This window comes from Aulonocara sp. 'chitande type north' Nkhata Bay, unplaced genomic scaffold, assembly GCF_057382095.1.
Source record: "Aulonocara sp. 'chitande type north' Nkhata Bay isolate Kocher_YH1m ecotype deep benthic unplaced genomic scaffold, A_spYH_male_GT1.1 unmapped_scaffold_23, whole genome shotgun sequence".
NCBI classification, from domain to species: Eukaryota; Metazoa; Chordata; class Actinopteri; order Cichliformes; family Cichlidae; genus Aulonocara; species Aulonocara sp. 'chitande type north' Nkhata Bay.
In genome coordinates this window covers 1,160,320-1,232,408 of record NW_028234355.1, presented here as the reverse complement: position 1 = coordinate 1,232,408, position 72,089 = coordinate 1,160,320, and the positions used below count along the sequence as shown (strand labels likewise).

Here is a 72,089-nt window from a genome sequence, read left to right as displayed (position 1 = left end):
TGTCGTTAGCGGTGAACCACAGATGGGTACCTACCTGAAAGGAGCCGGAGTATTTCTTTGAACTTTTTGAACTATTCTGACTGGTTTTTTTTTTGAGGTACAGTTCCATGGGTGCCAAGTGAGGAGCTGGTATCGTGGGTCTAAGACACTGTTGCTGCTGTGGAGGCCTTCTCTGTGTCAGGACGCCGACACGTTGATGCCTGCCGTACCAGGAGGGCGGTAGGGAAAAAAACAAAAGGAAGCCCACCTGAGAGATACCTTATCATTTTCTTTGCTACTTTTTCTCCGCCTGAGATTCAGGTCGTTTTCAGTTCTTAACCCAGGACAGTGGGTAACTGAATAAACTGACACCATAAGGAACTGGACACTCACGTGCTATTTTCTTTTCTTTTTCCTTTTCTTTGGGGTGTTGAAATATTGTGTTTCTTGTCTTACATCTATTTTGATTGTTTCAATTATTTTTGTGATGCATTTGAGATGGTTACTGCATTTGAAGGTATCCCTACATTGAGGATGAGCAAAGGGAACTGATCCAAAAGGAAATATATAAAGCAAACTTTGTTTCATAAACCTGTGGTCGTGCGTGTTATGTGGGTTGGAAGTCTCATTGCTCTTACAGAGTTGCTACCGCCAATCTCCTTCCCAAACCTAGATTCGGATATTGTAGACATTGCACTTGGGCGAGCAGTATAGATCATCTCTTTATAGATAGAGGGACACACGTCCAGGTTACATAAAAAGTGGCGAGCCAGCCAGGAGATTGGTTAATAGTAGCTTTCTGATCTTCCACCCCACACTACGCACGTTTGAGATTTTTGAGATTTGTTCCACTGAGTCAGGTATGGATATTTGCAATCGTTTTGAGGTTAATGGTCAAAACTCCCTGTATGTAACAGGTATAGGACCAGAATACACAGATGAGGAAATAACTGCTGTGTTCAAAGTTAATGGAGATATTTCCAAATTAGTGAGGATCCCTGACGAATCAGGACAACCAGAGGGTAGAGCCCTGGTCCAGTATGCATCTGACAGGTCTATCTCTAGAATCGACCCCATTACTTTGGGTACCGTACCAAGTCCAAAGGACCCAGCTGTGATGTGGTTTGCGAGGACCATTAGAGATGTTTGTCAGGAAGTGGTGGGGAGGGAGATAGCTTGCAGATACCTGGACGAACTAAAGTCTGTCGCAGGCAGTGGCAGGAAAGGTTTCTTGAATGTGCTTCAGGAGGAACTGCATGGGAACCAGGGCACATCACATGACGTACGCAGTAATGCTACACAGCCCTATGCAGCTCAAAATGCTAACACACCTAATAATGATCAAAATGAGCCTGCAGAGCCCACACATGTTTATAGTGCATCTGCTAGTTTACCAACGAGCCCAGTCCACATCAGTGAGGATGTTTTTAACCCCCCCCCAGATCCAGAGAGTGATTGTGGAGCATGTCATCCGAAGTGAGTCCACCACTTCACCATCCCCACAAATAAGGTTGCGCACCTTCTCTGGGCGGATGCCAAGGCCAAATGGTGAGGTGGACTACGAAACATGGCACACCCAAGTTGATCTTCTCCTTAACGATCCTTCCTTGAATGATGCTCACAAGGTGAGAAGGATTCTTGAGAGCTTGCTGAGTCCAGCAGCTGATGTTGTGAAGCCTCTTGGCATCTCTTCACCACCAAGTGTCTACATCACTCAACTTGACTCTGCTTTTGGTGTTGTGGAGGATGGAGAGGAGTTGTTTGCGGCATTTCTCGGCTCTAACCAAGATAGTGGAGAGAAGCCATCAGCATACTTGAACAGGCTCCATAGCCTCCTCACAAGAGCAATTTCTAGAGGGGGAGCCTCAGCTGGAAATTCCAATGATCATTTGCTCAGACAGTTTTGTAGGGGCTGTTGGGATCAGAGCATCATCATCGGCTTACAGTTAGAGTGCAAAAAGGGAAATCCACCAACATTTCCTGAATTCCTCCTCATGCTGAGAACTGAGGAAGACCGCCGTTCCACAAAGCTAGATAGGATGAAAAAGCATTTAGGTGCTTCGAAAGCTAACATGTATGCCCACCATGTTTTTGATATGCCCTCTTATGACTGTGAGCCTGTCCCACTGACTAACTCAAAGCCGAATGAGACATCAAAGCTTGAAAAGAAAGTAAACGAGCTAACTAAACAGTTGGAAAAGCTAAACAAAAAGCCACCGAGCCTCACTCATGATAGTAATCCTCCCCTAGTGGTAAAAGCAAAGCGAGATGAAACCTCTGATATTGAGAACAAGATAGCTGAACTGACAAAGCAAGTTGAAAAACTAGCACAAAATCAGAGAGAGAGTACTGAAAAGACCGACTGCTTTGCAATCAGTAGTAGTAACATGAAGAGGGGCCTTAAGGTGCCTGGAATGCCGAGGCCGTGGTTTTGTTTTAAGTGTGGGGAAGACAACCACATTGCTGCTCATTGCTCGAATGAACCCAACCCAGCACTGGTTCGCAAGAAAAATGCAGAACTCCGGGAGAGGCAGGATAAGTTTTTAGCTCAGCAGGCTGCTTCCCCATTCACTTTAAACTAGTAGCAGCTCCTGTAGTGGGACGTCCAGGAGCTGCAGTTGATGATAACCCCTGTCCCAACAGATCAGTTGATGGTGCTGGAACACAGAAGAAAGTCATAACCCACACAATGACTGAAACCTACCGTTGCACAGAGCGATCTATACCTGCAGGGCTTGTAGGTCCTCGTTGTGCGGCTTCTGTCTTTCTTGAGGGTGTGCAGTGTGAGTCCATAATGGACACCGGCTCACAAGTTACAACAGTGTCCGAGTGTTTCCATAGGAACCATCTGTCTCACTTACCTATACATCCAATTCATGCCCTTCTTGAAATCGAAGGAGCAGGTGGACAGCAGGTCCCCTATCTTGGTTACATAGAAGCGCGTGTCACTTTCCCGCTGTCTGTTTCTGGCAGGAAAGAGGAGCTAGTCGTGTTAGCACTTGTGGTGCCAGAGTGTCAGTTCAACAGCAGGACCCCCCTGTTGATTGGTACCAATGTGTTATTACGACTTTATGAACAAGTACTTGAACAGGATGGTCCAGAGGTTGTTTGCAAACTCTTCTCTAGAGATTTTGCAGTGATCTTCCAGCATATTGCCCAGATCCATGACCTCAACAACCATGCTCATCCTGTCAGGTTACATGGTGGAAACCCCATCACCATCCCTGCAAAACAAAAGTGCTGCATCACAGGTGATGTCAGGTTGAAAAGGAACAGTCAGACCACATTTGTGCTTGAACCCAATGAACATCACAGGTTGCCAGGTGGCGTGTTCCTTGAAGCTGCTCTGATGGACATTCCATTTAAGTCTAGCTGCAAGGTCCCGGTCGTCCTGCGCAATCTTAGTGACCATGATGTTACGCTGCAGCCAAAATGCATCATTGCTCAAATATGTGCAGCTCAGCAGGTCACATCACTTGGACCAGTGAAAGGTGACTCTCATCACAATAAGCCTGACAGTGACAACCTCGAGTTCAATCTTGATGATTCACCAATATCTGAACAATGGAAAGATCGTATCATCACCAAGCTTAGATCTATTCCAGAAGTCTTTGCTGTGGATGACCTGTCATATGGTCACACCACTGCAGTGAAACATCACATCAGGCTACATGACGAGACTCCTTTTAAGGAGAGGCCAAGGCCTATTCATCCCAGTGACAGGGAGGCAGTCAAGGAGCATCTTAAAGAACTGCTTGATGCAGGAATCATTAAAGAGTCACAGAGCCCTTTTGCATCCCCAGTGGTCTTGGTCCGGAAAAAGAATGGTTCTATCAGGTTATGCATCGACTACAGGAAGCTAAATGCTCGAACCATCAGAGATGCATACGCTCTTCCGAACATTGAGGAGACCTTTGCTGCCCTTAGCGGTGCTAAATGGTTCTCCGTCATGGACCTTAAATCTGGTTATTACCAGGTTGAGATGGCCGAAGAAGACAAGCCTAAAACCGCTTTCACGTGTCCCCTCGGCTTCTTTGAATTCAATCGCATGCCTCAGGGTGTCACGAACGCACCAAGCACTTTTCAGCGCCTTATGGAAAGGTGTGTCGGTGACTTGCATCTCAATGAGGTATTGGTGTTTCTGGACGACTTGATTGTCTTTTCAGACACATTGGAAGAACATGAAGCACGACTCATGAAGGTGCTGAACCGTCTTAAAGATTTCGGTCTAAAGCTTTCTCCGGAGAAATGTCACTTCTTTAAGACGTCAGTAAAGTATCTTGGTCATGTCGTGGATGCACGAGGAGTTCATACTGACCCTGACAAGATATCCGCCTTGAGAGACTGGCCTCGTCCTTCAAATAGGAAAGAGCTTAAATGTTTCTTAGGCTTCGCTGGGTATTATCGGCGGTTTGTCGAAGGATATTCCCAGATAGCCAAACCTCTTAATAGCCTGACAGCAGGCTACTATCCACCAAAGAAAAGGGGCAAAGTGTACAAGAGGGAACGCTTCACGACTCTTGTGAGCCCTAATGCACCGCTCGGTGAGGAGTGGACTTCGGAGTGTGAGAGTGCATTCAGAACCCTGATCAAGAAACTGACGTCTGCGCCCATCCTTGCTTTTGCGAATCCACAACTACCATATGTTGTACATACTGACGCTTGTCGCGATGGATTGGGGGCAGCGCTCTATCAAGAGCAGGAGGGGAAGCTCAGAGTTGTCGCGTATGCCAGTCGAGGTCTTTCCAAGAGCGAGAGAAACTACCCTACGCACAAACTCGAATTCTTGGCCTTAAAGTGGGCCGTTTGTGAAAAGTTCAGTGATTTCCTTTATGGGTCAAGTTTCACTGTGCTTACCGACAACAACCCCCTCACATACGTCTTGACATCTGCGAAGTTAGATGCTGCTGGTCATCGCTGGTTAGCCGCTCTTTCTACTTACCAGTTTACCATCAAGTACAGAGCAGGGCAGGCCAACCGCGATGCAGATGGGTTATCCCGGCGGCCTCAAGGTCCGCCTCTTGAGGATGAAGCTTTCACTAAAGAAAGAGAGAGAATAGAGGACATGAAAAAACGGTTCATGGAAGCAGGAGATGACATGGATCATGAGGTGTTCTCTGCATTATGTCAACGTCATCTTGTGATGGTTAAAGATGAACGTCACCCTCATTCAGAGCAGCCTGTCATTGCGGAGTCTCTTGTTGTCGACCCTTCTGTAGTGCCTGATGTTTTCGATGAGGGCACTTTACCATCCATGGCTAACTCTGACTGGTGTAATGCTCAAAATAATGATCCGTCTCTCTCACGTGTCATCACCTTTGTGAGGAGAGCTGTAAAACCCAGTTTCAGAGAGACAAACCTTGAACATCCCGATGTCAAACTTCTTTTTAGGGAGTGGAAAAAACTTGAACTCAGGGATGGTGTCCTGTACAGGAAGTGGTCTGAGCGAGGCGAACTGGTGTATCAGTTGGTCTTACCCGAACAGTTCAGAGAGAGGGCACTGCAAGGAGTGCATGATGATGTTGGCCATCTCGGTTCTGAGCGTGCACTTCAGCTTGCTCGTGCCAGGTTCTACTGGCCGAGAATGGCCAGAGACATCGAGGAGAAGTGCAAAAAGTGCGAACGCTGTTTCAGGCGGAAGGCTGTGCCTCAGAGGGCCGCGCCTTTGGAAAACATTTCTGTTACTTATCCACTTGAACTTCTTTGTATGGATTATCTATCCCTTGAGCCGGATGATAGAGACACGAGAAACATTTTAGTCATCACCGACCACTTTACAAAATTTGCTGTGGCGGTGCCGACTAGGGATCAGAAAGCCAGAACTGTTGCGAAGGCTTTATGGGAGAACTTTATTGTTCACTACGGGTTCCCCAGTCGTCTGCTCAGCGACCAGGGCAGGGACTTTGAGTCTAAGACGATCAGAGAACTCTGCACACTGATTGGAGCAGACAAAGTTCGTACCACCCCGTACCATCCCCGGGGAAACCCAGTGGAACGATTTAACCGGACCCTCCTTGGTATGCTAGGGACCCTGGAAGAAAGAGACAAATATCATTGGAGAGATTTTGTCAAACCTCTGGTCCACGCATACAATTGCACGAGAAACAGTACAACAGGCTATTCGCCTTACGAACTAATGTTTGGTAGGCAGCCCAGACTGCCAATTGATCTTGTCCTGGGAATCCAACCTGATATGGCAAGTCACAAGACCCACTCAGAGTATGTCAAGGGCCTTCGTCAACGCCTACAGGAGAGCTACTCATTAGCTGCTAAAAATGCCAAGAAGATGGGAGAGAAGAACAAGGCTAGGTTTGACAGGGAGGTCAGGGCAGCTGAACTCTTAGAAGGGGATAGGGTCTTAGTGAGAAACGTGAATATCAGGGGGAAACACAAACTGGCAGATCGGTGGGAACAGAAAATCCATGTTGTTGTCAGACGGATTAGCGACAGTCCTGTTTATGTAGTCAAACCTGAGACAGGGGAGGGGCCACACCGTACGTTGCATAGAGACCTTCTTTTGCCGTGCGGGTTCCTACCTGTAACTGAGATCAGAGAGCAAAGTTCTTCCACTGACGCATCGAGGAAAATGAGACTGAGGGGCAAAACAACAAAAGGCGTGCAAGGGGACACTGATTGTCAGGAGGACGAGTCGTACAGTGATGAAGATGAACTGTATCCTAATACATGGATGCCAGAAATCATCACGAAGGGTCCTTTCCTGCAGAGGGAAGGAGGCTTCAATGAGCCTCAGCCAGTTTCCAGGGTATTAAACCCAGACACCCCTTCTTTTGTGCCCCAAAGTTCCGCACACTTACCTGAAAGACCTACTCACGAGCTTCAACCAGGAACTCCTTATGTTAGCTCTGAGAATAGTGGTTCAGTTACACATCCTACTTCACACTGTAGGACTCCGGACCATATTGTCATTGATATTCCTGAACCTGATGTGACACAAATCTCACCTGATGAAGAGAACACAGATCTCATCACCACAGACCCTGTAGTTGCAGACACTGACAATGTAGTATCTGAGAGTCAAGAGTCCGAGAACGCAAGTGTCCGGCGTTCTACTAGGGAGAGACGTCCGCCTCGGAAACTCACCTACGATGAGCTGGGGGAGCCTTTAACCTTGGCCATTAGTTCATTCTTTCAGGCTTTAGGGGCTGCTATTTCACATGTGTCTGTACCGGTAGGGGCAGGTATGCATGCTGGGACTCATGCAGTCTAGAGGGGGAGAATGTAACCCTGGTAAGATTTACAGCAATCAGAAGTACAGGGTTCTTTGAATGCATCGTAGTCCTTGTCTGATAGTTTAATTTCCGGGCTTGCCCTGAAGGCACCATCTGCAGCTCCGTGCGCGTGAAGGTGTGGTGTAGAGGAAAAAGGACGGCAAGGGAAAACTCCATGCTGCCGCGGAGCACGGTTTTTTCCAGTTGAAAGAGAGGAAAGAGGTTTAATTAACATTTGTGAGAGAGCTGTCGTTAGCGGTGAACCACAGATGGGTACCTACCTGAAAGGAGCCGGAGTATTTCTTTGAACTTTTTGAACTATTCTGACTGGTTTTTTTTTTGAGGTACAGTTCCATGGGTGCCAAGTGAGGAGCTGGTATCGTGGGTCTAAGACACTGTTGCTGCTGTGGAGGCCTTCTCTGTGTCAGGACGCCGACACGTTGATGCCTGCCGTACCAGGAGGGCGGTAGGGAAAAAAACAAAAGGAAGCCCACCTGAGAGATACCTTATCATTTTCTTTGCTACTTTTTCTCCGCCTGAGATTCAGGTCGTTTTCAGTTCTTAACCCAGGACAGTGGGTAACTGAATAAACTGACACCATAAGGAACTGGACACTCACGTGCTATTTTCTTTTCTTTTTCCTTTTCTTTGGGGTGTTGAAATATTGTGTTTCTTGTCTTACATCTATTTTGATTGTTTCAATTATTTTTGTGATGCATTTGAGATGGTTACTGCATTTGAAGGTATCCCTACATTGAGGATGAGCAAAGGGAACTGATCCAAAAGGAAATATATAAAGCAAACTTTGTTTCATAAACCTGTGGTCGTGCGTGTTATGTGGGTTGGAAGTCTCATTGCTCTTACAGAGTTGCTACCGCCAATCTCCTTCCCAAACCTAGATTCGGATATTGTAGACATTGCACTTGGGCGAGCAGTATAGATCATCTCTTTATAGATAGAGGGACACACGTCCAGGTTACACTAAATTACAACAAAAGTTGAGGTTCTGAGAAAACACATCTGAAATTGCTACTTTTAATTATTCTCGATGGAATTGCTGTTCACATCTGTCTAGCCTTCCTGAAAAACAGAAAACCAAGGCTACATTTAATTAGGTATCATTGAGGTGATAAAAATGTGCTACCACGTAATGCATCCATGTTTGTATTTACTGGTCACAGAGATCTAACCTGTGAGAACCCTCATTCCAAAAATGTGTTTTAGGTGCCTTTTGAAGGCTTAGAACATATAATATGTGAATATAAAATACTTTGGCACTCATCAGAAGCATTTTTTAATACTGTTGTCCCAAAAAGAACAAAAACAAAAAACAACTACTACATTTTACACAACTCACCTCAAGGACATGCACCAGAGCCTCACTCGCATCCCGTGCCCTCTTTGGAGGAGCAGAGGTGGATGGGAAGAGTGATGGCAGCACATGTAGGATCTCAAGAGCCTGTTCAGCTATACAGAAAAAAGAATCATCATCTCATTACCACACTTAAACAAAATCCTCAAGCATGTCCAGCAAAATCGCTGGACATGCTCGTAGGCAAGAAGTGAAGCAGCACATGGCGGGGAGAAATGAGGGGTGAGAACAGACACAATTTTGCACCGGAGGTTTTCGGGAAGCTTTTATTTTGGTATTTCCGTTGATTCGTACAATAAATTTGCATATTAGCCTAAACATTTAGGTTTAACATTTAACATTTAGATTTAAATATAATATTTAGATTTAATATTTAACATTTAGATTTAATATTTAACATTTGATGAAAAGTTACAAATATTTTACTAAATGTTGTAAAAAATTACTCGAAAAAACATGTTTTTGTAAGGTTTTGAGCTAAATGTGGAAAAATGTTGCCGTTAATTTCAGCATGTTTCAGTTTACAAACGGCGCCCCATAATTATCAGACTATTTTTGCCGATTACTGCTCACAATTTCTTTGTATTTTGACTTCAAACAACATTTTTTTTTGCGATTAAGTGTCAACAGAGATACAGAAAAGTGGTTACACCTAAAAAGCAAGGTCACTGAAGGCAGCGGTGTGGTTGTACAATGGTGCTGTAACCTTGTCCTGTCACCAGGGGGCGACGTCAAAATATCTGCTGTTGTCTTGTTGGCCCTTGGCTTACGGTGCATTCCAGATTGAGTCGGAAGTCGGAATTCCTGAGCTCCCAGTAGTAATTTTCATCTGGAACTCCCCCTCAACTAGTATTTCCTTCTTGGAAAGTCAGAGCAGGCAGCCTCAACAATCCAAGATGGTGACAGAGAACATAAACATAATCTGCTCTGTCACTCACCTGTATTTGTGACTCATGATATAAGCCACATGCTAAGCACTTACCACATTCTATCAATGAACGTGCTGCAGCTAAAATAAATCCCATCTTACTTTGCTTTTCTGACTTTCCTGCTGGAATGCACAAACTCGGGAATGACGTCACTGCCAAAAAGGACCACAGACATCAGAACATTGACACAGCTGCCAGGTTGGAAAAGTGAAGCAACAAAACAAAAAAACTGTACTCCATTTACAGGCCACCAGGGGGCGACCCCTGCGTCTGTAAAAGACTTCTGGCCCTATAGAGGTCTCTGGGACCTCTGTGAACAGTTCCCTGATGTGTTCAAGGGTTCAGTTTCTCATTTCAGAACACAGCTGAAATGATCAAGACTCACTGAAGGGGTGTGAAATGTGTCTAAATCTAGGGAACAGAGGCCTGATCGACGATATGTTCTGCAGACTCGTGTCTTTGTTCATAAACAGAAAAATGAAGGTAAAACACAAAGGCTTCCTTCAGTTTGACCTCTCAAAGGTCAAGGTCAGTCCAGTCTAACATGTTTTACTTTAACATGAAACGCTGCTATGACCGAGTCTCAAACAACAGAAAATCCAGAGTCTGCTCATCAGCTAACGACTCTGTTTTATGCTGTCGGTGGGTTAAATATCATGAAACGCCTCATTCAGTCAGCTGCATGTTCTTTAGAACCAAACTGGCTGCTCGAACTGATGAATGATACCACACTGAGCTCTCTGCAAGGGAACGAATGAGCTCGATTCCCTAAAATATCAGCCAGCGAGTCCAAACACACTGATTTTTACTAACGGATAAAATGATGTTAACTTTTCTATCAACTTCTTTTGCTCGTTATCACCTTATTAACTGTTCGGGGGTGAGAATGAAGCCTTGTACAAACTCTGGGTAAAGTAGTGTTTAGAAACGAGAACACTGAACGGGAAGTTAAAACACATCATAGACACCTCAGCTTCACTACTGGAACTTCAACATTATGCACTACACACTGTACAGTAATGCCACTGTTTTGCACATGTCTCAACTCTGTATATTTTTATATATTTTATTTTATTTTTACTCTATTTAATTTGTAAAAATGTGTATACACACACACACACACACACACACACACACACACACACACAGAAAAACATTTAGTATACACATCCAGAAATGCATATACTATTATATATTGTACATATATTTATTAGTTTCAGATTAGCCATCCTTGTATTTTGCTTTGTTTACGTTATTGTATTTGCACAACTCTGTTGCTTGTGAAGCTCGCACACAAGAATTTCACTCACATGTACTGTACCAATGTACCTGCACATGTGATGTGACAATAAAAGTGATTTGATTTGATTTGATAAAAGAAAAAGGCGCAGCGGTGTTCCTTCTCCGAGTGGGGGGGCTTCTTCCGTCTCCAGGCGTCTTCAGGAGTTTTTAAGTTTCCTTGGTGTAGAGGCTAAGCCTACGCTTGAAGCCACTGAGGTGGTCGTTAACGGGGGTGACGCGATGTCACTGGTATGCATGAATGTTCACAGTCCAATAAATCCAGCAGTATGTATCTTGTCATTTTTGGTCTTTATTCCGTATCGACATAGCATAACAGCGCAACGGTCACAAACTGTTTGCCTTCTCAATGACACACCTGACGCCGATTACGTGCGTCTACCTTAAATACCTTTACATTACATAATCAAAACAGAAAAAGGTAACCTCTAGTGACCACATAAGGTATTAACCCAAGAATGGCTCCTACACCCCGGCCCCTAATTGAAATGGCTATCAGACATGGCAATTCTAATCACAAAGAAAATAAGGAGCCACTAATAGAGTCTACTTTAGACCTATACATTCACATAAATAAACATAAGTAACACACTTTTAGATTACAGTCTCATGTAACAAGCAAAGTTTGGTTACAGGTCTTTCCAGAATATTAGTCTTTGTTTTTAAACGTGCAGATCGCACGAGTCCTTTTTTGTCACAAATGGCTTCCAGAACTCTTCCAAGTGGCCAGGAACCACGCGGTGCAGAAGAATCCATTATAATGACTATATCTCCAGGTTTTAGATTCTTCTTCTTTTGGTTCCATTTTTGTCTCTCCTGTAACAAAGGCAGGTATTCGCGTATCCATCGTTTCCAAAAAAGGTCTGAGATGTACTGAGCCTGTTTCCATCTTCTCTTCAGATACATATCCTGAGGGTCAAATAGTCCGGGTGGTAAAGGTGGTTTTCCTTTCATCAGGAGGATGTGATTTGGTGTAAGTGGCTCTAGGTCTTTTGGATCATCAGAAAGCTTTGTGATGGGTCTGTCATTTAAAATTGCTTCAATTTCACATAGAACCGTATTTAAGCCATCGTCGTCCAACTGTTGTTGCTGAAGAACGGATCTCAGAATCTTTCTGATCATACGAATTATCCGTTCCCAAATTCCACCATGATGTGATGCTCCAGGCGGATTAAAACTCCATCTTATTCCAATGTGTCGCAAAGCATCCGCTATTTGGGTATGTTTCAGCGATTCAAGAGCCTCCCTTAACTCTCTGTCTGCTCCGACAAAGTTGGTTCCATTGTCCGATTGGATGTGAGCGACTTGACCTCTTCGACTCACAAAACGACGCAAAGCATTAATGCAGGCATCTGTGTTTAGAGAGCTAGCCACTTCCAAGTGCACTGCTCGGCTGGCTAAACAGGTGAAAATGACTCCATAGCGTTTAGCTGTACCTCGTCCTCTTTTCACTTCAATAGGTCCGAAGTAATCAACCCCGACATTGGTGAATGGTGGGTTATCTGGCAAGATTCTTTCCTTGAGTAAATCTGCCATCTTTTGCTCCAAGGCTTTTCCATGATATTTCCTGCAAAAATTACATTCTGCGATAACCTTCCTTACAGCTGAGTTGGCCTTTGTGATCCAGTATCTTCTCCTTAGTGTGGATAAGGTGTGGTTACGACCGCTATGACCAAGCTGTTGATGAATGTGCTTTAGGATGAGACTTGCTACATGTTGATCCTTTGCAAGAACAAAGGGATGCTTTATTTCTTCTGGTAAGGAGCCCTTTGTCAGTCGTCCCCCAACTCTTAAGAGGCCTTTATCGTCAAGATAAGGATCTAATCTATAAATTGAGCTGTGCCTGCTCACAGAACCTTTCCCACTTGACAACGTAGCAACCTCCTCTCCAAATCGTTGTTGCTGGCAAAATCTAATAATGGCAAGCTCAGCTTCCAGAAGATCCTTTGAAGATAGTCTGTACAGTTGCGTTTTCTTTACTTTCTCCTTTGTAGTACCTTTACAAATTGGGTTATCTGAGTAAGGTTGCGGTCTTTTTTTCTTATTTCTCATTGAACGAAGGATTTCCTTCAGTCTAAGGAACCAAGCAACAGCAACCTTGAGCCTTCTCCAGTCTGAGAAGTACACCATCAATTGACATGTAGCATCTAGCAAGTCTTTTACCTGAGTAACATTTACTGTGGCCTCACCTTTGACTTCAGGGTCCTCTGGTTCTAAGGAGCATTCCATTAAATTGGTTGGCCAATCACTTTCCGGCTTCTGCAGAAAGCTTGGTCCTTCGATCCAGCGGCTGCTATGAACAACGTTCCCAGCCTTGAGCCCTCTTGTAGCATCATCTGCTGGGTTTTTCTTCGAGCTTACATATCTCCATTGTGATTGTTTAGTTGCAGTTGTAATGAATGAGACTCTGTTTGCCACAAAGGTAAGGAATCGTTTATCCTCATTCATTATATATTTTAATACAGATGTACTATCTGTCCAAAATATAGATTGCTCGAGTTTCATTCTCAACTGAGCCCTTAACATGAGATCCACTCGGACGGCAACTACAGCAGCTGTTAGTTCCAGACGTGGAATAGTGACAGGTTTTAGAGGTGTTACTCTTGCCTTGCCCATCAAGAACGCGACGTGGATGGATTTCCTATTATCTTGCATGCGCAGATATGACACGGTTCCATATCCAGATTCACCAGCATCTGAAAAATGGTGTAGCTGTGCATGTGAGAGAGGTCCAAACTCTCTTGGTTGTATACACCTTTTAACCTTGAAATGGGAAAGCATTTGCAAATCACTGAGCCAACCTTTCCACTTTTGCAACATGGTTTGGGGTATTGGTTCATCCCATCCCAGTTTCCTTTTGCAAAGCTCCTGCTGCATTCCTTTGGCAGGCAGCAGGACTGGTGCAAGAAATCCCAATGGATCGTAAATGGAACTTGATATTGATAACATTCCACGCCTAGTACAGGATTTTTGAGGGATATCCATTTTGAAGTTGAATGTATCAGTTTCCACGCACCACTGCAAGCCCAGAGCTCTTTCTACCGGAAGTTTGTCTCTGTCAAGATTTAATTCTTTCAAGTCTTTAGCCCTTTGCTCCTCAGAGATACTTTGCAACAGGGTGCGATTGTTACTGACCCACTTGGTCAGTGTAAATCCTCCCCTTTGACTGTGCTGAAAGATCTTTGACCAAATCGACAGCATCTGAGGTGGAGGCCACACTCTTTAAACAGTCGTCCACATAGAAGTTCTCTTTCAGCGTTTCACATACCTTGTCTAGGAATTCAGTCTTATTGTCCTCAGCTGTTTTTCTCAAAGCGAAACTGGCGCAGCTAGGGGAAGATACTGCACCGAACAGATGAACAGTCATGCGAAACTCAATTATGTCCTTGCTCAGATCTCCATCTGGCCACCATAAAAAACGCAGAAAGTCTCTGTCTTCTTTGGCAACTTTAACTTGATAAAACATTGCCTTTATGTCACCCATAAATGCGACTGGATCCTGTCGAAATCTAAGCAAAACCCCAAGCAATGTGCTTGTGAGATTAGGACCTTGTAAGAGCTGCTTGTTTAATGATGTCCCCTGGAATGATGCCCCACAGTCAAATACAATTCTTATGGATCGTTTTCTGGGATGGTAAACTGCGTGATGAGGAATGTACCACTTCTTTCCATTTTCGCAAGACAGCTGCTGTGAAGGTATTTGCTCTGCATATCCATTACTTATCATCTCGTCCATAAAGTTTTTATATTCTTTATGCAACTGTTCATTGTTGAGAAGTTTTCGTTGTAGACTTTGCAATCTTTGTTTAACTATGGAGAAATTGTTTGGCATCTTTATGTTATCCTTTTTAAAAGGTAACTTCAAACAGTAGTGTCCGTCTTCCATTGTTGCAGATTTTTCCATGATCTTCATGAACTTAAGGTCCTCCCTTGACAAACCCTTTTCCTCTGTAACCCTTTCATTAAAGTCATAGTTATATTGACTTTTCAGCATCTCCTCCAGCTTACAAACAGATATCCTATTTACAACTGTTGGTGGGTGCTCGCTGTCCAAGTTGCTTTTACCATCTTCCATGGGCCCATTTATGACCCAGCCCAATGCTGTTCTTATAGCATATGGGCCATTCCCCTGGCTATGAATGACCTCCCATGGTTCCAATAACTTGGGAGCGTTGCATCCAATCAGCAGGTCCACATTAGCCATTATGTGGGGAATTTGAACCTTTGACAGATATGGCCACCTGATCAGATCTTCTTCCTTTACAAAGTTATCCGTGGTGACAGGCATCCTTTCCTGTGTTAGGATTTCTGGAAGTTCATAGAAGGCATTGCTGCCTAAACCAGAAACTTCAAGACCAGTAAGTGAGTGGGCAGAGACGACCTTTTCTTGACCCATCGTTTGTAACAGGAAGTGAGTTCTTTTGCCCACAAGATTTAGCTTTTGCATGAGGTGCTCTGAACAGAAGCTAGCTGAACTGCCAGGATCTAAAAAAGCATATGTCTGTATGACATGACTACCTTTAACAGACTTTATTTGAACTGGCAGAATGGAAAGCAAACCGCTTTCTCTTCCGGCCCCTGTATGACCACAAGTTTTTACATTCTTTGAAGAGGAGGGCTCTCCATAGCATTCAGGGCTTACACCATCGTTATCAATATGGAGGACAGTGGGATGACCTTTACCACACGTTCTACATATCAAACGCTTAGCACAGTCCTTGCTTATGTGCCCAGCACCTAAGCAACCAAAACACAGCCCTTTCTCCTTTAGAAAAAGCATTTTGTCTCTGTGCTTCTTCCGCTGAAACTGTTGACACTCCTCCAGTGTGTGTCATTGAGTACAGCAGACACAAGATGGCTTTACTGTAAAGTCATGGCTTGTTGTAGTAATCAGCCTTTCCGTACTGTAGGTTTTTTTCATGATCATGGGTGTGGCTGTAGCAGCAAAGCTGTTCCCTTTAATTTGTTTGCTTGGTTGTGACTTCAGTCTGTTGTCAACCTTTGAGACAGGGATTGTTGACGTTACATTCTGAATGTCCCCAAACAAAGGATCTGAAAGAATTTTCACCTGCTTTTCAATAAATGCAACCAAATCTTCAAACTGAGCTCTGTGTTTAGAGGTTTCCAATATATCATATGCGAACGCTCTCCATTTCTCTCTCATTTTATATGGCAACTTGCACAAAATGATTTTCATGTTCACTGGCATGTCCAGTTCCTGCATATGTTGCAATGTTTCCATGACATTACAACTCCCACGTAAGAAAAGAGAATATGCTTGCAATGATTTCACATCTTCATTTTTAATTGCAGGCCAAGATAACGCCTTGTCAATATAAGCAGTTGCAATTTTATATTCATTTCCAAAGTGTTCTTTGAGCAGTTGCTTTGCTTGTATATAGCCTTGTCCTGCAGCCATATGTTGACAACTGCGTACCAGCTCTCTCGGCTGTCCTGTTGTAAACTGCTCCAAATAATACAAGCAGTCCCTCTTATTGGCCTTTTCTTCCACTCCTTGTTCAAACACATTAATGAAAGAGATATACTGAAGAGGATCACCATCAAATACAGGTATTTTCCTGGATGGTAATGACGATGCACGCTGATGCTGAACAAGGGTTGCAGTTATTTCATTTTGTCTTTGTAAAATGGTACAAATGTCCTCCAACCGTCCTTCTGCCGCTGTAGGAATTGACCTGGGCGATGGAGGATCCACATTGTGAAATTGCATTGTGATGACCGTTTCAGCTTGTGGCTCACCTTCAATTTCCGTTCCTGGCAGGATCATTGCAGATATGTTGCTTTCAGTCTGTACTATTTGCACTGCAGGTTTATCTTCATTGACTGGTGTACTAGGCTTGACTGTGGCTGAAGCAGCTGTTTTCTTGATTTCCCTTTCATAATATGAATTCATAGCATTGGACGATATGTTAGATATACTTTGAACTTCAGCAGCTTGGAGAACAGCTAACTTTGCAGAAGAGGCAGAAAGCAGCGCTTCAAGCTCAAGCTGTTCACGTTTCCTCCTTAGCTTTAGCTCTTGCTCCTCCAAAGCATGCTTCTCTTTTAAGACTGCCATACAAGCGAGTAATGCTGCCTTTTCTGCTTTTGCCTTGATTTTGGCAGAAGAAGTTGTGCTCACTTTACCACTAGATGAGCTTTTAGTGACTGAAGATTTACCAACAACATTTGAAACACTGTCCTCTGGCTTAACGCCATCATCAACACCATGATCATCCTTTAAATGTAAATATATACAGAACTTGAGGACATTACCTACATGTAAATATCTAAATAATTATAAATTTGTTGTGTTTTCTTTAACAATGTCAGAAGGAGAGAGGCACTGAGGCACCGTCTTCCGCCCCCCGACGCTCCTGCTGCGCCTCCTCCTTCTGACAGGAACTGCTTACAGAACAAGCATGAATGATGCCTGAGTGGACACACACAACTCACAAGTTCCTGGCTCTGTCAGCTCCTCTGCAGAGGGTTTCCCTAAGAAGGTGGACCTAGCAGGGTCACCGGGGGACGGGGAGCTGTGCCTCACGGCCCTCACTTCGTCGGAGAAACCCTCATGCAGAGTTCAGAAACTTGTGTGTTGAGTATGTCGCTGTGAGCCTCCACCATTTAACTAGTGGGTGAAGCCTGAACTGTCTAGAGACAGACCAGACCAGCTGCACAACACAGACACTTCAAACCTGAGGACAAATCTGAGAGAACAGAAACAGGAAAGGAAACTTAGCTTAGAACCATGCAGCGCTACAGGAGACGGCAGCACTGCAGAGGTGAGGACCGGCACCTGTTTGAAAGAGACAAATGCACACAAACACACACAACAACGAACGAGAAACAAACACAGAGAGAGGAAAAAGTGGTTATACAGAACTTGAGGACATTATCTACATGTAATTATCTACATAATTATAAATTTGTTGTGTTTTCTTTAACAATGTCAGAAGGAGAGAGGCACTGAGGCACCGTCTTCCGCCCCCCGACGCTCCTGCTGCGCCTCCTCCTTCTGACAGGAACTGCCTACAGAACAAGCATGAATGATGCCTGAGTGGACACACACAACTCACAAGTTCCTGGCTCTGTCAGCTCCTCTGCAGAGGGTTTCCCTAAGAAGGTGGTCCTAGCAGGGTCACCGGGGGACGGGGAGCTGTGCCTCACGGCCCTCACTTCGCCGGAGAAACCCTCATGCAGAGTTCAGAAACTTGTGTGTTGAGTATGTCGCTGTGAGCCTCCACCATTTAACTAGTGGGTGAAGCCTGAACTGTCTAGAGACAGACCAGACCAGCTGCACAACACAGACACTTCAAACCTGAGGACAAATCTGAGAGAACAGAAAAAGGAAAGGAAACTTAGCTTAGAACCATGCAGCGCTACAGGAGACGGCAGCACTGCAGAGGTGAGGACCGGCACCTGTTTGAAAGAGACAAATGCACACAAACACACACAACAACGAACGAGAAACAAACACAGAGAGAGGAAAAAGTGGTTATACAGAACTTGAGGACATTATCTACATGTAATTATCTACATAATTATAAATTTGTTGTGTTTTCTTTAACAATGTCAGAAGGAGAGAGGCACTGAGGCACCGTCTTCCGCCCCCCGACGCTCCTGCTGCGCCTCCTCCTTCTGACAGGAACTGCCTACAGAACAAGCATGAATGATGCCTGAGTGGACACACGCAACTCACAAGTTCCTGGCTCTGTCAGCTCCTCTGCAGAGGGTTTCCCTAAGAAGGTGGACCTAGCAGGGTCACCGGGGGACGGGGAGCTGTGCCTCACGGCCCTCACTTCGTCGGAGAAACCCTCATGCAGAGTTCAGAAACTTGTGTGTTGAGTATGTCGCTGTGAGCCTCCACCATTTAACTAGTGGGTGAAGCCTGAACTGTCTAGAGACAGACCAGACCAGCTGCACAACACAGACACTTCTAACCTGAGGACAAATCTGAGAGAACAGAAAAAGGAAAGGAAACTTAGCTTAGAACCATGCAGCGCTACAGGAGACGGCAGCACTGCAGAGGTGAGGACCGGCACCTGTTTGAAAGAGACATCGATGTAGCGGTTCCGAATGACAGCAATATCAGGAAGAAGGAACACGAGAAGCTGGAGAAATACCAAGGGCTCAGAGAAGAGCTCGAGAGGATGTGGAGGGTGAAGGTAACGGTGGTCCCCGTGGTAATCGGAGCACTAGGTGCGGTGACTCCCAAGCTAGGCGAGTGGCTCCAGCAGATCCCGGGAATAACATCGGAGATCTCTGTCCAGAAGAGCGCAGTCCTGGGAACAGCTAAGATACTGCGCAGGACCCTCAAGCTCCCAGGCCTAATATATATATATATATATGTCCATTTAATATGCCCATTTCACTTTTCCATTGCTAAACTGTAACATCTACAGTTACCGGTAGCAGTTTTAGAAAGATATAAAATTAGTATTTAGCAGAATTGAGTTTAGCTTATCGGTGTGCCCCTCCACAACAGTCCCAGTTTCCCTTTGGGGTAAATTAAATTCCCACCCCTGCTCTTGACTGAAGGTGGCACTTGGTTTTTCCACTTTATGCAAAGAATGGATCAAATTGCTAAAACTGTCTTCATGAAGCTCTGACTGGGGTTTATCCCAGCTAACAAAAAAAGAAAAAGAAAAAAAGAAAGAAAACCCTTGGCTGTGCTAAACTTGCTTTGCAGTCTGGTGTGGTGACAAGAAATATTTATATCAAAACTTGAATTACCTCCAGCTCTGATACATTGTTATCAAATTTAGCTTCCATAAACACTCGTGTGCAGAGATTTCTGCCAAACTGGCTGAACCCTTTTCATCTTCTTCTCTCTAAACATCAGACCATGTGTCCCATGTGTGGGCGCTGAGACACCTGTAATGGATCACAACAATTTACATATCACAGCTCACTTCAAGCTGCTCCTTGCTGTCTAAAAATAAATAACTCCAAGCTATGGTGGTGATGGAAATTAATATCAGGCCTAAATATAAACATATAAATTGGGGCAGGGTATAGGGGAGAGGCAGATCATGCGTGCACGGGGAGGCCTCCCAGATCCTGTGTTTAGAAAGAGAAAAACGTGCCGTACCTTGTCCGTCTGAGCTTCATGCTCAAATGAGGACTTACCATAAATATTTCCGACAACAGAAATGGGAGAATGTTATCAAACGCAAAGGTTGAATGCACACACATGGCACACGCATGTTCAAAATACATGGGTCTTTAATGTGGCATGTACAGTCTTAAAAATAAATAAAGACAAGCTTTAAAATGTTACATGTCACAGCTATGCTTTCCTCCACTGGGACACTTTGACTGTTTATCTAAAAATAACAGTCTTCACAATTCGCACGGCAATAGTAGCCAAGCTCACACGGGAAACATTTTTCTTCTGTTTTCCTCACAGAAATGATCACAAATCTTAAACCCACAGAATCTGTGATCTAAACATTTTAGGGAGTTGTTCTAAATGTTGAACAACCCAGAGGACATTTTAGATTCTTTCAGCTAATTGTTTTGGTTTCACCTCGTCTTCACTCTCACTTTGCTTATCAATTTCCAGCAGCTGAGCATGTTTGGTAAATTCAGCATATACAGTAGTATACCTACCCAGCTCCAAAAAGAGTTAGCATTATACTTTTTAAAAGAGAAAGTGTGCACACAATGTCTCACTTCATGCTTGCTCTTCACCAACCTTTGGTGTCACTTTGTCATCACTCGTGTTGTTGTTATTGTCTTATTTGTTACGATTTAGGGTCTGTGAGCATAAGCAGAGGTTTTTGCTCAGGTAGTAACTGTGACCTCTTTTTCAGAGGCTTCTCTAACATTTAATGGTTGTAAAATATGTCAAACTTTTTGATAAGGGGTTGCACTGAGGATTTTGGACGATGGTGTTTAAGTGTTGTCACTGCCCAGGATTCGTGGACACAGATTCTTGTTCACTTAGTCGCTGTTTACAGTTTAAAAGTCTCCATCAGAACAAACACTTCTAACTGTACTTTGCTCCTCATTGTCTTTGAAAAGCAAGAGCTGATAAAACAGTTAATGCCCTTTTGTCTTTAAGTTTGGTATAGTATTCTGTCTTAATCTATTTTGTGTTTTATTTACTATATGGGGAAAAGTCCTGTCAGCCCTGTGCTGAGAGGGCTGTGGTCATCAATCCATCCTGTTCTAATAAAGCCAAATTTCCGGAAGACTTTTAGATGTGTTCAGTTTTATTCATATAGCACCACTGTCAACAAATCTTTTATCAAGGCACGTCATATTGTAAGGTAAAGACCCTACAGTGTTAATCTAGGACAAATGTTCACTCTGATTCATTGATGAAGCGAATGCAAGTCAGTAATCAAAGGAGAGTTTTTAGCCATAACTAACTACATATGTATAGTATATCATGAGTGGACAGACATGGATGTAAAGCACACCTTAACTGTTTGGCTGAGCCAAAACAAGCACAGCAGTGGTCTGGATATTGTTAAATGTGCAAATATTGTTTCACTTTTTTGTATGTCAGGTGTCATGTTTGAAGAAAGCACTTTGAAGCCACTTGAATGTATATGAACACATTTACATGAGCACAAACTGACAAAAAGGTTATGCTGTCATTATGTTTTAGTATAGTTTATGAGTTGCGGACAATAAAAGAATATTAAAAATCAAATGTATCAATGCTCTTGTGTACTACTTGTGCACAGATAGTTTTAAGTCGTTTTGGGGGCATAAAGTGTAGGAAATACACGTGTAAAAGTTCAGGTATCCCTTTAACAAGGCTTTTTCTATTGCTTGTGCCTTGATGTGGTAGAGATATCTCATTATAATTAAAAAAGAGAAAGCTTTTAATCACTGTAAAATCTGAAATTTCTATAGTTGTGAAATAACAGGAAGATTTCTATCATTTAATCATTTATTTATTACTTTGGTATAATTTAAATAGCTGTGAGGAAGGTCTTTATCAGCAGAGGAAAATGCAAAACTTATAAAACACAGTTAAATGTCCAACATTTGTGTTCTCCCTCACATTTTCCTTTGGGCCGGATTAGTCCTTGCTTGGCCCCGGGGCCTTACACCCCTGCACACACACACCTTTTTTTTTTCTTGCTGTGCACCAACCAACTGATGTTATTTTAGCCAAAGGGACTAGTTTTTATTTGCCACTATTTTTCAGCATTTATCTCATTTTCACAATAAAAACTTAAACAGTGAACTTGCAAACTAATCCTATGAAGACTAAGAGGAAAAAACAAAAAGGTCTTGGCACATGCTATTTTAAGACTTATTTCCTGCCACTAGAGGGAGACAACACTACATATTTGTTACCTTTCTTGATCGCTGTACTGGACTGTATGACAGCCCTCTGTCATATTACACATAATCATTGTTAGGGTGATGGAAGACATGTCCTAACAAGCCAGGTTTAGAGGAGTATTAGGTATTAAAGCAACATACTGTGATAATCTGTTTATTGGAGGCTGGATTTTATTACTCTGTAATGTTCTGTAATGTTCAATAACTGGTATTGTAACTGGTATGTGGCTTCCTGCTGTCATTCTGTTGTGTCATGAATTGATGTGCACAACAGTTCATGTTCAATAACTGGTATTGTATATATTCTATATTACATACAACACTTCGGTGTAAGCAAAACAATTGTCAAAAATTGAAAGTGAGGAGATAAGAGCTAAGATGGTTATCGTTAGCAAGAGTTTGGATGTTTGTTTGTTTTTTTATGTACAAAGGCAAAGTAAGTAAGTAAAAGTAAAGTAAAATCTATTTATATAGCATGCTTCACAGATAAAAATCACAAAGTGATTCACAATACAGAGAATGAAAATGAATAAGAATGAAAATATAAGAAATAACAATGTAAAACAACATAAAAACAACTAATTAGTTGACAACTTGTGTATATAAAAATGTCTTTAGCTGCTTTTTAAAAGAAACAATGGAGTCAGTGCAGTGTGAAAACAGTGGAAGAGAATTCCACAACCGTGGTGCCACTGCCTGAAAGGCCCGATCACCACGAGCTAGCAGACTCTGACCTGATGACCTTAGAGCTCGGGAAGATGAATGAGGTTTCAGCAGGTCAGACATATACTGAGGAGCCTGACCATGTAGGGCCCGAAAGGTTAAAACTAAAATTTATGTAATCAGCAAACAGCTTCATGTAATGTCAGTGTAGGTTCTCAGTCATCCAGGTCACAGTAGTCTAAGAGCATGAAAAAAACAACAACTGGACTCCTCTATGTTTCACCTGGTTCAGAAGGCTTCCTCTCTTCTAAGACCAAATGGTGCAGAGTCCCGTGTATTTAAACGCTAGTGGGGATGGTCACTTAAGAGGGTCTTTAACCCACTATTCAAAGTCTAGTTGCTTTCTTTTCAAAGCTCCTTAGACAACTTCATGTGATCTTCAACTGTACTTATTTGATTATTCTGATTTTTAATTATAATGTGATAAGACATTATTTTACCATTAAAGGCTCTGTCTTTATTTCCACGTGTTGTATTTTGTCCCCATTTATCCTTTGTCAGGCATCCAATAGCTTCACATCAGTGTTTGTAATCATTTTCAAGTAATGGTTTTACCTGTGTAAAATTATTACTTGAAACAGTAAAGAAAGAAAAAAAAAGCCACCTCTTTCCTATTGGTGGAAAAATGTACCATGTTGAGCAATAAAAAAAATGGCAACACGTGAGATTTGGTTGTTTAGGAAGAGGGGAAAGTTTTGGGAGTGATGGCAGCGAGAGAGAGTTTTGAGATGTGAAAGATTTGTGACGTTTAGCGTGGAGCTTATAGTTAGTGTGTTGTGTGTTCGTTGCTTTGTTTTGAGTGTCGTGAGGGTACTAATGAATGTCACAAAAGCAGATTGCAATGTAAACACTGTCTCCAAATGGAAAACTGGATCCCTGTGGAGTTCTCTTCTGTCTTGTGGCGGACAAACTATTTTTTTATTTTTTTATTTTTTTACAGGCACAAATAATTTGTGTGGCATCTTATTGTGACACTTGATCGTTCTCTCATTTTAGCTATCGTAGTACTTTTTAATGGTTGTCCAAAAAAACCCCACTACATGCACTGGCTGCATTTTTAGATAAATAGTTGTATATAACTTTATTTACAAAGTTTGTGCACAAGTTTTCAAAATTTACAATTTATATTTGCATTTCAAGTTATGAAAATAATTCACTAAACGTGTCTGTGGTACTACTAACTACTACTCGGATTTTTTGTTTTTCTGTGATTTCAGATCAGTTGTGTTAATACACTGCGCAGGTGACCAAAAATTACACAAGCAGCTCATAATTGCATAATTGGGAATGTAATGGCAGAAGCCTGCAGGCCTTGAATATTTTCAACATGCTAATGGGAGTATGTTGAGCACAAAGTAAACAAAAACAACAACAACAACTTCTCTGATCTTATCAATTAAACGGCCTCCTTCGCTGTCACCTCATGATTCGCTGATTGAACAATCACGTTTCTCAGTTGGGTATAAGAAGAGCTGCTTGCAGTCGTAGCTGTGTGTGCAGTTTGGACCTGAGCAGCATCCTGCTGGCACAGCTGGCTGTGGTCCGTATCATCAAAGTCATGTTTAAAATATGTTGAATGACAGAGCTGCCACAGTGAAGAGGCATTTTTAGTAATAACATCACCGTCATGCATTTAGGATGTCAAACTGTTTCACAGTTTAAGGTTTTTATAATAAAACAGAGATGCCCTGACGATGATACCAATGGTTGATTTTCATTGTTATACAAGACTGCCACCTGGTGGTGAAAGAGTTTCAATGAGTTCTTTGACTTTTTTGGCTTTTTCTGACGACGCATCTCCCCACACACAGCTTTAATGTCAAATCAGGCTAACAACCTAATTGTTAACCTTAGTATAGAGACGTCTTCATCTCTGTACTAAAGTACAGACACAAACTTGTATTGCTGTTGTCTCAATCACAGGAAGAAAGCTGACTATAACTCATTCATTTAAGAAGAACCATTAAGTTTATTCCTACAAGAAAGTTACAGCCGTGTAATCAAATAGGCTTTGATAAGATAAGATAAGATAAGATAAGATAAGATAAGATAAGATAAGATAAGATAAGATAAGATAAGATAAGAGGTAATCTATCTTCAATGTGGTTTTACATAAATGGGCTTCTTGTTGCACCAATCTCCATAAAGTGAGGCGTCATACTAAGAATAGTTGTCTTGCTCTGATTTGTCCATGTTGTGGCTGCTTTGATCATTGCCAGAGCCCAGGTACAGTTCTCCTCACAAAGTCCCCACATCTTTCACCCAGCACAAACAGCACCTGGCATGTAATGTACAAAAATGTAATGTACAAAAGCAGCAAGCTGTCAAAATTCAATAAAACTTTACCGTTGTATACTCCTGGATGAATTGTAGTATTTAAAAAACTCGTATATATCCAAAAGCTGATGAAACAATTTCCCAGCAGCAGCTCTGAGTGAATAAATGACTGTTTACAGACTTAACGTGTCTGTATTTGTCAGTTCATCAATGAAAATATGAATAACGAATTTAAAAATATTCCAGCTGATGACAGGAGCTGACGAGTAGCCTAATTTACACCGACAAGTTGAATCAGCTGACACTTGCACCAAAGATCACAAAAAACTATCAGCTTCATTTATCACAAAGTCCTACTTTGTGATTCTCTGAGACAGTTTGAAAAGCAGCCTCTAAGAAGGCATCCACACAGTGATCTTTCTGTGCTGATAGAAGAAATGTTAGTTTAAAGAGTCTTCACATTACAACCCAAAAAAGAAAATAACAGAACTATTTCTGAATGAAATAAGCCTGTTGTTGGGCACCATCTTTCATTTTTTGACTACTAAGTAGTGATGTGACGTTCTGTATCGAGGCTTCGAAGCTTGTGTCGAGTAATGGAGGGGGCGTTTCCGCGATGCGCGTATCGAGGCTTGCTTCATTTATGGGAAGAGCTGAAAATGATGACGTCCGAAGCCTCGCTGCCCGGCTGTACCACGTGACTGGTTCATGAAGTGGTTCGAACTTTGCCGCGAGCTATGACAGCGATATAAACCCCTCAGACTTCATTCAAAATGTGGGTGTTTGATGGAGAGTTGCGGTTAGTGAGAGTTTGGAGGTTTAGAGAGAAAGTCAGGAGAGAATGGAGCCAGCTAAGAAGAGGAGGATGTCCTCCGCTGTGTGGGAACATTTTGATCTTATATCTCCCAACAAGGTATGTAAATTTCCACAGAAGATGTATTTTCATAATACTGATGGTGCAATACAATTTATGTTAAGCTGTCTGTACTTTTGTACAAGGTGAAGTGTTTGCTATGTGCCAGGGAGCTGGGCTATAACAACAACACCTCATCCATGCTTAGGCACTACAGAGCTTTGCATGAGAATAAGGGGAACACCGATTGTGGAGCAAGACCAGGTGAGCCATCAAATGTCATGATAATATAGCATGCAGTAATGTTACTAAATGATATAACAATATTATACAACTGTAATAAGTTACGTGTGTGATATTTATATTTGTGCTTTGTCTTTATTGTCTTTCCTCAGGAGAACAATCTCAAATAGATGAAGACCTGGTTAGCATGGTGATTGAGGACTCCCAGCCATTTAGCATTGTGGAGGACAAAGGATTCAAAAGATTTGTGAAATCATTAAATCCTAGCTATGTTCTCCCCACTAAAAGGTCATAAAAGCAGTGAAAATTTTGTTTTTACAGAATAAAATGTGAACAGGCAGGACTGAGGCTCAAAGCCTCAGTGTGTAGCTGTCCATACCTCAACGTTACAAAAGCACAACCACTGTCCACACCCCCAACCACACCTCACAGTAAATGATCATTTCCATTTTAAGCATTTCCAAATAATCATTTTCCATACTGCCAGTATAAATATACACAGTATGCTGCCATCACTACAATATACATGTTTTACACACTCCTTTAGTTGTTGACATTTACAGGCTGTGTGCAAAAGGCCACACTCTTCAAATTCATGCCAACTAATATTTTTACGTCCAGTAGGTGTCCTACTAGAGCAAATGAAGCTTCAAGAAGCTTTGCACTGGGGTGAACCAATTGGATGAAAAGCTTCAGTGCTTCATGAAGCTTCATCTGCCCATCACTACTACTAAGAGTTTAAAACTAAAGACGACTTGAATAATTTTGACTCACGTAATGAAAAGAGAGGTTTGTTTTACTTACCCTGAAGGCTCTGAGGACTGCTAATGGGTCATCAGCTGTGAGTCTCTGCAGGAGTGCTGGCCAGCAGTGATGAGCCACAGGCAGCAGTTCATTTTCCCTGTCATTCAGCACCTGAACGCACAACTCCAGCACGTCCAGTACCTAAGGACAAAGAAACACAACACACCTAACAATTATCTCTGTTTTGATCCTGATTATATGTGAGCTGAAACTAATTATTGAGGTCTTCATTGAGAGCCCAAACTCCTGAGCAGGCACGACTTCAGCACAGACTTATTTCTGTTTCACTCCTGGACCAGACTGAATGTTTTTCCTTGATGAGCATTACACCACTGAACAGTCCTCCACACAGTTCTGACAGGATGAATTGTACCAACGCTGGCGGTCCTACCTTCACAAGAATGATTATTTTTGTTATTAGTCCAACAGTTGACTCTACATAAAACTACTGATACAGTACCTTGAGTCGGAGCCTGAGGCTGGGATCAGACAGCAGATGAATGCAGCGCTCCATAACATCCTTAGTGATGCTGAGGTGGGAGGGAAGCTCTGCTTTCACATCAGGACTACCAGTATCTTCAACATCCTCACACTCAAGGGGAAGGACCTCTGCAATGGAGCACATGTACAGTTAGACCGCCAGTTTAGCAGTGAGGTTCAGATTTCTATGACTCTTAATTACAATGATCCATCTCCTCTACACTCTGAATCTAAAATAGGGCTGCCGCAAACGATTATTTTGATAGTCGACTAGTCACCGATTATTTTTGCGATTAGTCGACTAATCAGATCATGCATCCATTGGACGTAAAACGTACAGCTTATTCCACCAGCAGCATCTGCTCTTATATAACTATCTTTAGCTTACAGCTTTAAGTGTTTAAGGTCTGTGCTAACTAAAAATAAAGACAAGATGATAGTTTATTAAATTTTAATGAAATTTGCAGATTGTTTCGGTGAAGTTTAATAAACTCAGCCGTCTGCTCCTTGCTATCTAAAATATAACAGGACACTGGAGTATATTCTCGAGCATCTCACACTTCTGATAATCAGTTGTCTGCTTGACGTTTATTCAGCTGTGTAAAAACTATAACTTTAATCTCAGCCAAACCGATTTACTCAGGAATAAATAAAATTATCAAAAAAAGCCAAACAATAACATGTTTAAGTTATCTAAGTGACTTATATATCATGTTTAACCTGAGTAGCGAAAGGGTTTGAAAACGATTTGCAGGAGTCCGGTGTTCTCACAGGCTCTAGGCTGTAGTGATGTGCGGATCAATCCTGAAATATCGATTCCTCCGATACCAGTCATTTATGTTCTAGAATCGATTCTCACATTAAAATATCGATATTTTTTAGTAATTTAGGGTAAATTTGTAGTTTATCATTAACAGCAACACAGTGGAAAGAAACTATAATATTCGGATTGTCTACATTCAAAGGAACTACTTCCTCTTCCGCCTTTCATAGTCATGTGCGAAATACGGCTGTATAAATGTCTCGCAGCCCCTTGGCGCGCGCACTCACAACAATGGCAGAGCGTAATTGTGCGGACGTATTTTACCTCCACAAACAGCTGAGACATGGTTTGCAATACATGTGGCAAAAAAGTGCTCCAACAGTGAGGTGTGGTGGCTATACTTTCCCAACCTTGAGACCTCAGAATTAGGGAGACATTCAAAAGGGCTGTTGGGGGGGTGATAAATACATTTTACAGGGTTTATTTATCGGATAAAATACGTTAAATGTCACCGTTATTATTAGCCGGCCCGGAAACAGCGGGGGTGTCGAAATTCAGAGGCTGCTTCCACCTGAGGACCCGCCCTTCGCGGTCTAAAGAAAGCCGGGTAGTACGTCATGAGTTCCCTCGGTGGAGTGAAACTGCCGTCTGCTCCTTGCTATCTAAAATATAACCGGGCGCTGGCGTAAACTCTCGACCGTCTCACACTTTAATTAGTTTTCTGTTTGATGTTTATTCAGCTGTGTGAAAACCCCGGAGGAACCCTCCCGAGGGATTAATAAAGTTAAATTTAATTTGATCTAATCTAATAACTTTAATCTCAGCCAAACCGATTTACTCACGAACAAATAAAACACTGAAAAAGCCAAACAATAACATTTTTAAGTTATCAAAGTGACTTATATATCATGTTTAACCCGAGTGGTGAAAGATCGCGGGGGTTTGAAGACGATGTGTCGATCGGCTCAGATATTTGAAGTTTACACAGCTACATTCTCACCTGAAAATATGTTAAAAGTTTTGTTTTTGTTTTTTGCGACCCAGAAAGAGAAATAAGAGTAATATTAAAACTAAGTTGCTGCCGCCATTGTTGTAAACTGGAATTGGCTGGGCCGTGCTATGAATGCTGCAATATGGTTTTTCAATGTTGTTGTCCAGGTGGAAATTTGGGAGAATGGTGGCTCCGGGATTCTCCCGGAAAAATCGGGAGGGTTGGCATGTATGGTTGTGGCAACATCACTAACCTTGTCAAACACCTCAGAGTAAATCATATCACAGAATATGAGGCGCGTATGTTGAGACGAACTGAAGAGGAGGAGGGGACAGGTGCTGCTAGGGCGAGACAGACCTCTCTCATGGAGTCCTTTAGTGCTGCAGGCAGGCAAGGTGTTCAAATAGCGCACAACTTCAGTTTTTTTTATTTCTACATGATAATTCTGCATTATTAAGTGATAAGAACAAGTAATCTGATATCCTGTAATCATTATGATGCTATAATTTGAGATACAATAAATAAAATACGTTTTTGTATAAAGTATCGGTATCGGATCAGTATCGTCGATACCACCCTGAATATTACTTGGTATTGGATCGGAAAGGAAATCAGTGGTATCGCACATCACTACTAGGCTGTATCCCAATTCAGGGTCTGCAGCCTTAAAGGCCGCATTTTAAGGCCGATTACGTCACCGCGACGCGACGAAGGCTGTCCCAATTCGAAGGCTGCTCGAAATGCGGCCCTCAAATGCGTCCTTCATTTCCCTGAATTTTAAGGACGTGGCGGTGTAGACTTCGTTGGCCCAACATATCCCAGAATGCATAGCGCAGCGGTGGGTGTGGATAATTTTGCCGAAAAAAACAGCGGATGAGGGGCGCCCGAAGAGTAAACTTTAAGTACTGAATATTATGTCACTTATTTATGTGCAAATGTTTAATAACGAAGAACATTAAAACATTACTGTTGGCCACATGTCGGCAAAGTTATGTGACATTAGTGACGTTTGTACTAACTTGGTTTTAAAGCCTTTACTTTAAAATATACGCCGTTCAATAGCTGAGCTTAATCTTACAGAGAATGATCAAAGCTCATGTAGAAACAAACAAACAAATGAACAAAAGATTTTCTCCTTCATTTCTGTCAAACAAAGCTGTATGAAACGTTTCCAGCTGTTAGTATCATGGTTGCTAGGAAACCTGGGCTAGACCGTCCCATTTCACAAGCCTCGCACTTCCGGCCTTAGCAGTCTTTAAGTACGCGGCCCTTGAGGATCGTTGAGGCTGCGTACTTTGGCTGCAGACCCTGAATTGGGATACAGCCCTAGTGAGCCTTGCCCCCAGTTAGCTATCGAACTAGTGGGTAACAGACGTCTCCGAAAACGTGTGGTGTCTTGATAAACTGAGCAAATATTTGAGGTTTACACAGCTACATTCTCGCCTGAAAATATTTTAATCGTTTATTTTGTGACCCAGAAAGAATAATAAGAGTAATATTAAAACTAACTAGCTGCTGCCATTGTTGTAAACTGAGCTGCGCTGCGCTATGAATTCTGGGATACAGCTTCTTCTTCTTTGGGGTTTAACGGCAGCTGGCATCCTTGTACATACAGTGCTGCCATCTTCTATTTCAGTCCGTTATTACACTCTTAAATCCTACTACTTATTCCTGCGTCTTTTGTGATGCTTCAAACGAGGCGTCGACTATTAAATCAGTCGTCGACGATTTTGATAGTCGACGTAATCGTGACTAGTCGACTAATCGTGGCAGCCCTAATCTAAAATAATCACCACTACAACATATAGCTTATATTCCACTGGCCCTTAGACAGACCTATTACCTTGGTCTTCAGTGTTATAATCATCCTCTATTCCAATGCCCTCTGTCAGTTCTTTCTGTTTGCGGTAATTCAGCAGGAATTGGTGAATGCTGAGGTCTTCCTGGTCACTGGAGCTCTACCTGGAGCTGGCAGACGTACTGGTACTGCTACAATTGGAAGGAAACCACCTCGCTAAAGGAAAAACAAGACAACAATATCAAAATAGGTTTGATTACAATAAAATAAGTCAGTTAATCAAAATCAGTGTGACACAGACGCTGATTTTTTTGAGAAGAGCCCATTAGTGACATTTAATTCCATATTTTTACCGTGAGGGCTTGTAAAACTGCAAAAACTGCCAACACCTATAGTGCCGCTGTCTAAATATTATTATGAATATGAATTCTACAAGAGAAAACGACTGAGCATTTAAACCATCACAATGTATTAAATGTTTCCAGAGATACTGATAATTTGATAACGAGCAAAGTTATTTCTCCTCAAAAAAGTGGGATCAACCAGTACATATAATATTCATCCTGCTACATTTAGAAAGTGGCAACAACAGTAAACATGAGTAACTTCACCGTGTGTCTATCCGGTCTTTAAGTGATGACGTGATCAATCCTACTTCTGGGCCCAAACTACTCTGCGTTTAATAAGGCTGTTGTGTTTTTAACATGTTTTAATGCTTTGTAACTTGTTCTATTTAATCTCAACAAGCCCCTTACAAAAAGTAAGCGATCACTGTCGGCCTCTCTCAGTTTTCTAGCGCATCTGTGGCTGTGTACCATTCGTGGTGCGTTGGCTCCCTCTACTGGTATGCGCCTCATTCAAATGTCGCCACACATTTAAAATTGCAGGGTGTCTTTACACTGTCATAGCTCCTAGATAGATTTCTTCAGAGACCTGAAAATCGCTGTGATTATTCACCATAGCCTGCTGAGTCTTACAGTGAAAGAACGATGTCAACGTATAGCATCGTTGGTTACTTTAATTATGTTTGGTTTTTTTTAATCAAATCCTCCAAAACAGGACCATTGTGACACAAAACCTCTCACACACTAACACAAACTCTTTATACAGATACAGAGCTTTACATGTATAAATAAGGCAGACAAAAATGCATAAAACACAAGCTATCCACAGACTGTCGGTGGACGCCATGTCACTTTATTTTGTTTTTATCTTGTTTCTTTTTGGTGTAGCCTCATTAAACAAAATGTTTATAAAAATGACCACTTTTATTATGAATTATTAGGAAATTAATAATTCATTATTAATTATTTATTATGAACACACCTGCCACCCTCAAGTAGAGGTGGCAGAGAAAGTGTCCGTGTGACTGAGTCCTGTCCCAGCTCTGCTTCAAGGTCTGTCGGTCCAGCTTGTTGAGGGCCTGAGAGCAAAGACGGATATCCTGGACCAGCTCTGACAAACTGTCCAGGTCTTGACTCTCACACACGCACACCTCGCCAAGGTAGCTACACTGCTGTCTGTCAGCCCATTTGCAGCCAGGCTGAGGTGGGTCAGAGAGCACTCGTCCTGCAAAAACACAAAAGTCTTAACCTGATTGCACAATTATATCTTTCGACAATAAATGACATTGCATGATTTTTGCATGCACACCTGTGACAGGACTTTGGCGAGGTGTTCCAGTGCCGGGTAATCAGCAGGCCCTCTGCAGACAGCTGACAGGTCCACGTGTGGGAGGCAGTGGAGGGGCAGTCTTTTTAACACCAGCTCAAAGCCGGTGGAGCCTAGGGGATTGAGGGACAGGCACACTGCTTTCAAATGGCCTGTGCCTGAACGTTCAGAAGATGTAAAGTTAGTTGCAGTTTTGCTTATGGGTGGGAGTTCAGTGAAGCTTAAGGCTTCAGTCAGCTGCTTGTTAGAGTCACCTGTGAGCGCGCTGGCTAGCAGCAGTCGATGCTGCTGAAGGAAACGAGCAGTGAGGCCGCAGGCCTGCAGAGACCGCTTGGCTAGCACAGGGCAGCAGGACAGCAGACAGGACAGAGACTCAGACACGCCGTCCCCCAGTGGGTTCATACTGAGGTCCAGCTCCTCCAGGCACTTTGAGTGGAAACGAGCAGAAAAAGCAAATGATCACGAGAGCCAATTCTCTCTGACAGATATCATTGATATGAATCAGGTTAGCTTGTTATTAAGATCTAAGGTAGTTATTAAGACCAGAGGTACTTAAATACAGGTTAGATGGTAAACCTGGAGCTGCCACTATTGGCTAGCTGAGGCCCTTACCGGGAATGCAGGTGCACTCTGTCCCTTTAAAGCATTTACAGCCTTCTCCAGGCCGTCCCCTGTAATGCAGTTGGCAGAAATGTCCAGCAGCTGCAGACGAGGCATGTGAGCGTTGTGGCAATCAGCTCAGGGAGAAGGTCGTCAGACATACGGTTTCCAGAAATTCGCAGCTCCGTGAGGCTGGCCTGAAGTTTTAGGGCACGGAGGAGCGGGCCGAGGGAAGAGGCGGCCAAACCGAGACACTTGGAGTCCTGACACGGAGGAACCCCGGTCCCGAACCTCATAGCCGGGAGACACGCTTGTTCTCATCTACAGGTAGAAAGAGATGGTACTTCATAACAGAATACAAAAATGCACTTGTGTGCGTTTTATAATGCATTACCTCTGTGTTGCTCACCCACTGCCAGACTTTGACAGGCCTTCTTGTATCGCTCAGGGAGAGGAGGGAGATCCGAGCAAACTTCAGCCAGAACCTGCAATACAAACCCATCAGTTATCCTGCACTGGTGCAGGAAAGTGAAGCCAAGGATTCAATCCCAAAAACTGTGATTCCTTCAGTGTCTTCTGGAAGCTGGCTCCAAAAGCAAGTCAGCATCCAGTCTGGTAATAGAAATGGTTCTAATCTTTACAGTTTCTCAGATTGTAGTTTCTCAGGCAGCTTAACATAATCAGCCCTTCACCTTCTTACCAGAATCATACAGTCTAAAACCTGCACGCCTCATCTGGGTAATGAAAGATGAAGTCATTGTGGAAGGACCTAGAACCTCCATTCCTTCTATCAGTGATTTAAAAAAGACCTCTGTGTCTATGAGAAAGTCTATTTTATGAATTTGGGCCATACTTTGCCTAAGAAAAGGAGTATGCTCACTGGCTGACATGCAAGCTGTTTCACAGTCATAGCCATCCTCTTGTCACTGTGGGTTTTTTTAAAAAAAAATCCAAGATAGCAACAGTGACAACATTTGTCTTAAACACTCGTGATCAGACTTCATCAACCAATCATGGTAGTCTTCAGCATCTTTTAAATTGTCTGTGGTCCAAGTATGGTCACTTCTGGCTCTCCTCAGTGTCACCTCACCTCTTCATTTGTGTGCAGGACGGCCAGTAGCTGGTCCTGCGGGGAGAGCAGAGCGCCTTCTTTCTGCAGAGAGAGACGAGGCAGGAGGCCACACTTCTGGTAGTAACGCTGAGCTGCCTGCTCACACAGCCACGACACAGAGCAGGAGTTGGCCTCACTGGGATGCAGAGCAATGACCGGCGATTAAACAGAAATTAAAAACAAAACAACAACAACAACAACAAAAAAACACTATACCAATCAGATTGGGATTTATTTTTATATACTGCTCAAACTTAAAAGTTTTCACCGACCTTTGTGGAACTGGGATCAGGAAGACGTCTTCCTGAACCCGGACCCTCATTCTGATTGGTGGAGGAAGTGACGTGGGCATAGGAGCAACCAAAGTTTGAGTTGGAGGCTAGAGTAAACAAAATAAAACATTCAAGCACTGTTAAAACATCTGTATTTAATGTCATCAACTCTTTGTAGAAAGACAAAGCAGAGTCTGTACTAGAGAAATCAGGAGACCTGACGAGGGCAGTATTACGCCTTTTATACCTCCAGCCTACCGTAAATTCAGTAGAAGAAGAATAGCAGCAATGGCGCCATTGAGAGATCACATCGCGATCCTGAATTAAGTTTGAAGATGTTGGTTTGGCCGTGTCGGTTGTTGTTGCAATAATGTCTTCAGTTCAGAATCTTAGAGAGTTTATCAAGGAGAGATTAACTTCTGCTGCAGAAGAAATCTTCTCAGAGTTTGAAAAAACGATCGTCCGGTATGAGGAAGAGATCCGTCAGCTAAGACTGCTTGATATCAGACCCGGGATAAAGTCACACAATACAGGTGTGGAGGTGTGAGGGTTGCGGGATCATCGTGTGATTCACGTGGGCATGATCTAAATGCATTGAACTAGTAATACACCACAGTAAAGTGTATGAAGTTATATCTGTGCAGTGTTGAGAAGGTTACTTTTAAAATGTTTTCCACGAAAGATTACAGAATACATGGCCCAAATGGAGTTTGTAACTATTCCATTAAGTTACTCAATGTGAATAACGTATTCTGAATACTTTGGTCCGGATTACTTTATTACTTGCTTGTTACAACTACTTGAATGTACTATTGCTGTGTGAATTATTGCTATAACTGAAGGCTACTAGCCACCGAGCTAACATTGTTAGCTGGCTTTAGCTAAAGTTATTTCATAGACTAAAGACTGTTAGACTTGATTCATAGCATTAACATCCTGCTAGCTACAAACAATCATGTGCAGTTCTGAAAGCAATCTCAAGTAAATTTTTAAATCGTGATGTAAAATGAGTAACAGTAGGGTGGACATTAGGCAAGGCTGCAGTTTTTGCAGCGATCTCGTATAGAACACAATTTCTGTATCAGTAATAGGTTTTCTTTCTGTTTGCTTTCAGAACTGCACATAATTATTTGCAAGTAGCAGGTTGTAATGCAGCCTTCAGTAATAGTAATGAGTCACACAGCAATAGTACATCGAAGATTCTGAAGTGAGACATAACCTAGATAGCTACATAAACTAATACAAGGTAGTTGTAGTAGGCTTACGTTAGGGCTGTACAATCAATAAAGATGAGGCAGAACCTGGTAGCTCCAAACAGAAGGACCAGTCAAAACAAATTGAGGATGTTATTCCTAAATGAGGGGCTCCCCCTGTTGCATGGACATGGTTTGGTTATGAAAAGTCTGACACGGATCAGAAAACTGTACTATGGAAATTATGCCCAGACTGGTTCCCACCACGGACTCAAACACGACAAACCTCTTCGACCACCTACGCATGAATCATGTGAAAGTTTGTGGAGAGAGTTTATAGATGAGAAGCAAAAAAGAGCCATCAGGTGCTCAAAATAAACCTTAGACTCATACGTTAGAACAGGCTTTTCCCCCACGTGTAATAAATACTCAAAAAGAAAATGGCGGCCGTTACAACATATATCTAAAAATATATAGTGCATTGGTCAAAATACTCGACTCCAGGTACACGACACCCAGCTGAAAACACTTCATGAAAGTCAAGTTGCCCAATATTCACAAAATTTACAGAAAAAGCACTATTTTGTCATATATATCATTATCGGGACGAGAAACGTCTTATATTGGGATATGAGATTTTGGTCATGTCACACAGCCCTAGCTAATGTTAGTCTTTAAAAAAAGAATGTACTTCCAGATGTTTCTTTCGGGTGGAGTCTTTATAGTTGAGAGCAGCTCGGTTTCTGGGTCCATTGTATAACTGACGCCACCAACATTACCAAGAGACTTACACTAGAGCTTCTTGTTGCGTGTTTTGTTTGGGTTTCCGGTAATGCGTGAAATCAACAAAATTAGAGAGGGTATAGCCTGACATATGAAACAGGAAAAGACCATCGTGTAATCCATTTATTTAGAAGTAACTGTATTCTAATTATTACCAAATTATCGGTAACTATCGGCGGCACGGTGGTTAGCACTGTTGCCTCACAGCAAGAAAGTCCTGAGTTCAATTCCACCATCAGGCCGGGGTCTTTCTGTGTGGAGTTTGCATGTTCTCACCGTGTTTGCGTGGGTTCTCTCCGGGTACTCCGGCTTCCTCCCACCGTCCAAAGACATGCAGCTTGTGGGGATAGGTTAATTGGATAATCCAAATTGCCACTAGGTGTGAATGTGAGTGTGAATGGTTGTCTGTCCCTATGTGTTAGCCCTGCGACAGACTGGCGACCTGTCCAGGGTGTACCTCACCTTTTGCCCTATAACAGCTGGGATAGGCTCCAGCGCCCCCCGCGACCCTGAAAAGGATAAGCGAATGGATGGATGGATATCGGAATACAGTTACTCATGTTTTGTATTTTAAATGCATAACGCCGGTACATGTATGCCGTTACTCCCTAACACTGCATCTATGTAAACATACTTACAGCCACTTTGTTAACTACACCCGTTCAACTACTCTTTAATCCAAAATGTAATCAGCCAATCAGATGGCAGCAGTCCATGCATTTCAGCATATAGCGATCAGTGACGGTGATTGAAATCACTTTGATCATGGTGTGGGTGTTGGTGCCACATTGGCTGATCTGAGTATTTCAGAAACTGCTGATCTGTTTAAATTTCCAGCACAAACATCTGCATGATTTACAGAGAGTAGTCCAAAAAAGAGAAAATATGCAGTTCCCTTAAAATGACATTGAGTTCTCTGTACTCGGGTCTCCAGAGTTACCAGCTCTCAACCCAACAGAGCATCTTTGGAATGTAGTGGACCATGAGATTTGCATCATATTTATTAGTAAAATGTTAAAAGATTAGCATTAACAGCATATCTTACCTGCCGTCGTAAAATACTTTAAGCTTTCATGATCATATTCAGATCATGCTGCTGTTCATTTGTTTGTTTATTCACAGTGTGTGATGATCACTGGCAGTCACATCTAAAAATCAGACCCCAGACAGCTGTAAGGTTATCAACATCATCCAGTGAACAAATGACTATCAGTGAATGTTTCTGTGGCAACATAAAACGCAAGCTAAATTCTCAATAGGTGACCGTTTTCATCCTTCTTGAGCTTTCTTATCATCACATTAGTCACTATTTTCTTGTGTCCTTTTGTTGAACACGAAGGTCTGGATGATCAGCAGTTCTGTGACCATGAGAGGAGCTCCAGTCTCAACCAGGAGGACCCAGAGCCTCTACAGACTAAAGAGGAACAGGAGGAAATCTCCACCAATCAGGGAGGAGAGCAGCTTGCACTGAAGCAGGAGGATGAAGGGATTAATGTCTGGACCGGAGAACAGCTGGATTTGTTGTGGAAACCTGGATCACGGCTGACCAGATTTGGTATGTAAAAGTGTAATAAGCAGATTTCATAATATAGAAATGAATATGACTTATAACAAAATGTCACAAAGACACATGGCGTGCATTACCGCCTGGGATACTGCCTCACTGGAGACATGTTTTCTGTTTCAGATTTAAGTCATGTTAGCCCAGAACTGTACGCAGAATGTAGAAAAATGTTGAGACAATGAAAACTGTGGATTATTGGCCACAAGGACCAAGTTGGAGTAGTGAGCTGTACGCCTCATAAATGATGACTTTCTGCATGTAAACAGAATTCTTCTCTGTTCGCTGCATGAGAGAGAATATTTAAATATCGCTCACATATCTGAGAGACCTGCTCACAGTGTGACTTTTTTCTTGTGTGTTCTGTCCATCAAGATCTCCCACAGCAACATGATTGTAAGGAAAATGAGGATCTGGATGACCCGCAGGTCTGTAGCCAGGAAAGGAACTCCAGTCTGGACCAGCAGAACACAGAAACACTATAAAATAAAACTACAATATAAGACGAGAAACGTCTTATATTGGGATATGAGATTTTGGTCATGTCGCACAGCCCTAGCTAATGTTAGTCTTTAAAAAAAGAATGTACTTCCAGATGTTTCTTTCGGGTGGAGTCTTTATAGTTGAGAGCAGCTCGGTTTCTGGGTCCATTGTATAACTGACGCCACCAACATTACCAAGAGACTTACACTAGAGCTTCTTGTTGCGTGTTTTGTTTGGGTTTCCGGTAATGCGTGAAATCAACAAAATTAGAGAGGGTATAGCCTGACATATGAAACAGGAAAAGACCATCGTGTAATCCATTTATTTAGAAGTAACTGTATTCTAATTATTACCAAATTATCGGTAACTATCGGCGGCACGGTGGTTAGCACTGTTGCCTCACAGCAAGAAAGTCCTGAGTTCAATTCCACCATCAGGCCGGGGTCTTTCTGTGTGGAGTTTGCATGTTCTCACCGTGTTTGCGTGGGTTCTCTCCGGGTACTCCGGCTTCCTCCCACCGTCCAAAGACATGCAGCTTGTGGGGATAGGTTAATTGGATAATCCAAATTGCCACTAGGTGTGAATGTGAGTGTGAATGGTTGTCTGTCCCTATGTGTTAGCCCTGCGACAGACTGGCGACCTGTCCAGGGTGTACCTCACCTTTCGCCCTATAACAGCTGGGATAGGCTCCAGCGCCCCCCGCGACCCTGAAAAGGATAAGCGAATGGATGGATGGATATCGGAATACAGTTACTCATGTTTTGTATTTTAAATGCATAACGCCGGTACATGTATGCCGTTACTCCCTAACACTGCATCTATGTAAACATACTTACGGCCACTTTGTTAACTACACCCGTTCAACTACTCTTTAATCCAAAATGTAATCAGCCAATCAGATGGCAGCAGTCCATGCATTTCAGCATATAGCGATCAGTGACGGTGATTGAAATCACTTTGATCATGGTGTGGGTGTTGGTGCCACATTGGCTGATCTGAGTATTTCAGAAACTGCTGATCTGTTTAAATTTCCAGCACAAACATCTGCATGATTTACAGAGAGTAGTCCAAAAAAGAGAAAATATGCAGTTCCCTTAAAATGACATTGAGTTCTCTGTACTCGGGTCTCCAGAGTTACCAGCTCTCAACCCAACAGAGCATCTTTGGAATGTAGTGGACCATGAGATTTGCATCATATTTATTAGTAAAATGTTAAAAGATTAGCATTAACAGCATATCTTACCTGCCGTCGTAAAATACTTTAAGCTTTCATGATCATATTCAGATCATGCTGCTGTTCATTTGTTTGTTTATTCACAGTGTGTGATGATCACTGGCAGTCACATCTAAAAATCAGACCCCAGACAGCTGTAAGGTTATCAACATCATCCAGTGAACAAATGACTATCAGTGAATGTTTCTGTGGCAACATAAAACGCAAGCTAAATTCTCAATAGGTGACCGTTTTCATCCTTCTTGAGCTTTCTTATCATCACATTAGTCACTATTTTCTTGTGTCCTTTTGTTGAACACGAAGGTCTGGATGATCAGCAGTTCTGTGACCATGAGAGGAGCTCCAGTCTCAACCAGGAGGACCCAGAGCCTCTACAGACTAAAGAGGAACAGGAGGAAATCTCCACCAATCAGGGAGGAGAGCAGCTTGCACTGAAGCAGGAGGATGAAGGGATTAATGTCTGGACCGGAGAACAGCTGGATTTGTTGTGGAAACCTGGATCACGGCTGACCAGATTTGGTATGTAAAAGTGTAATAAGCAGATTTCATAATATAGAAATGAATATGACTTATAACAAAATGTCACAAAGACACATGGCGTGCATTACCGCCTGGGATACTGCCTCACTGGAGACATGTTTTCTGTTTCAGATTTAAGTCATGTTAGCCCAGAACTGTACGCAGAATGTAGAAAAATGTTGAGACAATGAAAACTGTGGATTATTGGCCACAAGGACCAAGTTGGAGTAGTGAGCTGTACGCCTCATAAATGATGACTTTCTGCATGTAAACAGAATTCTTCTCTGTTCGCTGCATGAGAGAGAATATTTAAATATCGCTCACATATCTGAGAGACCTGCTCACAGTGTGACTTTTTTCTTGTGTGTTCTGTCCATCAAGACCTCCCACAGCAACATGATTGTAAGGAAAATGAGGATCTGGATGACCCGCAGGTCTGTAGCCAGGAAAGGAACTCCAGTCTGGACCAGCAGAACACAGAAACACTATAAAATAAAACTACAATATAAGACGAGAAACGTCTTATATTGGGATATGAGATTTTGGTCATGTCGCACAGCCCTAGCTAATGTTAGTCTTTAAAAAAAGAATGTACTTCCAGATGTTTCTTTCGGGTGGAGTCTTTATAGTTGAGAGCAGCTCGGTTTCTGGGTCCATTGTATAACTGACGCCACCAACATTACCAAGAGACTTACACTAGAGCTTCTTGTTGCGTGTTTTGTTTGGGTTTCCGGTAATGCGTGAAATCAACAAAATTAGAGAGGGTATAGCCTGACATATGAAACAGGAAAAGACCATCGTGTAATCCATTTATTTAGAAGTAACTGTATTCTAATTATTACCAAATTATCGGTAACTATCGGCGGCACGGTGGTTAGCACTGTTGCCTCACAGCAAGAAAGTCCTGAGTTCAATTCCACCATCAGGCCGGGGTCTTTCTGTGTGGAGTTTGCATGTTCTCACCGTGTTTGCGTGGGTTCTCTCCGGGTACTCCGGCTTCCTCCCACCGTCCAAAGACATGCAGCTTGTGGGGATAGGTTAATTGGATAATCCAAATTGCCACTAGGTGTGAATGTGAGTGTGAATGGTTGTCTGTCCCTATGTGTTAGCCCTGCGACAGACTGGCGACCTGTCCAGGGTGTACCTCACCTTTCGCCCTATAACAGCTGGGATAGGCTCCAGCGCCCCCCGCGACCCTGAAAAGGATAAGCGAATGGATGGATGGATATCGGAATACAGTTACTCATGTTTTGTATTTTAAATGCATAACGCCGGTACATGTATGCCGTTACTCCCTAACACTGCATCTATGTAAACATACTTACGGCCACTTTGTTAACTACACCCGTTCAACTACTCTTTAATCCAAAATGTAATCAGCCAATCAGATGGCAGCAGTCCATGCATTTCAGCATATAGCAATCAGTGACGGTGATTGAAATCACTTTGATCATGGTGTGGGTGTTGGTGCCACATTGGCTGATCTGAGTATTTCAGAAACTGCTGATCTGTTTAAATTTCCAGCACAAACATCTGCATGATTTACAGAGAGTAGTCCAAAAAAGAGAAAATATGCAGTTCCCTTAAAATGACATTGAGTTCTCTGTACTCGGGTCTCCAGAGTTACCAGCTCTCAACCCAACAGAGCATCTTTGGAATGTAGTGGACCATGAGATTTGCATCATATTTATTAGTAAAATGTTAAAAGATTAGCATTAACAGCATATCTTACCTGCCGTCGTAAAATACTTTAAGCTTTCATGATCATATTCAGATCATGCTGCTGTTCATTTGTTTGTTTATTCACAGTGTGTGATGATCACTGGCAGTCACATCTAAAAATCAGACCCCAGACAGCTGTAAGGTTATCAACATCATCCAGTGAACAAATGACTATCAGTGAATGTTTCTGTGGCAACATAAAACGCAAGCTAAATTCTCAATAGGTGACCGTTTTCATCCTTCTTGAGCTTTCTTATCATCACATTAGTCACTATTTTCTTGTGTCCTTTTGTTGAACACGAAGGTCTGGATGATCAGCAGTTCTGTGACCATGAGAGGAGCTCCAGTCTCAACCAGGAGGACCCAGAGCCTCTACAGACTAAAGAGGAACAGGAGGAAATCTCCACCAATCAGGGAGGAGAGCAGCTTGCACTGAAGCAGGAGGATGAAGGGATTAATGTCTGGACCGGAGAACAGCTGGATTTGTTGTGGAAACCTGGATCACGGCTGACCAGATTTGGTATGTAAAAGTGTAATAAGCAGATTTCATAATATAGAAATGAATATGACTTATAACAAAATGTCACAAAGACACATGGCGTGCATTACCGCCTGGGATACTGCCTCACTGGAGACATGTTTTCTGTTTCAGATTTAAGTCATGTTAGCCCAGAACTGTACGCAGAATGTAGAAAAATGTTGAGACAATGAAAACTGTGGATTATTGGCCACAAGGACCAAGTTGGAGTAGTGAGCTGTACGCCTCATAAATGATGACTTTCTGCATGTAAACAGAATTCTTCTCTGTTCGCTGCATGAGAGAGAATATTTAAATATCGCTCACATATCTGAGAGACCTGCTCACAGTGTGACTTTTTTCTTGTGTGTTCTGTCCATCAAGACCTCCCACAGCAACATGATTGTAAGGAAAATGAGGATCTGGATGACCCGCAGGTCTGTAGCCAGGAAAGGAACTCCAGTCTGGACCAGCAGAACACAGAAACACTATAAAATAAAACTACAATATAAGACGAGAAACGTCTTATATTGGGATATGAGATTTTGGTCATGTCGCACAGCCCTAGCTAATGTTAGTCTTTAAAAAAAGAATGTACTTCCAGATGTTTCTTTCGGGTGGAGTCTTTATAGTTGAGAGCAGCTCGGTTTCTGGGTCCATTGTATAACTGACGCCACCAACATTACCAAGAGACTTACACTAGAGCTTCTTGTTGCGTGTTTTGTTTGGGTTTCCGGTAATGCGTGAAATCAACAAAATTAGAGAGGGTATAGCCTGACATATGAAACAGGAAAAGACCATCGTGTAATCCATTTATTTAGAAGTAACTGTATTCTAATTATTACCAAATTATCGGTAACTATCGGCGGCACGGTGGTTAGCACTGTTGCCTCACAGCAAGAAAGTCCTGAGTTCAATTCCACCATCAGGCCGGGGTCTTTCTGTGTGGAGTTTGCATGTTCTCACCGTGTTTGCGTGGGTTCTCTCCGGGTACTCCGGCTTCCTCCCACCGTCCAAAGACATGCAGCTTGTGGGGATAGGTTAATTGGATAATCCAAATTGCCACTAGGTGTGAATGTGAGTGTGAATGGTTGTCTGTCCCTATGTGTTAGCCCTGCGACAGACTGGCGACCTGTCCAGGGTGTACCTCACCTTTCGCCCTATAACAGCTGGGATAGGCTCCAGCGCCCCCCGCGACCCTGAAAAGGATAAGCGAATGGATGGATGGATATCGGAATACAGTTACTCATGTTTTGTATTTTAAATGCATAACGCCGGTACATGTATGCCGTTACTCCCTAACACTGCATCTATGTAAACATACTTACGGCCACTTTGTTAACTACACCCGTTCAACTACTCTTTAATCCAAAATGTAATCAGCCAATCAGATGGCAGCAGTCCATGCATTTCAGCATATAGCGATCAGTGACGGTGATTGAAATCACTTTGATCATGGTGTGGGTGTTGGTGCCACATTGGCTGATCTGAGTATTTCAGAAACTGCTGATCTGTTTAAATTTCCAGCACAAACATCTGCATGATTTACAGAGAGTAGTCCAAAAAAGAGAAAATATGCAGTTCCCTTAAAATGACATTGAGTTCTCTGTACTCGGGTCTCCAGAGTTACCAGCTCTCAACCCAACAGAGCATCTTTGGAATGTAGTGGACCATGAGATTTGCATCATATTTATTAGTAAAATGTTAAAAGATTAGCATTAACAGCATATCTTACCTGCCGTCGTAAAATACTTTAAGCTTTCATGATCATATTCAGATCATGCTGCTGTTCATTTGTTTGTTTATTCACAGTGTGTGATGATCACTGGCAGTCACATCTAAAAATCAGACCCCAGACAGCTGTAAGGTTATCAACATCATCCAGTGAACAAATGACTATCAGTGAATGTTTCTGTGGCAACATAAAACGCAAGCTAAATTCTCAATAGGTGACCGTTTTCATCCTTCTTGAGCTTTCTTATCATCACATTAGTCACTATTTTCTTGTGTCCTTTTGTTGAACACGAAGGTCTGGATGATCAGCAGTTCTGTGACCATGAGAGGAGCTCCAGTCTCAACCAGGAGGACCCAGAGCCTCTACAGACTAAAGAGGAACAGGAGGAAATCTCCACCAATCAGGGAGGAGAGCAGCTTGCACTGAAGCAGGAGGATGAAGGGATTAATGTCTGGACCGGAGAACAGCTGGATTTGTTGTGGAAACCTGGATCACGGCTGACCAGATTTGGTATGTAAAAGTGTAATAAGCAGATTTCATAATATAGAAATGAATATGACTTATAACAAAATGTCACAAAGACACATGGCGTGCATTACCGCCTGGGATACTGCCTCACTGGAGACATGTTTTCTGTTTCAGATTTAAGTCATGTTAGCCCAGAACTGTACGCAGAATGTAGAAAAATGTTGAGACAATGAAAACTGTGGATTATTGGCCACAAGGACCAAGTTGGAGTAGTGAGCTGTACGCCTCATAAATGATGACTTTCTGCATGTAAACAGAATTCTTCTCTGTTCGCTGCATGAGAGAGAATATTTAAATATCGCTCACATATCTGAGAGACCTGCTCACAGTGTGACTTTTTTCTTGTGTGTTCTGTCCATCAAGACCTCCCACAGCAACATGATTGTAAGGAAAATGAGGATCTGGATGACCCGCAGGTCTGTAGCCAGGAAAGGAACTCCAGTCTGGACCAGCAGAACACAGAAACACTATAAAATAAAACTACAATATAAGACGAGAAACGTCTTATATTGGGATATGAGATTTTGGTCATGTCGCACAGCCCTAGCTAATGTTAGTCTTTAAAAAAAGAATGTACTTCCAGATGTTTCTTTCGGGTGGAGTCTTTATAGTTGAGAGCAGCTCGGTTTCTGGGTCCATTGTATAACTGACGCCACCAACATTACCAAGAGACTTACACTAGAGCTTCTTGTTGCGTGTTTTGTTTGGGTTTCCGGTAATGCGTGAAATCAACAAAATTAGAGAGGGTATAGCCTGACATATGAAACAGGAAAAGACCATCGTGTAATCCATTTATTTAGAAGTAACTGTATTCTAATTATTACCAAATTATCGGTAACTATCGGCGGCACGGTGGTTAGCACTGTTGCCTCACAGCAAGAAAGTCCTGAGTTCAATTCCACCATCAGGCCGGGGTCTTTCTGTGTGGAGTTTGCATGTTCTCACCGTGTTTGCGTGGGTTCTCTCCGGGTACTCCGGCTTCCTCCCACCGTCCAAAGACATGCAGCTTGTGGGGATAGGTTAATTGGATAATCCAAATTGCCACTAGGTGTGAATGTGAGTGTGAATGGTTGTCTGTCCCTATGTGTTAGCCCTGCGACAGACTGGCGACCTGTCCAGGGTGTACCTCACCTTTCGCCCTATAACAGCTGGGATAGGCTCCAGCGCCCCCCGCGACCCTGAAAAGGATAAGCGAATGGATGGATGGATATCGGAATACAGTTACTCATGTTTTGTATTTTAAATGCATAACGCCGGTACATGTATGCCGTTACTCCCTAACACTGCATCTATGTAAACATACTTACGGCCACTTTGTTAACTACACCCGTTCAACTACTCTTTAATCCAAAATGTAATCAGCCAATCAGATGGCAGCAGTCCATGCATTTCAGCATATAGCGATCAGTGACGGTGATTGAAATCACTTTGATCATGGTGTGGGTGTTGGTGCCACATTGGCTGATCTGAGTATTTCAGAAACTGCTGATCTGTTTAAATTTCCAGCACAAACATCTGCATGATTTACAGAGAGTAGTCCAAAAAAGAGAAAATATGCAGTTCCCTTAAAATGACATTGAGTTCTCTGTACTCGGGTCTCCAGAGTTACCAGCTCTCAACCCAACAGAGCATCTTTGGAATGTAGTGGACCATGAGATTTGCATCATATTTATTAGTAAAATGTTAAAAGATTAGCATTAACAGCATATCTTACCTGCCGTCGTAAAATACTTTAAGCTTTCATGATCATATTCAGATCATGCTGCTGTTCATTTGTTTGTTTATTCACAGTGTGTGATGATCACTGGCAGTCACATCTAAAAATCAGACCCCAGACAGCTGTAAGGTTATCAACATCATCCAGTGAACAAATGACTATCAGTGAATGTTTCTGTGGCAACATAAAACGCAAGCTAAATTCTCAATAGGTGACCGTTTTCATCCTTCTTGAGCTTTCTTATCATCACATTAGTCACTATTTTCTTGTGTCCTTTTGTTGAACACGAAGGTCTGGATGATCAGCAGTTCTGTGACCATGAGAGGAGCTCCAGTCTCAACCAGGAGGACCCAGAGCCTCTACAGACTAAAGAGGAACAGGAGGAAATCTCCACCAATCAGGGAGGAGAGCAGCTTGCACTGAAGCAGGAGGATGAAGGGATTAATGTCTGGACCGGAGAACAGCTGGATTTGTTGTGGAAACCTGGATCACGGCTGACCAGATTTGGTATGTAAAAGTGTAATAAGCAGATTTCATAATATAGAAATGAATATGACTTATAACAAAATGTCACAAAGACACATGGCGTGCATTACCGCCTGGGATACTGCCTCACTGGAGACATGTTTTCTGTTTCAGATTTAAGTCATGTTAGCCCAGAACTGTACGCAGAATGTAGAAAAATGTTGAGACAATGAAAACTGTGGATTATTGGCCACAAGGACCAAGTTGGAGTAGTGAGCTGTACGCCTCATAAATGATGACTTTCTGCATGTAAACAGAATTCTTCTCTGTTCGCTGCATGAGAGAGAATATTTAAATATCGCTCACATATCTGAGAGACCTGCTCACAGTGTGACTTTTTTCTTGTGTGTTCTGTCCATCAAGACCTCCCACAGCAACATGATTGTAAGGAAAATGAGGATCTGGATGACCCGCAGGTCTGTAGCCAGGAAAGGAACTCCAGTCTGGACCAGCAGAACACAGAAACACTATAAAATAAAACTACAATATAAGACGAGAAACGTCTTATATTGGGATATGAGATTTTGGTCATGTCGCACAGCCCTAGCTAATGTTAGTCTTTAAAAAAAGAATGTACTTCCAGATGTTTCTTTCGGGTGGAGTCTTTATAGTTGAGAGCAGCTCGGTTTCTGGGTCCATTGTATAACTGACGCCACCAACATTACCAAGAGACTTACACTAGAGCTTCTTGTTGCGTGTTTTGTTTGGGTTTCCGGTAATGCGTGAAATCAACAAAATTAGAGAGGGTATAGCCTGACATATGAAACAGGAAAAGACCATCGTGTAATCCATTTATTTAGAAGTAACTGTATTCTAATTATTACCAAATTATCGGTAACTATCGGCGGCACGGTGGTTAGCACTGTTGCCTCACAGCAAGAAAGTCCTGAGTTCAATTCCACCATCAGGCCGGGGTCTTTCTGTGTGGAGTTTGCATGTTCTCACCGTGTTTGCGTGGGTTCTCTCCGGGTACTCCGGCTTCCTCCCACCGTCCAAAGACATGCAGCTTGTGGGGATAGGTTAATTGGATAATCCAAATTGCCACTAGGTGTGAATGTGAGTGTGAATGGTTGTCTGTCCCTATGTGTTAGCCCTGCGACAGACTGGCGACCTGTCCAGGGTGTACCTCACCTTTCGCCCTATAACAGCTGGGATAGGCTCCAGCGCCCCCCGCGACCCTGAAAAGGATAAGCGAATGGATGGATGGATATCGGAATACAGTTACTCATGTTTTGTATTTTAAATGCATAACGCCGGTACATGTATGCCGTTACTCCCTAACACTGCATCTATGTAAACATACTTACGGCCACTTTGTTAACTACACCCGTTCAACTACTCTTTAATCCAAAATGTAATCAGCCAATCAGATGGCAGCAGTCCATGCATTTCAGCATATAGCGATCAGTGACGGTGATTGAAATCACTTTGATCATGGTGTGGGTGTTGGTGCCACATTGGCTGATCTGAGTATTTCAGAAACTGCTGATCTGTTTAAATTTCCAGCACAAACATCTGCATGATTTACAGAGAGTAGTCCAAAAAAGAGAAAATATGCAGTTCCCTTAAAATGACATTGAGTTCTCTGTACTCGGGTCTCCAGAGTTACCAGCTCTCAACCCAACAGAGCATCTTTGGAATGTAGTGGACCATGAGATTTGCATCATATTTATTAGTAAAATGTTAAAAGATTAGCATTAACAGCATATCTTACCTGCCGTCGTAAAATACTTTAAGCTTTCATGATCATATTCAGATCATGCTGCTGTTCATTTGTTTGTTTATTCACAGTGTGTGATGATCACTGGCAGTCACATCTAAAAATCAGACCCCAGACAGCTGTAAGGTTATCAACATCATCCAGTGAACAAATGACTATCAGTGAATGTTTCTGTGGCAACATAAAACGCAAGCTAAATTCTCAATAGGTGACCGTTTTCATCCTTCTTGAGCTTTCTTATCATCACATTAGTCACTATTTTCTTGTGTCCTTTTGTTGAACACGAAGGTCTGGATGATCAGCAGTTCTGTGACCATGAGAGGAGCTCCAGTCTCAACCAGGAGGACCCAGAGCCTCTACAGACTAAAGAGGAACAGGAGGAAATCTCCACCAATCAGGGAGGAGAGCAGCTTGCACTGAAGCAGGAGGATGAAGGGATTAATGTCTGGACCGGAGAACAGCTGGATTTGTTGTGGAAACCTGGATCACGGCTGACCAGATTTGGTATGTAAAAGTGTAATAAGCAGATTTCATAATATAGAAATGAATATGACTTATAACAAAATGTCACAAAGACACATGGCGTGCATTACCGCCTGGGATACTGCCTCACTGGAGACATGTTTTCTGTTTCAGATTTAAGTCATGTTAGCCCAGAACTGTACGCAGAATGTAGAAAAATGTTGAGACAATGAAAACTGTGGATTATTGGCCACAAGGACCAAGTTGGAGTAGTGAGCTGTACGCCTCATAAATGATGACTTTCTGCATGTAAACAGAATTCTTCTCTGTTCGCTGCATGAGAGAGAATATTTAAATATCGCTCACATATCTGAGAGACCTGCTCACAGTGTGACTTTTTTCTTGTGTGTTCTGTCCATCAAGATCTCCCACAGCAACATGATTGTAAGGAAAATGAGGATCTGGATGACCCGCAGGTCTGTAGCCAGGAAAGGAACTCCAGTCTGGACCAGCAGAACACAGATCCTCCACAGACTAAAGAGGAACAGGAGGAAATCTCCACCAATCAGGAAGGAGAGCAGCTTGCACTGAAGCAGGAAACCAAAGGCATCATCATCTGGACCGGGCAGGAGCTGGGCATCATGTGGAACCCTGAAGTAAAGTTGCACAGAATAGGTATGCAAAACTTTAATAGATAGATTCAGTTTTGTATTAAGAAATCTAACTCATGTTGGGTCCTAATCAGACCTCCAATATACGTTATAGAGGCACATGAAGAATTTAAAGACCGACTGCAATAAGGAAACTGACGTAATATTCTAAGAGCCAAAATGTCTAGCCCTCCCAGTGTCGCCCCTGTCAGGACTGTCTTATGTTGAAAATAATTGAGTACAAGAGAGAGGAAGACACCCTACAATGAGTTGAAACGTCAGCTTGTTATTTATTCCTCCATATTCATATTTGTCATTCATATGGTCACTTTGTTTGTCCCTCCAAATTGCAGTCGTCACTCCTTCGCCTGTGCTGCGCCCCTGCACCTGCAGGCACACTTACAGTGAATATCAAATTTAATAACAGGAAATTAACTAGGCATGTACTTTTCTTTCTTTTTTTGGCCACATTTTTCAAGTGACCTATATTTGACAACAGCATATAAAAAAATAAAACAAAAAAAAGAACTTTAAATTATGTTTTTGGTGTGCCATCTCAATGTTTTCAGTGGCCCCCATATGGCCACCCATATGAAAAAATTCTGGAGCCGCCCCTGTACATTATGACTGAGTACATCCACTAAACCTTTTGTGGATAACATAACAATCCCCATGAGGACTGAACGATCAATTTAAAAATAAAATATATCGATTTGAAACTAAGCTTTTAGCAAACCACACAACACTATGATAGGTGTGTCCTTGTGCCATGTGTTTCTGGGTCTTTCTTCTTCTTTCCCTTTGGATTCCAGCACAAGGCCTGTGTAGTGATGTTATTGGTGGACTTCCTGATTGTGTGGCCAATCCAGCACCACTTTCTCTCAGAACTGTATTGCTATTGGTTTCTGGTTTGTACTTGTCCACAGTTTGTAATCCTCTCTGGCCACTGGATACGGAGGATTTGTTTTAAGCAGCTGCTGATGAATGTCTGCAACATACAAAGCGCTGTCTTTGCTTCATGTTTACGAGCTATAGAGAAGTATAGGTGTGACCCTGATTTTAAAAATGCTCAGCTTCAGAATCAGAATCAGAATACTTTATTCATCCCGAGGGAAATTAGGGTTACAGCAGGCAGCACGCTAATGGCGCATGCGCACTTACAAAGGAACCTTCTGACCAACTTTACACAAACATCACATTGGGCAGACATGGACATTATGGACAATGCTGGGCATCCTCTGCACACGGCCATTAACAACCAGAAGAGTCTGTTCAGTGACAGGTTGCTTCTCCCAAAGACAAGAACTAACAGACTTAAAAACTCCTTTGTCCCACACGCCATCAGACTGTTTAACTCCTCCCTGGAGGGGAGAGGGAGGGGAAACAGGAGGACAAAGGAGGGGGGAACAACTAAGCTGTAGTGCCTCTTCACCTCACTGTGCAATACCTTTTGTGCAATACTTTTGTAAATAGTCAACGGTGCAATAGACTCAATACTTGAAATGTGCAATTCACTTGTATTTTTATTTTTATTCCTATTTATTCTATTTATCCCCTTCGTATATTTTATTTATATTGTCTCTGTATTTATATATATGTGTGTGTGTGTGTGTGTATATATATATATATATATATATATATATATATATAATATTCTGTAACTCTGTAACTTCTGTCGGTGCTGTGCTTTTTTGGAAATCGAATTTCCCAGAGGAACCCACCCGAGGGATTAATAAAGTTCTATCTAATCTAATCTAACATGTCAGAAAGGTAGGCTGATAGGAAAAAACAACGAAAATACACTACATGAGGTAAGAGGAGGAGAAAAAAAACTCCACTCAGACTGAGCTCCTAGTGGGAGAACAGTTTGATAACAGAAAAAATACCTCAGCACAAAAGCACATGACTATCAATACACCATAGAAACACAAGACAAGCAACAGGGGCGGGTAAAGGGTAAGAGAGAGCCGGTGTAGACAGCGCATCCGGTCCTGCAGCATCTGTGCTGGTCCAGTTGACTGCTATCTTCCCCGGTAGGGCACAAGCATCGAAGGCGTTGGAAAGGGAGAGGGGATGAGTGAGTGCTTATCAGTGTAAGTGTGTGTGTCTGCGTGTCCATAGTTTAGCTGAGACAGTGTCCTTCGGCCTATCAGGCTAAGTAAACAGTCCTCCAGCCAATCCAGGTGTCCTTGCATGGGATGGGAAGAATAGCCGTAACACAGCTTGGTGAAATTTCTGACCTCTTGAGTTTCAAACATTTTTTAAAATGATGTTGTTTATTTTTTCTTACTTTTTTTTACACTAAATTTACTAACCCAAGGTGTTATTCACCCCTACTGAGATTTTCAAAGGTCGTCAGCTCAATTCTCCTGCTTTTGTTGTGCAAACCACCCATTATCTTTGAGGCCTGGCACGTTTACTCAGAGTAGCTCAGATCCAAGGCAGGCCAAACCTCTGTGTTACAACCTTCAGAAATGCCTGCCGTATCTATACAAAATATCCCACACATTGACTGACCTGCAAATGTGTAAGACACATTCACAATATATGGAAACACAAGTCTGTTTTATTTATAAAAAATTGTGTGAAAACAGAATGAAAAGTTGCTAATACAATGACATGAGTGACATGTGTGATCTCCCCAGCGTTGCATGTTCTCTCCTTTGCCTGTTCATGTAAAAATAGCAAAACATAAAAAATTAATTCTGTCCCTCAGTTCCAGGTTGGTTCATCTCTTCATCTTTCTGCCTTTTGTCTTAGGTTACTCTCCCACACAGTCTGTCTGTCTGTGTCATAGTCTGTTTGCAGCATTCAGCAATGCAGTTCCTTGACTCTCACCACAGATCTTCCATTGTGACTGTGTATGTGAGGGAGTGGCATTGCATTACTTCAGCACAGTGCTGTGCATAAAAGCAGACAGCCCAGGCTGGAGAATCATTTCTTCTTCGCATTTCTGACAAGGCACATCAGGATGGCCTCTGTATCACTGCCTCACAGGAAGAACATCTGCGCGCAACAGGCGCGCATCCATTTCCTTGCTTCAGGAAATGGATGAAGCAGACTCTGATGGAGGAGAGGTTTCATTTGTCCAGCAGGCCACTGATACCTCCTCAGAAGAATCTAAAAAGGAGACGGAACAAGAACCCAACATGCCTCCATGGAAGAGGCACCGTGGTACTGGGAAGCCCAGTCTGAGCCACACGGCAAAAGACGGCACTGTGTGGGTAGAGGAGGACATTGGAATGCCCAGTGCAGTAGCAAATCGCTCGTGCTTCACTCGTGCTGGACCCACAGAGTCTGCTAAGGTCTGTCATTGCCATAGTACGTAGGGCTGCTCAATTAATCGAATTTTAATCACGATTACGATCTGGGCCTTCAACGATCATTAAAAATGACTGAGCCGATTATTAGCCCCTCCCTAATTTATCCGCGACACCTTAAAGGCCGGTCCGTGAAAATATTGTCGGGCATAAACTGGTCCGTGGCGCAAAAAAGGTTGGAGACCGCTGATTAAGAGGACCCGAGGGAAGCTCGGAAAGCTAAGCAGAAGTTATTTGGAGAGTGACTGCCGTTGGTTGAAAAGAGAGTTTAAAAAAAACAAACTTCAGTGGTGTTGCACACTATTTTATATTATTTTTTTAAAGTCATTGTTAACCCTTTAAAGCCGGTCAGAGCAGCACGCTCCGTTTTGCGTAACTATTTTTAAATCCCTGTAGAACCTGAACCGTGTAAGCTAGCGCAATAATTTGTTTTGCATATGAAACCGGAGGAGTTGTACTTACATCTGATGCCATCAGCTTGTCCTCGGTCACGGTTTCGTTCCACATATAGCTTTGCAAAAATTGCATAAAAAGCGCTTGCAGGAACAAAAACATAATATTCCAGAAACACGCTTTGCCGTTCCTATCAGCTGTTCGTAACACTTCCCACAGTGAAATGATGCACATGCTGTTTTCTTTGCAAATTTGCATCATAGGATTGTTTTTTGTTTTTCCTGCAGTATATAAAAATTGCTGTATCTCCAAAATAAAACTATGAAGACACTCAAAATAAATTTCCTGTGGTGGGAAACTATTTTTTGCAACTTTATTGTATTTAAAGTTTTGAGGGATAAGCCCCTTAAATTTCTCCAAGTAGAAATATACAGTGGGGCAAAAAAGTATTTAGTCAGCCACCGACTGTGCAAGTTCCCCCACTTAAAATGATGACAGAGGTCAGTAATTTGCACCAGAGGTACACTTCAACTGTGAGAGACAGAATGTGAAAAAAAAATCCATGAATTCACATGGTAGGATTTGTAAAGAATTTCTTCGTAAATTAGGGTGGAAAATAAGTATTTGGTCACCTCAAACAAGGAAAATCTCTGGCTCTCACAGACCTGTAACGTCTTCTGTAAGAAGCTTTTCCGTCCCCCACTCGTTACCTGTATGAATGGCACCTGTTTGAACTCATCATCTGTATAAAAGACACCTGTCCACAGCCTCAAACAGTCAGACTCCAAACTCCGCCATGGCCAAGACCAAAGAGCTTTCGAAGGACACCAGGAAAAGTATTGTAGACTTGCACCAGACTGGGAAGAGTGAATCTACAATAGGCAAGCAGCTTGGTGTGAAAAAATCAACTGTGGGAGCAATCATCAGAAAATGGAAGACATACAAGACCACTGATAATCTCCCTCGATCTGGGGCTCCACGCAAGATCTCATCCCGTGGGGTCAAAATGATCATGAGAACGGTGAGCAAAGATCCCAGAACCACACGGGGGGACCTGGTGAATGACCTGCAGAGAGCTGGGACCAAAGTAACAAAGGTCACCATCAGTAACACACTACAACGGCAGGGAATCAAATCCCGCAGTGCCAGACGTGTTCCGCTGCTGAAGCCAGTGCATGTCCAGGCCCGTCTGAAGTTTGCCAGAGAGCACATGGATGATACAGCAGAGGATTGGGAGAATGTCATGTGGTCAGATGAAACCAAAGTAGAACTTTTTGGTATAAACTCAATTCGTCGTGTTTGGAGGAAGAAGAATACTGAGTTGCATCCCAAGAACACCATACCTACTGTGAAGCATGGGGGTGGAAACATCATGCTATGGGGCTGTTTTTCTGCCAAGGGGACAGGACGACTGATCCGTGTTAAGGACAGAATGAATGGGGCCATGTATCGTGAGATTTTGAGCCAAAACCTCCTTCCATCAGTGAGAACTTTGAAGATGAAACGAGGCTGGGTCTTCCAACATGACAATGATCCAAAACACACCGCCCGGGCAACAAAGGAGTGGCTCCGTAAGAAGCATTTGAAAGTCCTGGAGTGGCCTAGCCAGTCTCCAGACCTCAACCCCATAGAAAATCTGTGGCGGAAGTTGAAAGTCCGTGTTGCTCGGCGACAGCCCCAAAACATCACTGCTCTCGAGAAGATCTGCATGGAGGAATGGGCCAAAATACCAGCTACTGTGTGTGCAAACCTGGTAGAGACCTATAGTAAACGTTTGACCTCTGTTAATGCCAACAAAGGTTATGTTACAAAGTATTGAGTTGTATTTTTGTTATTGACCAAATACTTATTTTCCACCCTGATTTACCAATAAATTCTTTACAAATCCTACCATGTGGATTCATGGATTTTTTTTTCACATTCTGTCTCTCACAGTTGAAGTGTACCTCTGGTGCAAATTACTGACCTCTGTCATCATTTTAGGTGGGGGAACTTGCACGATTGGTGGCTGACTAAATACTTTTTTGCCCCACTGTATTTGTGTGGGCTGAGATTTTACTTTCAAAGAAAACACAGTAATGATCAGATAAGCCCACATCAGACACAGTAATGTTTGAAATGCTCAGGCTCTTGGAGATCAGTAGGTCAAGAGTGTGTCCTCTATTATGTGTGGCCTCTGTTACATGCTGAGTCAGCCCAAAGTTGCCCAGAGTGTTACTCAGGTCTTTAGTCCCTTTGTCCTGAGGGTTGTCCACATGGATGTTAAAATCCCCAACAATAATTACACAGTCGAAATCAACACAGATCACAGACAGCAGTTCACTGAGGTCATTAAAAAAGTCTGTGCAGTATTTGGGAGGCCTGTAAACATTAAGAAACACAACTTTGGACGGGGCCTTCAGCTGTAAAGCCACATATTCAAAAGACTGAAAACTTCCAGGAGATAGCTGCTTACATTGAAATGATTCATTAAATAAGACAGCAACCCCTCCTCCTCTCCTGCTCACCCTGGCCTCACTGATAAAACTGTAGTTAGGAGGGGTCGTCTCGATGAGAACAGCTCCACTAAGCGAGTCATGGACTAAAGTAAAACAGTATGTTGGATGTGCCATGCAATGCTCAATTACATGGGTGGGAACTAGTGTGTTAGCGCAGTTAGCTCGTTAACGTGTTGGCCGTCTAGCCCCATGCACGGGGCGATCGGTGGTAGCTCGTTAACGGAGATTTGCCGTGTTGTGGCGTTAAGGTCATTTCAACGAGATTAACCTGAAAGCACTAGTGGGAACACAACGACTATGACTGCACATTTACGCCGACATCATCCTAGTGCAAAGACAAAAACAACAAGCATGCTACTAACTATAGCCGAGTCATTTAGACAGCTGTTAGCACATGATTCTCCTTATGGGGACCTGATATGTTTAATATGCTGCTGAGAATATAGCCCAGAAGAAGCGGATAGTATAGCTTTTATTTTGGAAAGAGACATTTCTCTGTAATAAACTCTCTTTTCCAAAGATGAGTGATTCCTCAATCAGATACAGGGCTCGCAAAATCGCTAGCCCGACATCCTGGGGCTAGCAATTTTTTCAGTCGGGCTACCAAAATCTATCTCTGCCCTGCCCGTCGGGCTATTGTAGGAAGGAAAAATATATGTCAATGCTTTTGCATTCTTTCAGAAATGTAGCTGGGTAATTATGTCATTGGCATCGGTGAGCCACTGTCAATATGTGACATATTGAAATCCCGTTTGAATTTGCGCTTGTTTTTTTGCTTTCACTTTGCAATTTTACAGGTCACCAGAGAACTTCAATCTATACATCTAAAAACCACAGACCAGGCGAGAAATTTGGGTGTAGTGATGGATGCAGACCTAAACTTAGAAAAACACATTAAGACAATAACAAAATCAGCTTACTATCACCTCAAGAATATTTCAAGGATAAAAGATCTGATGTCTCAACAGGACCTGGAAAAACTAGTCCATGCATTCATCTTTAGTAGGCTTGATTACTGTAACAGCATCTTTACAGGTCTACCTAAAAAATCAGTCAGACAACTACAGCTCATTCAGAACTCTGCTGCTCGAGTCCTCACTAAGACCAAAAAAGTGGACCACATCAGTCCAGCTCTGAGGTCTTTACACTGGCTGCCTGTCCGTCAGAGGATAGACTTTAAAGTTCTGATGCTGGCCTATAAAGCTCTGAATGGTTTAGGACCAAAATACATCAGTGACCTCCTAACCCAGTATGAACCTTCCAGATCCCTCAGGTCATCTGGATCCGGTCTTTTATCAGTTCTCAGAGTCAGAACCAGACACGGAGAAGCTGCATTCAGCTTTTATGCTCCTTATATCTGGAACAAACTCCCAGAAAGCCTCAGATCAGCTGAAACACTCAGTTTATTTAAATCCAGGTTGAAGACTCACCTGTTCTCAGCTGCATTTGAATAAAGCACCAAATCCACACTTTTAAGCTTAAATTTCAAAACTTACACTAACTACTGATCTTATCTATTTCTGATTTTATCTGTCTTGATTTTATATACTGTTTTGTTTGTTTGTTAATTAGTTAAGCTTAAATTTCAAAACTTACATTAACTACTGATTTTATCTACTGTTCTGATTTTATCTGTTTTGATTTTATATACTGTTTTGTTTGTTTGTTTGTTTGTTAAGTGGGATTAGAGCTCTGGGTAGCTCCCCAGCTGGGTCTAGACTGGGTCTAGAGAGTATTTTAAATTCGGGGAATTTAAAACAGAAAGTAGCTCGTCCACATAAGGACTGGTAGCTCCCCTTACGATAAGGGTTCAGATCGCGCGAACAGGTGTGGGATTAGAGCTCTGGGTAGCTCCCCAACTGGGTCTAGACTGGGTCTAGAGAGTACTTTAAATTCAGGGAATTTAAAATAGAAAGTAGCTCGTCCACAGAAGGACTGGTAGCTCCCCTTACGATAAGGGTTCAGATCGCGCGAACAGGTGTGAAATGTGTGTGTTTAGTTAGTTTGTTTGTTTGCTTGTTTTAATCAATTTTAAATCATGCTTTTTATTTGTTTTTGTTTCTAATGTCTCTGTAAAGCACTTTGAATCACCTTGTTGTTGAATTGTGCTATACAAATAAATTTGCCTTGCCTTGCCTTGCCTTGCCTTGCTTACCTTCAGGGTCATACGTCACATGAAAACCAAAATAATTCCAAACGCCAGATCTGAATGAGGGTGGGGGAGGTTCATGTTGCAAGGAGAGCTTAACTTCTGTCTTGCTAGCTTGCCCTGCGCTCTTCATTCTGACTATGCTGTCTGTGTTGAGCGCTCAGTGGATCTGCGTTCGACTACTCCGCCTAGGCTGCACTGTCGAGCGCAGATCCACTGAGCGCTCCACACAGACAGCATAGTCAGAAGGAAGAGCACAGGGCAAGCTAGCGAGACAGAAGTTAAGCTCTCCTTGCAACAGGCAAATTGACCCTCATTCAGATCTGGCGTTTGGAATTATTTTGGTTTTCATGTGACGTATGACCCTGAAGGTAAGCGAGTCATGGACTAAAGTAAAACAGTATGTTGGATGTGCCACGCAATGCTCAATTACATGGGTGTGAACTAGTGTGTTAGCGCAGTTAGCTCGTTAACGTGTTGGCCGTCTAGCCCCATGCACGGAGCGATCGGCGGTAGCTCGTTAACGGAGATTTGCCGTGTTGTGGCGTTAAGGTCATTTGAACGAGATTAACCTGAAAGCACTAGTGGGAACACAACGAATATGACTGCACATTTACACCGACATCATCCTAGTGCAAAGACAAAAACAACAAGCATGCTACTAACTTTAGCCGAGTCATTTAGACAGCTGTTAGCACATGATTCTCCTTATGCTGCTGAGAATATAGCCCAGAAGAAGCGGATAGTATAGCTTTTATTTTGGAAAGAGACATTTCTCTGTAATAAACTCTCTTTTCCAAAGATGAGTGATTCCTCACCAATTCCTCTGACATCGTCTTATTAATCGTTAGCTTACTATGCAAACATGACAAGTGAAATCTCCCGCAGCTTAAACATGTGAGAGGTTGATCGCGCAGAGAATCGCTGAGCTTATGTGAGTGCGCGTGTAAAAGCATTTCAGTTCTGCTGAGCCAAATAAGACAGGTCAGGGTGAAGAAGTGACAGCCAAATAAAAGCTTACCACAAAACGGAGAAGTTATGACAAATCAGACTATAAGGCAAAAAGAAAGTGCAGCTTTATGGTTTCATGGACAAAATAATTTCTGTGGCTGCAATATGACGAGCTATATAACCAGGGCTGCACATAAGTGGTCCACAGGTGCGCATTCGCTGTCAAAATAAAAAACGCGCACAAGGGTTAGGGTTAAATTTAAAAACTGTACTTTTGAGTTAAAATATATATTTATAATTTTAATAAATGACAAATTAAAAAGGCATGAACATTTTTTTTGTATCGAAAAAATATCGAACCGTGACACCAAAGTATCGAACCGAACCGAACCGTGAATTTTGTGTATCGTTGCACCCCTAATATATATATATTGGGGGTGCTAGTAGGTGTTAGGTTCAGGGAATTTACGCAAATTTGCACGGGGTTAGTAAATCTAGTGGTAGGGACTTGCACCAAGAAAAAAGTCAGTATTTCTAGTGTTAACCATAATGTAAACCAACAAGAGGCCACCAGACAGGAAAACATACAAAGAGACTTTAAGAGAATGCTAACTGCCCCAACAGTACTGACCTAAGCCTAATCTTAAAAGTAGAGAGGGTATCTGTCTTCCGAATCCAAATTGGCAGCTGTTTTCACAGAAGAGGGACCTGAAAGGTGAAGGTTCTACCTGCCATTCTCCCCAACTTTCAGGTAATGAATGGTTAATCTAAAAAATAAACAAAAAAATACTGCAGTGAGTGTCCTGTAAAGTTTTTAACTAATTTTAAATAAACTTTTAAATGTTTTGTGCACTTTGATTAAAAATTTTCAGGGATACGACTTTGTTTTGTTTGATTATATATCGTCTTTATTTTCTCATCGTAGATGGTCTGTTTATATTATTTGTAGAGTTTGTAAATGAGCAGCCAAAATGGTTTTCACTGAGTCAGCAAAACTGTTTCTCCCCACAACATGATTTTCATTGGTATATCTAAGCAACATGCTTACCATGTGGAGATTTGCTAATGGTTAAGGCAAAAAATGTATGCTTTTTGATCTGTCCCTTCAGATTTTCCACAACATGACTGTAAGGATGTGGAGGGGCTCACAAATCAGCAGGTCTGTAACCAGGAGAAGAACTCCAGTTTAGGCCAGGAGGATCCTTCACAGATTAAAGGGGAACAGGAGGAACTCAGTACCACTGAAGAGGAAAAACCGCTTGTACTAATGCAGGAGACTGCAAATTTTCCATCTCGTGAAAAAAGTGACCACAGTGAATCAGAACCATGCTGTGACCAGTGCCTTTCTCACAACTCTTCTGACACAGATGAGGATGAAAGCAAGGATGGTAACTCACACAGAAATAAGTCGGAGCAAATCGTATCAGGCTTGTCAGTTCAAAATTCCAAGACAGCTAAGTTATGTAGAACCTGTGGGAAAAGATTTATTTGGAAGTCAGACTTAACTAAACACATGCGAATTCACACAGGCGAGAAGCCACATTGCTGTAGTAGTTGTGGGAAAAGATTTACTAGGAAGAGTCACTTGAATATGCACATGCAAATTCACACAGGTGATAAGCCACATTGCTGTAGCACCTGTGGGAAAAGATTTACTAGGAAGAGTCACTTGAAGAGACACATGCAAATTCACACAGGTGATAAGCCACATTGCTGTAGTAGTTGTGGGAAAAGATTTCATGTAAAATCAAATTTGAAAACACACATGCGAATTCACACAGGCGAGAAGCCACATTGCTGTAGTAGTTGTGGGAAAAGATTTACTGTGAAGGGTCATTTGAATATGCACATGCGAATTCACACAGGCGAGAAGCCACATTGCTGTAGTAGTTGTGGGAAAAGATTTCATGTAAAATCTAATTTGAATATGCACATGCGAATTCACACAGGCGAGAAGCCACATTGCTGTAGCACCTGTGGGAAAAGATTTACTAGGAAGAGTCACTTGAATATACACATGCGAATTCACACAGGTGAGAAGCCACATTGCTGTAGCACCTGTGGGAAAAGATTTACTAGGAAGAGTCACTTGAATATGCACATGCGAATTCACACAGGTGAGAAGCCACATTCTGTATTACTTTAGTACAGTTGAAAATGCATTTCGGAAACCATCCTACATGCTAAGTTTCATTCTTAGAAAATGGTGATGGCAGATCACATAAACAGTGTTTGGATCATTTAAAAATGAGCATTCGGAAAAAAAACCTTCTGTTACGTTTCGGTGTGTCAGTGTTTTGTTTTTGCGTGACTGTTATGTATTTCCTGCTTTACTTTGAAAGTCTGTGTTATTTTAGTGTGTTCAGTTTACGTTTTCCCTGTCTCGTCAGTTCTAATTTGCCCCAGCTGTGTTTCCCTCCTGTGGTCCATTCCCTGATTGCTCCTTCTATGTATTTAAGCCTTGTGTTTCAGTATGTCATGGTCGCGATCTCCCCCGTGTTGTAAATAGTTTGGTGTTTTGTTGTGAATAAATAGTCTGTTGTAAATACTTTCGTTTTGAGACACTTTCGTTTTGGGATTTTGGTGGAGGGCCTTCGTGGTTTTATTTTCCTTATTTTTATTTTCCTGCGTTGCACCCCGGTTGCCTAGGCCGGGGTGTAACATATGGGGGCTCGTCCGGGATCGCTGAGGGGTCCGAGGACCGCTTCAGCCGTCTGTCTTCGCTGGAGGGTCCCGGGATTGCTGGAGGGTCCGAAGGAGGGACAGCTTCGGCCTTCTGTCTTCGCTGGAGGGTCCGAGGACCGCTTCAGCCTCCGTCTGCCTTCGCTGGAGGATCCGAGGGACCGCTCCAGCCTTCTGCAGCTGGTGGGCTGCGTGTCCGTGTGTGCAGCTGGTGGGCTGCTCATCCGCCTTCGCTGGAGCGTCCGAGGGACCGCTCCAGCCTTCATCCGCCTTCGCTGGAGGGTCCGAGGGACCGCTCCCGCCTTCGTCGTCTGCTGGAGGGTCAGTGGGACCGCTCCAGCCTTCATCAGCTTCGTCTGCCTTCATCCGCCTTCGCTGGGGGGGAGGGTCCGTGGGACCGCCCCAGCCTTTGTCGTCGCTGGAGGGTCCGTGGGACCGCCCCAGCCTTTGTCGTCGCTGGAGGGTCCGTGGGACCGCTCCAGCCTTCTGCAGCTGGTGGGCTGCGTGTCCGTGTGTGCAGCTGGTGGGCTGCGTGTCCGTGTGTGCAGCTGGTGGGCTGCTCGTCTGCCTTCGCTGGAGGGTCCGTGGGACCGCTCCAGCCTTCATCCGCCTTCGCTGGAGGGTCCGTGGGACCGCCCCAGCCTTCGTCGTCTGCTGGAGGGTCCGTGGGACCGCTCCAGCCTCCATCAGCCTCGTCTGCCTTCACTTCAGCCTTCGTTTGTTTGATCAAACATTTCACTTGGGGTTACATGTTTGATTTTTGGGTAGGGGGAAATGTTACGTTTCGGTGTGTCAGTGTTTTGTTTTTGCGTGACTGTTATGTATTTCCTGCTTTACTTTGAAAGTCTGTGTTATTTTAGTGTGTTCAGTTTACGTTTTCCCTGTCTCGTCAGTTCTAATTTGCCCCAGCTGTGTTTCCCTCCTGTGGTCCATTCCCTGATTGCTCCTTCTATGTATTTAAGCCTTGTGTTTCAGTATGTCATGGTCGCGATCTCCCCCGTGTTGTAAATAGTTTGGTGTTTTGTTGTGAATAAATAGTCTGTTGTAAATACTTTCGTTTTGAGACACTTTCGTTTTGGGATTTTGGTGGAGGGCCTTCGTGGTTTTATTTTCCTTATTTTTATTTCCTGCGTTGCACCCCGGTTGCCTAGGCCTTGGTGTTGTGCCTCCCACCGGAGGATGGTGGCGGTATTTTCCCTTTTTTCTCTCCTAGGAGGTGGACACCTGGGCGTGGCTGCTAAGTATCCGGGTGGAGTCTTTACCTATCCTCGGACTGGATAATTGATGGACCACCTCCAGTACTTAACGTCCGGATGACAGACACCTGGCAGTGTTTTTTGGGGAACCCCGTTGACTCGATCACGGAGTTGTGTGTGTGGTTATTGTAGTGCAGGCTGGAGTATTCACGTGTACCTCTAGCCTTGCCATGTAAATAATTGTAAATAGGTTAACAAGTGGCGGTCACTTTTTTTTTGTATCTTTGCTGTATAACTTTCACTGTCGCAGCCTAGTAGGCGTGAGAAGCCGTTTTCTTTTGTTGAACAAGTTTTCTCCTGTTTTTCGTTAGATAGTTAGGTAAGTGACTTGTCTTTTGTTTTGGCTTCTTTTTATTTTGGTGTAGGGAAGACTAGGGATTGTTTTATAGGGAGTTTTGTTTATTGTTTTGGCATTGCTCACTGCTGATGAAAATAAATGGCTGCTTAAATACTTAAAAAAGGTGTCGTTGTTGGGGTTTGTGCGTGGGTGGGAAGTGAGTGGGGCAAACTATTTGTTACGTTTATTTACTTGCCGGGACCAGAACGTAACTGAGCTTCTGAAAAGGTTTTCAGAAGCTCAGTTTCTTTTTTCACACATGGACAAGAAAAAGTGTTTGTCTCGCAACATGAAATGTTTGCACCTTTATCACATTTTCTGACATCATTTTTTATTGTTTATGGGCTTTGTCTTTACTGAAGTTTCTTCATTTTCTTTGGCATGGCCTCAACAGTGCTTGAGATATTTTTGGGTCTTGACATAAAAGAACTATTTCTCAGAATCACACTTGGAAATATCAGTTTAAAAAAACTACCCGTGTACATGCGGTAGCCTTTATTGAAATCAGTTTTTTCTCTGAAGTTCACAGTTTGAAGGTGTTTAAAGCATGAGACAGTTTACTAACTGTACACTGTTCGCTAACTTGCACACTGCCAGAACTCCTGTTGGGATTTTGTTTTTGTTTTTAATGAATTTATACACTAGATTGACATTAATGGGAAGTGCTTTGTAGATGGAAAGGGAATATTTTAGGGAATGACAATGTTAGGCGGTTGATTCAAGTTCTCGTATTGTTTGTGACCCATATACTTAGGTCATTTATTATTCATATTTTTAACATAGCTTGCACTACTGTTATGTGAACACCTGTTGATACCCAGCTGTTGTTTTGTAAAAGGACCTCAGAAGAGTCCCGGGAGTCTTCATCTTTATTTATCTTGATTGGTGTTTGGCCTGCATGTACTTATGGCGAACACCCTAGTGGGCTTTTCTTTCTTCTAAATCTTTGTTAATCTTGTATGTTCAATAAAACTGTTGGCATCACACTTCACTCATCTCCTGTAGATTTTGTGTTTTGGTTTCAATTGTGTTCCAAAAGCCTGAATCAACATCTTTCCAGCCTATAGAAATTCTGCAAAGCCTTTAAAATTTGCGACCCCACAATCCTGCTGCTCTTTGAAAAACTAACAGTACTTCCAAACGAGCTGTTAAACAGGGCTTCGTGTGATCTGCCTTTTGGTGATCAACTGGTCAGAAAGATTCAACGCATTCAAGTGGATAATCATGCTAACTTCCTTGATTCTTGTCCTCACTTTCCAGGTCCTCAACGGTACTCCATCAATGTCTCCTGAAGTTGTGTGTTTCAGAACAAAAGTGGAGCAAATAATAGCAAACACTGAACACACACCTCCCCTGTCTGCCAAGAGCATGTCTAAGACTTTTCTATACCACCATGTTCAATATTAGATTATTCTGTTATTATATGTTACCTTATATATGTAATCAAAGTAGTTGAATTAGAATACTGCTGTAGATCACATTATACCCTTTAATATAGAGTGTGTGAGCTGTATGTAGTTTAGTTCTCATTATACTTTTGAGTTAACAGAACATATTCACATATTAGTTCATTAGATAAATGTGCAGAAATGAAATAGAAGTTGATTTAAGGAAAAGCAGATGCTGGCTTCACGGTGCAGTTGAACGCTGGCAACGCGAGAGCGAAACACGTCCGTAGGTTTGGTTTATGATACGGCGTGTTCCGGTGGTGCGGCCGTGAAGTGCAGTAGTGGTTGGTGCTAGTTTTAGTACATTGGATAGAGGTTTTGACGGTGGTTTGTGGCGTCAGTCGAGTTTTAAGGGCTGCGGTCATAATACAAAGTAAAATTTTAAGTACATAGAGCAAAACCTGGTTTATGATGTCAGGTATAACTTCGGGGATGCAAGCATCACTTTTATGATGCGACTTTGCCCCGTTGTGGCGGTCATAAGCGCAGAGAAAGGGGTATTTTGGTCTATGGTGCAGTGTGCTTTAAGAAGATCTAACAGTTGAGCTCAGAAGTTTCTGTGTAATCTTCCACTGATGAGGAACGCTCTGTGTGTCTCACTGATGGTGTAACGCGCTGTGTGTGTAAGGCGCGCTCTGGCTATGTGTGAGGCGCGCGCTGAGTGTGTTTCTGTGTGTGAAGTGTGAACACAGTGACAGTGACGGTTGATGTGTTTGATTAGGAGGACATTAGAGCAAAGACACATTTTAGGATCAAAGGTTGATGCCTAGTGTACCTGTGGAAATAATTTTGCCCTAGGAGTGGCGACCCTCCTGTTCGTGGACGCGCGGCCAGGACCGGCGGCGTCCGGGTGCCGAGGTGGTGACTTGGGGAGGTGAGGGCCCCCGCATAGCTACGGAAATAACACTGGAACGGCCGTGTAATCACGGGTTCACATTTATTCCGGACTAGAACAAGACACATTTTGCGAACAAAGGTTGAGTCTAGATTAGTAAAGAAATATAAAAAGGTTGAATTCCTCGTTTCAGTGGTTGAAATTGTTGTGTGCCTGTCCCCTGACGAGTGTGAAATTAAAATAAAGAGGGAATTTGGAGCCACATAGAGATAGACGGGCATAATTGGGTGTATTACTCTGTGGTGTAATAAAAATAAAAAGGAGAGATAGTAAGAGGTGCAGTGGAGAATTATGGAGGAGTACAGAGAGGAATGTGTTGGGAGACTGACGTACAGTTTACGCTGTCAAGGTAGGCGGGTTGCCTGCTTATCTGTTTAACATGTGATGAAAATGAAATTAAATAAATCTCTTAGTGTGTTAATACAGGAAGCTGCGGACCTGGACCAACTGCCCCCACAAGCACAGCGGTCGAAGCAAAATTATAGGTAATGGGAACCACACCCAGCACGAATCAGCAGCTGTGAAAAAGACAGCAGCGAGGAGAGAATTAGAGGAGAAATTAAGAGAAGTTTTAACACATAAAATTGGGGCCAACGGACTTGTGGAGGTTGGGAAGGCGTCCGGAGCATCACAACAAAAAGGTGAAACAAAAACACACAAGCAGAGAAATCTGAGAGAAAGGCTCCTTTTAAGGTAACGCCTAGTTTGAGAAAAGATAAAATTAACCTGCTTTTATACAAATGCACATACACGCAATGAAGAAACAGCTTACACTCATGAACACGTGAAGATTTTCCAGCAAGGTTAAAGAAAAATTAACATACTTAAATGATGAAGTCTATACATTACTGACAAAGAAACCCTCTGGGTTGCAGGACAACAATTTAACTAAAAAAAAAAAAAAAAAAAAGGAACACTGGTCTAACCAACCAGGCAAGACACAACAAATTTAGTGGTTAAAAGATTCAAATTGTGACATGTTTTCTGTTGATTGATTAATAAAAGTGATTACTGAATGAAAGAAAGTTCCTTTTTTGGGCTTTTAAACATGATCTTAAGAATTTTAACAGGTGCATGTTGTCCTGTCAACTTGGTGGGTTAGGAGTTGATTATATCGGGAGACAAAAAACAAAAAAAAGGGGGAAAGAAGGCTGACACAGGGCCTGGCCCCATTGTCTCCCCTCTGAATAACACAGCCAACACAACATCATTTTCCTGTTCGTTTGTTTTTGTTTGTTTTTGTTTTGTTTTGTTTTTGTTTTTTCTATATATATTTAATTACAGGCTGCTTTGCCGGCCCTGAAAGCCGAGGCTGACTGGACTCCTGCTCTCCCCCATACGTGACACTGACCAAATGCTGCAACAGCTGGACCCACAACAACGACCTGAGAATGTCAACAGACCTGCAGGAATGTGATCTCATGCAGCCGAGACGGAGAGCACTAAACCTAAGGCCCGTTTCACTACACGGGGGAAAATTCCCAGACTGCGTCAGCTGACAGAGCTGTGACGAGACGCCCGCCAAGCCCGAATGAAAAGTAAGGCCGAGCGAAAGAATGCTGACCTTGATAACTTTGCATTCACACTGTGCAGGACAGTGATGGACCAACACGGATGATCGGGTGGCGAAAAAGGGCGTGACCGAGACAAGAGGAGTAACTGAGGACAGAAGGCACCTCAGAATGGACAAAAACACAGAAGAAGATGCAGGTTTCACCTGCGGTGAACATCGACACTGGAGAAAGGACTGCCCCAATTGGGGTCAGAACCAGGACGGACTGAATTTTGAGCAGCAGCAGCAGCAATGGTCGCAAACAAACTGAAAAGGAGGGGGGCAGGACCCCAGGGCATGCTTCAGGCCGTGGTTTACCCAGAACACCAGAACAGGAAAGTGATGAACACACACACACACACACACACACGTCTCCAAACACACAGATTCAGAATGAAGTGAAATACACACATGAACACGTGCACTCGTTGAGTGAGTGAGAAATGACACACACACACATATACACACACACATACACACACACACACACACACACACACACACACACACGGGAATGCTGATTCACTGAGAAGTGATGCACACACATACACATGCACACGCTTGTGCAATGAAGAGTGATCCACACGCACACACACATACACGCTGATGCAATGAAGAATGCTTTGCTTATGCTGATATGCAAAATGCTGCACACAAACATCCCAATGCATAATTTTTATGAGGAGCCATTGATTACCATTAAATACTTAGAATGTGTTATATGTCACCCAGAGGGCATTTATGTAGATTTTAGGAATAAGGTCTAAAAAAGTTTGGTTATGAAAACAATGTCTGTGCGTGATGTCTGTTTATGGCTCAAGGCCTTGACTGAATTCTTTGCTGTGCTTCACACAGCCCTGATGAGGAACAGTGGCACAGAGTGAAAATGATGAATTAATAGTGTAAGTTTAGGTCGGAGTACGGCATTTTCTGTGATTGAGTTTTAATTCAAGGAGGAACAAAAGGTGTTACGGCACCTGAGGTTCTCATTCCCACACAATATTGTCCCGGCAGGAAGCAAAATGTTCCTGTGAATTTCTGGTTGATTGTTTGGTTTTGTTTAGCGCTAGCTTGATTTTATCAGTGAGCTTTGGCTTGTGTTCTTTCTCGTAAGCGAGAGAGGGATAGTTTTATGCTTGGACATGTCTGCAACGGGCCCTAGTTTGTGTTATTTTAGTAGTATTTTGTTGGTTATGTCTGTTTTCGTTTTTGTTACAGTGCACTGAGATAAGAAAATCTGAGAGGTGTGATCCACCGGTGGTGATATGGTGATATGGTGATATGTTGATATTTTGTGAGTTCATGATTTAACAATCAGCTCTTTAAACAAGGCCTGAAAGATTGAAATTTAAAGCGCTATAAAATATTCTTACAAAAACAGTTGCAAAGTGTGCTTCTCCATGATTGTAATTGGCTTGGGAGAAATTCACTTATAGGGAACACTGAGAAGTTCTGAGTCTAAAAGGATTGCACCGAGTCAATCCGGCCCAAAAAACAACAAGGAATTGTCCATCCATCCATCCATCTTCATCCGCTTATCCGAGGTCGGGTCGCGGGGGTAGCAGCCTAAGCAAAGAGGTCCAGACCTCCCTCTCCCCAGCCACCTCCTCCAGCTTGTCCGGGGGAATACCAAGGCGTTCCCAGGCCAGCCGAGAGATATAATCTCTCCAGCGTGTCCTGGGTCTGCCCCGGGGCCTCCTCCCGGTGGGACATGCCTGGAACACCTCGCCCAGGAGGCGCCCAGGGGGCATCCTTGCCAGATGCCCGAACCACCTCAGCTGGCTCCTTTCGATGTGGAGCAGGAATTGTTTTCCTTTAAAATGATGACGTCATCTTGCTGGTGATGAAGGCTCGAATAGGTTGCGCGGGAGACTCCATTATCAGCAACATCTGGTATGAATGTGTATGGAGGTATGCATGTGAATGGACTGTGATGGACTGACGACTAAAAGTTTTGACTGACTTGATACTGAGACAATGACTGCACCAACTTTAGGATTCGTAAATGCCAATAAACAATTCACCCAGCCGACAAGAGAAGGGTGGATGCTTCGCTTTGTTTTGTTTTGTTTTTTCAGGAGCAGGAGGATAAGAGAGACTGGAGGAGGAGACTCTAGCTTCACATAAGTATGAACTGCAGACTTAACACTGTGGTTGCTGATTTTGAGTTACCGATGTTTGCATTAAGAAAACTGTGCTATATTAGCTGTGTTTTGAGTAAGGTATCATGTTATATTATTGGGAATGCCAAATGCTACAGTGGAGAAGACTTTTGATACCACTCATGACTGGAATATGTTATTATTAACCATAGCAGGCCACTGTAAAAAGTCAATTAAATTTTATAGAGGAAAATCGCCAAAATTGAACAATACCTATGAATGACTGGCCACATTCAGAATAGAGATATGCAATAATAAACATTGGTCCACGTGATTTAGGTTCTCACTTGAAATAGTAAGTTATTAGATGTAGAATATAATTGACAGGGACATTTGATAGGATGTGGTACTGAAAAAGAACAAGAGCAAAGTAAATAAAGAAAATATTGTGTTTAGTTTGGATAAATTCAAATTAAAATGTACCATTACACTCAGAGGATCAATATGAAATAAAACATATGCAAAATTTGTAGGAAGTACATGACTGATAACTGTTCTGTCCTGAGCGTTTGTTTCTAGAGCACCCACTTGACCACACCAACAGTTTCTCGCCACCGAGGAGGGGGACTTGCAAAAAGAATAAAATAAAAATCTGAGTTTAACAAAACATTTTAAATGTAAATATCAAGCTTACCTTTCTTTTTCCATGAAATGTGCTTGTGGGCACGCCAGCCATTTTGAAAAGGTGGGCAAAACAATTGGCAAGGCCACACCCCCACACATGTGATATAATTTTAAAGGTACTGTTGCCCTCTCTAAGAAACATCAGGAATTAGAGGAGTGGCAAGTAGAGTATGCGAGCTACAAGCAAAAACTAAAATGTGTACTACAGTGTGCAAAAAATGAAATACTGGGTCATCAGGGGGGTCATGAGGGACATTTATAAAACTAAAAGTCCCACTAACCTTAAAGTGCACTTGAAAAGCCCACACAAGAAGGTTAACCTAGCTTACCTAGAAGACCTCATCAGGGGGAGCACACTCCCCCTCCTTGAAGAGCTCACCCACTCAACCCGCATCCCCAGAAAACAGCTAACCCCAGATAAGGCAGCGTGATGTATCCCGAGACAACAGGACTGGGACATCTAAATAAAGGTGTGAAACAATCGCCTTCAAAAGGTTATCAATTCACTTCAACGAAAATTAGGACCACTCGGTGCGGCAAGAGTTAATAGTTATTAGTCTCAACACCCAAGGATAACCAGAAGAGCTTGACTGATATGATGGAACTGGGATTTTGTTACACTTAATTTTTTGCAAAACACAAATAAAACTAAATTGAAACTAAGGATTTTCAGAAAATAAAAACTAAACTAAACTAGCAAACAATTGGTAAAAACTGATTAAAACTGATGAAAATTGCAAAACTATTACAACCCTGGTCCAGACTAAGATGGTGTTGGACATCTTCAGGGCAGAAAAGGGTTGGTGTGACCAGGGTGTGGTTTGGCTTGTTGTATGTATATTTGAGATCATATGGCTCTGGATGGACCAGTTACCAGGGCATGGAAGGATGACAGACTTTATTACATGAGGAGAAGGGACATTTTCGGGATCGAAGATCCTCAGGGATGACAAGGCTGGAGCAACGGTACTCGAGAGAAGAATTTCTGATACTTTCTGAGATATGATGTCACCAACCTTCTCTTTTAAGTGTCTAGCTCCAATGAATTGACACATGGGAGTGTGTCAAAACGGGGGAGTTGAGTTTGAACATAATATGGTAAAACTTAAGCATATAATGGGTTAGACTTAGAGATGACTCATTAATTTTTGATTTCTTTTACACACACATAGATTATGATTAGAATAAGTCCTGAACATAATATTTTGAACCAAATTTGAATCATTAGAAGAACAATGGATAACAATATTAGATTATCAAGGCTAGGGAGAGAGGTGTTTTGGTTTTCTGTCTCTTGCAGAGAAAGGAACAGACACCAGACGGGGACCCGGAGATGTGAGGACCCTTCACAGCAGGGACAGATGTAGGGACTGCCGAGACAGCAACTGGGGTCAAGTGTCATGACGTTTGGGCTCCTGGAGAAGATGGATCCCACAAACACAGCAATAACCATGAAGGGGTTGGCGAAAACCAGGAACACCAGACCAACGAGGTTCAAGAGGCTCTTGGCAAAAAGGGGGACACGCCGGTGACCCCAAAATACACAGATCTTTGTTTGAAATCGGGGCAGAATAATCCCCAGAACTGTGCAATGACTAAAGGGTGGTCTAACCCCGGAGGTCGAAGAAAGAAGCTGAGAATCACCCAACTGGAAGACACTGGTAGCTGCAGCAATAAAAATAAAGGTTAAAAGCTCCTTAGACAGAGGTTCTAGTCTAAGTACATTTGAAAGGTATAAGGGGGCATTAAAATGGGAGTGGAAAACTGGA

The 72,089-nt window shown here is 42.7% G+C and overlaps 3 protein-coding genes across 4 annotated transcripts in view; 2 read left to right on the top strand and 1 right to left on the bottom strand.

The window, feature by feature from the left end:
- Positions 1 to 570, top strand: part of LOC147300621 (kelch-like protein 10) — a 7,459-nt gene extending 6,889 nt beyond the window's left edge. For both annotated transcript variants that reach the window (XM_086285070.1, XM_086285069.1), the window contains exon 5: positions 1 to 570. This exon is cut by the window's left edge and continues 1,763 nt beyond it. The gene's annotated coding sequence lies outside the window, so the exon portion shown is untranslated.
- Positions 571 to 24,952: 24,382 nt separating this feature from the next.
- On the bottom strand, positions 24,953 to 32,609 carry LOC147300620 (TELO2-interacting protein 1 homolog). The gene is made up of 5 exons (XM_086285094.1): positions 32,377 to 32,609; positions 31,096 to 31,266; positions 27,479 to 27,627; positions 27,019 to 27,159; positions 24,953 to 25,119 (listed from the first exon to the last, which is right to left on the bottom strand). The coding sequence occupies exons 3-5, from the start codon at positions 27,530 to 27,532 to the stop codon at positions 25,051 to 25,053; spliced, it is 264 nt and encodes an 87-aa protein (XP_086141220.1). The 5' UTR covers positions 27,533 to 27,627; positions 31,096 to 31,266; positions 32,377 to 32,609; the 3' UTR covers positions 24,953 to 25,050.
- A 2,377-nt stretch (positions 32,610 to 34,986) lies between these two features.
- On the top strand, positions 34,987 to 63,762 carry LOC147300619 (uncharacterized). Its single transcript, XM_086285058.1, has 7 exons — positions 34,987 to 35,237; positions 38,020 to 38,235; positions 38,617 to 38,712; positions 40,322 to 40,477; positions 42,504 to 42,719; positions 49,827 to 50,078; positions 60,474 to 63,762. The coding sequence occupies exons 1-7, from the start codon at positions 35,075 to 35,077 to the stop codon at positions 61,508 to 61,510; spliced, it is 2,136 nt and encodes a 711-aa protein (XP_086141184.1). The 5' UTR covers positions 34,987 to 35,074; the 3' UTR covers positions 61,511 to 63,762.
- The last annotated feature ends 8,327 nt before the right edge of the window (positions 63,763 to 72,089 follow it).

Excerpts from the sequence above, each read along its gene's own strand:
- LOC147300620 (XM_086285094.1), bottom strand. The coding sequence starts at position 27,532 with ATGGAGCGCTGCATTCATCTGCTGTCTGATCCCAGCCTCAGGCTCCGA. Across the intron at positions 27,160-27,478 it reads GCCTCAGGCTCCGACTCAAG|GTACTGGACGTGCTGGAGTT; the intron begins GTACTGTATCAG and ends CTTTGTCCTTAG. Across the intron at positions 25,120-27,018 it reads CAGTCCTCAGAGCCTTCAGG|GTGCTGTTTGTGCTGGGTGA; the intron begins GTAAGTAAAACA and ends ATTACATGCCAG.
- LOC147300619 (XM_086285058.1), top strand. The coding sequence starts at position 35,075 with ATGTCTTCAGTTCAGAATCTTAGAGAGTTTATCAAGGAGAGATTAACT. Across the intron at positions 35,238-38,019 it reads GATAAAGTCACACAATACAG|GTCTGGATGATCAGCAGTTC; the intron begins GTGTGGAGGTGT and ends TTGAACACGAAG. Across the intron at positions 50,079-60,473 it reads AGTAAAGTTGCACAGAATAG|ATTTTCCACAACATGACTGT; the intron begins GTATGCAAAACT and ends CTGTCCCTTCAG.